This window comes from Kogia breviceps, chromosome 3 (assembly GCF_026419965.1).
Source record: "Kogia breviceps isolate mKogBre1 chromosome 3, mKogBre1 haplotype 1, whole genome shotgun sequence".
Taxonomy (NCBI): Eukaryota; Metazoa; Chordata; class Mammalia; order Artiodactyla; family Physeteridae; genus Kogia; species Kogia breviceps.
Window position 1 is genome coordinate 188,595,048 of NC_081312.1, and position 72,089 is coordinate 188,667,136.

The 72,089-nt window shown below is 38.0% G+C and overlaps 1 protein-coding gene across 1 annotated transcript; it reads right to left on the reverse strand.

Annotated features, from left to right (window-relative positions):
* Positions 1-26,312: 26,312 nt before the first annotated feature.
* On the reverse strand, positions 26,313-57,486 carry RAB18 (RAB18, member RAS oncogene family). The gene is made up of 7 exons (XM_059056818.2): positions 57,023-57,486; positions 52,697-52,752; positions 35,387-35,448; positions 31,421-31,493; positions 30,008-30,126; positions 29,868-29,934; positions 26,313-27,580 (listed from the first exon to the last, which is right to left on the reverse strand). The coding sequence occupies exons 1-7, from the start codon at positions 57,088-57,090 to the stop codon at positions 27,405-27,407; spliced, it is 621 nt and encodes a 206-aa protein (XP_058912801.1). The 5' UTR covers positions 57,091-57,486; the 3' UTR covers positions 26,313-27,404.
* Positions 57,487-72,089: the final 14,603 nt, after the last annotated feature.

A 72,089-nucleotide genomic window follows, 5' to 3' on the forward strand; every position in this document is an offset into this window, starting at 1 on the left:
AAAAAAAAAAAAAAAAAAAAAATTAATTAATTTTATTTTTGGCTGCATAGGGTCTTTGTTGCTGTGTGCAGGCTTTCTCTAGTTGCAGCGAGTGGGGTCTACTCTTCGTTGTGGTGCACGAGCTTCTCATTGCAGTGGCTTCTCTTATTGCAGAGCACAGGCTCTAGGCTTGTGGGCTTCAGTAGTTGTGGCACACGGACTTAGTTGCTCCGCGGCATGTGGGATCTCCCTGGACCAGGGCTCAAACCCATGTCCCCTGCGTTGGCAGGCGGATTCTTAACCACTGCGCCACCAGGGAAGTCCAGTAAATATGTTTTTGCAAAATAAGAAACTGACGTTTCTTGCCAGTTAAATCTTTGATATTAGTGATTTCCTATGTTTTATCCCTCTGATTTACAGCCAGCTGGTCAGACTCACAGGCGATAACCTTGGGCTTAAGACTGGCGTCTGAAGTGTGTGTGTGTGATGGGGGAGGGGCAGTCTTGTGGGACTGAGCCCTTAACCTGTGGGGTCTGATGCTGTCTCCAAGTAGATAGAGTCAGAATGGAATTATTTGTAGGACACCCAGCTGGTATTGCAGAGTTGCTCGGTGTGAGAAAACCACCCACACAGCTGGTGGTCACAGAAGTGTTCAGTGTGAGTAGAGCTAGGAGGAGACACAGAAGAGTTTTCTCTATACAAGGTGCTAGGAAAAGATTGATAGAGTACATCTAAAAAGAAAATTAGAAGGATAAAACCTTAGAAGAAATTAGTAAACTAGAAAGAAAACATACACATACAAACATACGCAAAAACTAGGGTCTTTTGGCAGCTTTTTTTTTTTTTTGAAATAACAAAACATTGGAAACAATTTCAATGCCTATAAATAAGAGAATAGGTAAATAAAATGAGACCCATTAGTAGAGCGGAATGGAATGATGTCATGTAATGAATGAATGGGAGCATGAATAGACCTGAAGAGCAAAGTTGAAGAACAAAAAGCAAGTTCCAAAATGACACATGCATAAAGTCCCGAGTGCATCAACCAAAAATGTCTATTTTGTGACTATACAGAAACTTCCTAAGAACCAAAAGTCTGGATAGAAAGATACTTACCAACTTGAAGAGAGTGGCTAGTTCTATGGAGGGAAGAAGGGAGAGAGGATGAGATCAGGAAAAGACAAAAAAGGGGCTTTAAACATACCTGTCTATTTTTTTAAAAAAATATCTGAAAACAACAAGGCAAACATTAACATTTGTTAAATCTGTATCTTAAATGCATAGATGTTTTGCCCTCTGTTTTCTGTCTGAAGTATTTTGTAATTAAGAAAAATATTTTATAAAAGAAGAACTTGTGTTTTGACCAGGAGCTTATGTGAAATTATGTTTATTTTATTAACTTGTTTATCATACACTGTCTTCTTAAATATTACAAAGTTAAAATTTAGCTGACTTCCATCCAAAACATGCGATAAATGAGTTTGCTGGGGTTTGACATTCTGTTCTTTATCTGTCTTTTGCTTGTCCACCCTTTCTTGGGAGCACAGTGTTGTGGAAAGAACATTGGCCAGATCAGCAATAACAAAGGAAAACACTGTTTCCTATGTAGAGGAAGGATGGCATCCTCAGATAATAAATGTTTAATTCTGTCAACAGCTCAGGTTAAATATATTAATTATGGGCTCTATCAACAAATTTCACTGTTTCAGAAAGATGCATCTTCTATACACAGAAAAGCAAGCCATCCTTCAAACATGAAAGCTACACAGGACGCACTGTGCTGGAGAGGGCTACCCTCTTCTGCAGCTAAGCGGCAGAACCCTGCCATGTGGTTCTCATCAAAGTCCTCAAAAGTGCGTTTCACATCATAATCTAAAGAGACGACCCTAGATTAACTGCAGGCCCAACACATATACATTTCAGGGTTTGGTTGAGGTATTTCGATTGTATAACATATGTAGTCATTTCTGGTACATAAATTGGATTGTTACAGGCCCTTACAGAATCCATAAAGAATCCTCCTATTTTTTATATTCTTTCTGACAATACTTTGTGTAAATCATTGACATTTATCCGTTGAATTTTGTTAATTGGCTGGTATGGCTTCTGTGTCCTTGTCGGATGACTTTGGGATATTAGTGTTGAGCAAGGAGAGAAGAAAGGAACACATGAGCCCCATAGGGATGGTGCGAGTGCTGGCAGGGTGGATGAGGGGAGTGAGGAAACCAAGAGGGAAAGGGCAGAGAATCTACCCCAAAGCTAGGATACCCCCTCCTTACCTGCTCCTGAGACTACCCCCTGCTATGTGTCACCAGCCAAAGCAACCCAAACCTCTCAGCCCCCAGAAGAAGATAGAATAATGGTCCCCCAAAGATGTCCGCATTCTAACTCCCAGAATGAGTGAGCATGTCCCTTACATGGAAAAAGGGACTTTGCAGAATTGACTTAGGTAAGGGTCTTGGGATAGGGAGATTATCCTATGATCTGAGTGGGCCCAATGTAATCACAAGGGTCCTTATAAGAGAGGGGTGGGAGGATCAGGCTCACTGAAGGAAATGTGGTGATGAAAATAGAGATCAGAGAAAGATTCAGAGAACAGAGACAGACAGACGGATGGAAGACACTGGCTCTGAAGAGGGAGGAGGGGCCCTGAGCCAAGGAATGCAGGTGCCTCAAGAATCCAGAAAAAAGCAAGGAAATGGATTCTCCCCTGGAGCCTCCAGAAGGGACACAGCCCCGCTGACACTGATTTTAGGCCTTCTGACCTCTTGTACTGTAAGACAATGAATTTGCTGTTTTAAGCCACTAAATTTGTGACAGTTGGTTATGGCAACAATAGGAAACTAATACCTCTCTCCACCCCAGTAAAAAGTGACCAACTTATAACTCCATTCCTTCAACTGTTGATGGCCTTTCCAGTTTTCAAAGTTTGTGTTTACTGACTAGGTGACTACAAGGAAACCTTGCTGTTGTGTTTTAATAGGCTGAGAGTACTTTCCTCTAAACAAATTATGAGTCTAATGTGAAAGACTTTCAGAGCTAAAAGCACTGGGGCACAGAAGTGGGGTAGCATTCCACTTAGGTTTCAGCAGACAAGAAAGATGGGAGCCCCACACCCACAAGACAAGGTAGCCACCTGCATGCACACCCTCCTTGTCTTTCTTACACAACCTTGGGAATATATTTTCAGTTCCAGGAAAACAAAATTTCTCAACTAGCTGAAGCACTGAAACAAAAATCTCTCCTAATAAATATAAGCATATTTCTAAGAACCACATATACCTGAGAAAATATGAAACAGAACTGACACTTGAGAAAACATAATTTGCAAAGGAGACCAGAGGAAAATAATCATAAGTATCCTCAGAGAGATGAGAGGTTATCACAATAAGAAAAAAAAAGATATTAAAAAAGTGATCAGAGTAGTTGGAAAATAGAAACAATTATCATTCCCCAACTTGACAAATCTCAGTACATGAGTTGAATTACATAATGGAAGTAAGTGAAGATGAAATTGGCAACCTGGAAATGCAAGCTGAGGTATTCTGGAATAGAGTACAAAATAAAGAGTAATTAATTGTGAGAAAAAGAGGCAAGGAAAACAGATATGACAGTCCATGGAAAGTCTAGCAGGACTTGTGAGGGAAAGTCATACCAGATACATCTGAGATTTTTGATAAGGATAGAGCTATTTAGGTGCCAAAGAAGAAATAAAGGAAGGAAGAAAGGGGGAGAGGGAGGGAGGTAAGGAGGAATGAAAGAAGGAAGAAATGGAGAGAAGGAAGGAAAGAAGGAAGGAAGGAAGGAAAGAAGGGAGGGAGGGAGAGAGAGGGAAGAAGAGCAAAGTGCAAAACAGGCTACCTTCAAATATTTTAAGCAGGGTAGCATATGACTCCACATCTGCAAGCTATCCATAGAGGAATATATTATATCCATAGCAAAATAATTTTAAACTTAGGATTCAAATACAGAACCAAACCATCATATAATTTTGAAGGCACAAAAATATTTTCAAATTACAAAGATTCTGTAGAAAGTTTACTTCTCATGGACCCCATTCCTAAGGAATTACTAGATGATTACTTCACTAAATAACAGCAACAGGGACTTCCTTGGTGGTCCAGTTTAAAATAATCCTCCTTAAAAAAAAAAAAATTAAAAAAAAATAAAATAAAATAAAATAATCCTCCTTACAATGGAAGGGACGTGGGTTCGATTCCTTGTCAGGGAACTAAGATCCCACATGCCGTGGGGCAAATTAGCCCACACACCACAACTACTGAGCTCACGCGTCTCTACTAGAGAGGCTGTGTGCTGCAAACTACAGAGCCCACGTGCCCTGGAGCCTACTTGCCACAACAAAGATCCTGCACGTCGCAACTAAGACCTGACACAGCCCAAAATAAATAAATAATAAATAATCTTTTAAAAAAATCTTTAAAAAAATAACAACAACAAAGTTGGAAAAAAGCTATCATGGAATTCAAGAAATAATGGAAAGTAATGAAACCAGTAAGATCATGACATTTTACTTCTATATGGCTTTGAAGCATAATACGACTTAAGAAACCATTACTCTAAAAGTAGAGGAATCATGGTTTTAAAATAATAAAAATCTGCAAACACCGATGCGACATGCTTTTCAGAAAGTCAATGCAATGGGTAGACAAAAAGAGGGATTGAAACTGCCAAACCACTGACTGTTCAGCTTCTGAGAGAGGCAGGTAAAAAAGATGAATTGTCAATGTTGATAGAAAAACACAAAGTTACCAATTTGGAGAATAATAATAAGATGTATAACTTTCAAACCACAAAAATACTGAAAAAGGAAGGATAGAAGAGATGAAGGGATGGGGGAGAAGGAGGAAAGGAAATAGGAAAAGAAACAAGAACACTTAATAGGTTAAAATAAAAGTAAAATAAATGGGAAACATACACCAAGGTAAGAACTATAATACTAAACATTTCAATTAATGCAGTAAAAATAAATGGGTTAAATCTAGTGTGTGTGTGTTTGTGTGTGGGGGGGGGCAGGAGACAGAGCTTCTTAGACTGACCTAAAAACAAAAACAGAAAAGAAATTTAGCTGTACACTGTTTACAGAATACACACATAAATCAAAATGACACAAAAATGGAAAATAATGGGGTAGAAACAGATAAACCAAGTAAATGCTAGCACTTTGGCACTATTAATGTCAGCCAAAACATAATCAAAGCAGAAAACATATTTTGTTTAAAAGATACAAATAAGAGAAGTGCCTTCTGTGGAATAGGGAGAGACAGAGAGAGGAATATAAGGGTGGTTTGACATACAAAATTTGATCAATATAATACACATTTACAGAATGAAGGACAAAATGAACATGATTATCTCAATTGATGCAGAAAAGGTATTTGACAAAATACCTTTGACAACACCCTTTCATGATTAAAACAAACACAACACTCAACAAAGTAGGAATAGAAGGAAATTATCTCAACATAACAAAAGCCATATGTGAAAAACTCAGAGTGAACATCACACTCAATGAAAGCTTTTCTTCTAAAATCAGGAATAAGGCAAGAATGCCCATTTTCACCATTTCTATTCTACATAGTTGTAAGCTCTAGCTAGAGAAATTAGGCAAAAATAAATAAATAAAAGATATCCACGGCTTCCCTGGTGGCGCAGTGGTTGAGAGTCCACCTGCCGATGCAGGGGACATGGGTTCGTGCCCCGGTCTGGGAAGATCCCACATGCTGCAGAGTGGCTAGGCCCGTGAGCTATGGCTGTTGAGCCTGTGCGTCCAGAGCCTGTGCTCCGCAAAGGGAGAGGCCACAGCAGTGAGAGGCCCACGTACCACACACACACACACACACACACACACACACACACACACACACAAAAGATATCCAAATTGGAAAAGGAAGTAAAATTATCTCTGTTCACTTATGATCTTCTATGTAGAAAACCCTGAAGATTACACACACACAAACACACACACACACACACACACACTGTTAGAACTAATCAATGAATTCAGCAAGCAACAGGATATAAAACCAATATACAAAAAAACAGTTGCATTTCTATACACTAGCAATGAACAATCTGAAAAAGAAATTATAAAAACAATTCCATTTACAACAGCATCAAAAAGATTAAAATACTTAGAAATTAAGTTAACCAAGAAGGTAAAAGACTTGTACAATGAAAACTACAAAACGTTGCTGGAAAATATTAAACAAGATATAAATAAATGGAAACACATTCCATATATATTGATTGGAAAACTTAATATTGTTAAGATGTCAATACTACTCAATGCAATCTACAGATTCGATGCAATCCTTATCAAAATCCCAACATCATTATTTGCAGAAATAGAAAAACTCATTCTAAAATGTCTATGGAATCTCAAGTGAACATAGCCAAAATAACTTTATAAGAAGGACAAAGCTTTGTAACTCACAATTCCTGATTTCAAAACTTAACTACAAAGTTACAGTAATCAAAACAGTATGGTACTGGCACAAAGATAGACATACAGACCAATGGAATAGAATAGCACAGAAATAAACCCTTGTATATATGATCAAATTATTTTTGACATGGCTGCCAAGACAATTCAATGGGGAAAGGATAGTGTTATCAATAAGTGGTGCTGGGAAAACTGGATATCCACGTACAAAAGAATGAAATGGATCCTTCCCTAACATCATACACAAAAATAAACTCAAAATGGAGCAAAGGCATACATGTAAGACAATACTATAAAACTCTTAGAAAAAAGCATAGGGCAAAATCTTCACAAATTGGATTTGGCAATGATTTCTTGGATATGACATCAAAGGCATGGAAAATAGAATAAAAATTTTTAATTGGATTTAATGAAAAATAAAAAATTTTGTACATCAAAAGACAATATCAACAGAGTAAAAAGGTACCCTATGGAAAGGGAGAAAGTATTTGCAAATCATATATCTGATAAGGTATTAATACCCCAAATGTAGAGTACAACAACATAAAATTTAACAACATGAAAACAAACAACCTCATTCAAAAATAGGCAAGGGGAAACTGGAACACTTGTGCTTTGCTAGTGGGAATGTACAGCGGTATGGCTACTGTGGAAAACAACATGGTACTTCCTAAAAAAAATTAAAAATAATATTGCCACATGTTCAGCAATTTCAGTTCTTGGCATATACCCAAAATAGTTGAAAGCATGGTCTTGAAGAGATATTTGTACACCCATGTCAATAGCAGCATTATTCACAACAACTAAAACTTGGAAGCAACACAAGCGTACATCAATGAATGAATAAGTATAATGTGGTATAACCATACAATGGAATATTATTCAGCCTTATAAAGGAAGGAAATTCTGCAATATTCTTCAGTATGGATGAACTTCAAGGACATTATGCTAAGTTAAATATCTAGTCATAAAAAGACAAATATGGTATGATTCCACTTACATGAAATACTTAAGATAGTCAAAATCATAGAGACAGAAGTTAAAATGATGGTTGCCAGGAACTGGGGGGAAATAAATGGGGAGTTACTGTTTACTGGGTGTAGGATATTTCAGTTTTACAAGATGAAAAGAGTTATGGAGATGGACAGTGGTGATAGTTGCACATTATGAATATATATATATAATATCACTGAGCTGTACACTTTACAATGATTAAGATGGTATATTTTATGTTATGTGTATTTTGCCACAATGAAAAAAATTAGAAAAAAGATGCTCAACTTCCTTTATAATTAATCAAATAAAAATTAGGGCTTCCCTGGTGGCGCAGTGGTTGAGAATCCGCCTGCCGATGCAGGGGTCACGGGTTCGTGCCCTGGTCCGGGAAGATCCCACATGCCGCGGAGCAACTAAGCCCGTGAGCCATGGCCGCTAGGCCTGCGCGTCGGGAGCCTGTGCTCCGCAACGGGAGAGGCCACAGCAGTGAGAGGCCCGCATACCACAAAAAAAAAAAAAAAAAAAAAAAAAAAAAAAATTAAAACAACAAAAAAGGTAGATATCAAAAACACTGTAACAGAAGTGAATAATGTCTCTGATGTGTTAATTAGTAGACTGGATATATGTCTGAGAGAATTACTGAGCTTGAGGATATGTCAATAGAAACTTCCAAAAGCAAAGAGAAAAAAGAATGAAAAAAAAATGGAACAGAACATCCAAACACTGTGGAACAAATACAAAAGGTATAACATACACATAACAGAAATATTAGAAGAAGAGAGATAGAAAAAGTACACAAAAAATATTTGAAACAATAGTGACTGAGAATTTTTCCCAAATTAATGTCAGACACCGAACACCAGACCAGGAAGCTGGGAACACCAAGCAGAATAAATGCAAAAACAAAAACAAAACAAACAAAAACCCAAAACACTTAGGCATATTATTTTCAAAGGGCAGAAAATCAAAGATAAAGAAAAAATAGTGAAAGGAGCCTTCAGGAAAAAATCTTACCTATAAAGGAACAAAGATATGAATTATATCAAATTTTTCCTCAGAAACCATGCAAGCAAGAAGAGAGTGGAGTGAAATACTTAGAATGCTGAGAGAAAGAAGAAGCCAACAACCCAGAATTCTGTATCCTGCAAAATTACCCTTCAAAAGTGAGGGAGAGGGCTTCCCTGGTGGCGCAGTGGTTGAGAATTCGCCTGCCGATGCAGGAGACACGGGTTCGTGCCCTGGTCCGGGAAGATCCCACATGCCGCGGAGCAACTAAGCCCGTGAGCCATGGCCGCTAGGCCTGTGCGTCCGGAGCCTGTGCCCCGCAACGGGAGAGGCCACAACAGTGAGAGGCCCGCATACCGCAAAAAAAAAAAAAAGTGAGGGAGAAAGACTTTCTCACACAAACAAAAATTGAGGGGATTTATTGCCAGTAGACCTGCAAGAAATGTTAAAAGAAGTTCTTTAGAGAGAAGGAAAATGATATAGGTCAAAAACTCAGATTTTCGTAAAGGAAGAGTATTGGAGAATATGAGTAAGTGAAGGTTAAATAAAATCTTTTATTTTTCTTACTCATTCTAACAGATAACAGTTCGTTCAAAATAATAATGGAAACAATGTATTTTTGTGTATGTTTATGTATGCTTATGTATAAGTGAAGTGAATCACAGCAGTGATAAAAGGGATGAGAGGAAAGAATTAGGAATATTTTGGTTTTATAAGGCACTTGTATTACCCATGAAGCAGTAGAAGGGTATTCAAAAGTGGACTTGGATTAGTTGTAAATGCATGTTGCAACCACTAGAAAAGTTTAAAAAGAAGTATAATTGCTGTGCTAAGAAAGGAGAGAAAATGGAATCATATAAAATGCTTGATTAAACCCACAAAAGGCAGTAAAAGAGTGGGAGACAAAAATAAGAACAAAGAACGAGGGCAACAAACAGAAAACAGTAACAAATATAGTAGATATGAATCAAACTATATCAATAATCACTTTGAATGTCAATGGTCTAAATGTACCAATTGACATTTAGATTACACAGATTACCAGTGGATCAAAAACAAGACCAAACTATATGTTGACAACAAATAACCCTTTTTAAATACAGAGACACATATAGATTAAAAGTAAAGGGATGGAGAGAGATATACCACGCTAACACTAATCAAAAGAAAGCAGGAGTAGCTATATTAATTTCAGACAGAGCAAACTGCACAGCAAGGAGTTTCTCAAGGATAAATAGGGTCATTAGATAAAGGGGTCAATTCTCTAAGATGATATAATAATCCTTAATGTGTTCACATCTAACAACACAGCATCAAAATGCATAAGGCAAAAACTGATCTGCAAGGAGAAATAGATGAATCCACTATTATAGTGAGAGATTTCAACATTCCTGTATCATAAATAGATCCAGTAGGCAGAAAATCAATAAGGCATAGTTGAACTCAACAGCACCATCCATCAACTGGATGTAACTGGCATCTGTAGACAAATTTATCCAACAACAGCGGAACACACGTTCTTCTCAAGCTCACATGGAACTTCCACTAAGATGGAACACTTTCTAGGCTATAAAACACACCATAACATATTTAAAAGAATAAAAATCATACATGCTTTCAGATGACATTGGAATTAAACTACAAATTAATAACAAAAAATAGCTGGAAAAATAGCTAGTGTGGGATGCTGGTAGCTGGGGGGAGCCATGCATATGTAGGGCAGGGGATATATGGGAACTCTGCTTTTTCCTCAGTTTTGCTGTGAATCTAAAAGTGCTATAAAAAATAAAGTCGATTTCTTTAAGTAGAGGGAAGAATTAATACAGAAGCAAAAATTAAATAGAAACATTACCAATAAAAATGTAGACATATTATCAATAAAACCAACATCTTAAAAGTAGCAAGTGTGATCAATAACATTAGCTGAAGACTTCTGAACCTTCTAAAAACGACTAACATTATAAACATATATTTATATCAAGCATGTCTGCTATTACTCAGTCCAGAAACAGTGCCATGTAAGCAGAGAAAGAGAGGTAGTGCCAGACTCTGATGAAGAATACAATGACAGAATTGTCTTATAATTTGAAACATTTGGAGAAAAATAGCCTCTGAGAATTAAATATATTCAGTATACTGGAGTCAAAATCATCGAACAATTTAGTTTTAAAAGTTTGGTGGAAAATGAAGTGCAATTTAAAATCCTTTATTTAAACTGAGTGTTTCCAGAAAACAGTTCTCTCTCCTCACAAAAAGAAGCCTAATATAATCTCATCTGTAAGCTCTAAACTGATTTTAAATCAAAAACATAAAAGTAAATAATTTTAAAGCCTTAAATTAACTGAGCTTCACAAACTATTTGTGGCATCCTCATTTTATCTGTAATGCCTCTATTCAATCCTCCAAACTTCTCTTTAAAATGATGAAGGCATACCACAGAAGGAAGCAGTCCTCTTCCAAACTGCGAGACTAACTAAGCTTCCACTTTCTCCGCCTCCGGCGAAATCAACCCTTGTGGGTGCTGAACTGTAATTTGGTCCTGAGCACTGTTGTGAAGTCTGTCTGTTGACTTCAGTATAAATAGGCCGTTTCAGAACAGAAAGGCTCAGATCTAATAAAAACGTGATCTGTGGCTGAACTTTGCCGAAAAAGAAAAGAAACAAAAGAAGAGACAGTGACAGAGAGAGAAAGGAGGAAGATGGCAAAAAAAAAAAAAAAAAAAAAAAAAAAAAAAAAAAAAAAAAAAAAAAACCCAAAAACAACAGCAACCAAAAAACCAACAGGCTGTAAAAATTCTCAAAAAATTGGACAGTGTTAAGGCTTTGACGGTGACCTTCACTGCAGAAATTCTCAGATAACTGAAGAGCTGCTGCCCCCTCATGGAGAACTGAAAGATCTCATTTAGAAGCATTGAATCTGCAATCACACATTTACATCCTGCCTTCTTCTCTTTTATTGGACTATTTTTTTAAAAAGGCACAAACATTTTCTATAGAAAATGCCCACTCTTCTTGATACATAATTTTCCTTTAAAAATAATTAATTTAATTTTTGATGACCCTGGTATTATATAGCACAGGCATATGAAAGCAATAAAATATAGAATTTCACTTTAAGTTTTTACTTGGATTTAGATGTCAAACTCTTTGCTCCACTCATGACTGTGGAGAGAAACAGTCTGATGTGACAGGTTACAATTCTTCCCTGAACACACACTTTACAAATCTAACAGTGAAATTTCAGAGATTAGAGAGCAGCACAGTTGAAGGTTGTCTTCTCGCCCCATGTCCACCTTCCCTGCAACATCCTGATCGAAAAGTCAAAAATCTTTCCTTCTTATCTTTTGTATTGTTGCCTTCCCAATTTCAGGTCTTATCTCAAGCCATGAGATCCTAGCAATAGAAATGGTCAAGCTCAAGACCTAAAGTACAATAATAAATTCACTTCCAAGGAACTTTCTTATCTTAGTAGCAGAGCAAAGCAACATGCCTTTTTCTGCAGGGGAGGATAATATGCTATAGTGTGCATTTTGATCAAGGGAAAAAATGACCTCAAAATCTAATTTTTAAATTGTCTGTCTTGTTCTACTATAATAGAATATAAATTCCAGGAAAGTAGGGAACTTGTCTGTCTTGTTCTAGGTTGTAGGCAATTTGAAATACTTCTATGTGAATTAGAAAATTAACACTAGTTTACACAATGACAACCATCATTTTTTCCACTAGCACTTGTACCTTGGTTGCATTTCTAAGTTTTTCAAAACATTTGATGCCAAGTGGATAGAAATCTCTCCATCCATCCACAAAATAAGATTGGTTTTCTTTTAAATTTAAATTCAAAGAGGATAAAGTTTTAGAAACTACTGAATTTTACTTCAGTCTCTATTTTCAAATACTAACCTAATACTTATCCTTTATAAGACTCATTCTTGAAAAAAAGAAAAGCTCTTTTTATCCAGTTTTACTGGAAATATATTACATATTGTAAGACATTTAAAATGTATGTCATGATGATTTGATATAAATATGCATTGTGAAAGTATTCCTCCCATCTAGTTAATTGACATATCTAACATATAATTTATACAAATGATATTTATCACTGGAGCTTGAAATGGGATTTCCAATAGCTGCATCTTAATCACTTAGAAACTAAGTGAATTTTGGTATTATCATACCCTCTTTGAATGCTTCAATAAGGAACTCTTCTCCATCAAATCTGTGTAAAATGTTTGACCCCACTCCAGTGCTGTACTCTTTTGAGCTTGCACTTAGACATTAACATGGTTTTAAAACAAATCTGAATTCCTGTATTGTGCACATTCTTCAAATTTTTCCAAAGTTGGAAGAGAAAATCTAGAGGAAAAAGTCTATTTTTGATTTTATCTCCAAGTATAGAAATTCAAGAAATCTCCAAAAATAAATTGTATACACACACACACAGTAGGACTTCAATGGGTGTTCGTCATATTATTCTTTATAACATATACACATTACCCATATCCTCTTATAAACATGAAAAAATTAATGAAATAAAAACAAAAGAGTACATGGTTGCAATATTATCAGATTAAGCAAAATTCAAGGTCCAAATGAATTAAACAAGACAAAGGGGGCGTTTATGTAATGATAAAAGATACATAAAGAATATGTACAGTCCATTTCCTTATGAACTAAATAACATAAAGCTAAAACATGTAGCTCTACAGGAACTTGATCTATCATGATAATATCCTTTAACTCTCAGAATTTGACAGCTCAGATACACGAAAAACAATGTATAGAAGATGTGAAAGATACATATTTTACTTAGTAGATATATCTGTATAAAACTTTGTTTTCTATGAATGATGTGTATTAAATTTCTAATATCCATGAAGCATTTTAAAAAATGAATCAAAATTCCAGCTCTATTATTTATTAGCTGTGAGACCTTGGAAAAGTTACTTAATTTTTCTGACTTTCTATTTCCTTCTCTGTAAAATAAAAACTGTCACACCTGCTCACTGGATTGTTGTGACAATTTAATAATTTTTTTCTACCACTCTTAGAGACATCTTTAACACATGTGTCTTTACATAGTGTATTCCATGCGGTAGAGTGTGGTGAATGCATTTGAAGTTTAATGATTAATGAGTGAAAGCCAAGCACAGGAACTGGCACCTAGGGGATGGTAAATAATAGCGTTTTTTTTTTCTTTCTGTAATTATCTCTCTTCTTGGTGCCATCTTCCCCAACTTGCATACTAGTCCTTTTCATTCACATCACAGCTCTCCTCTACTTGGAAAATTTAAATGCTCTGAACTCAACAACCCCACACACTGCAACAGTACGCCAGGTGAACTGCTTTTGCGCTTGGTTGCCCTGGGCTATACAACTGCAAATCTAAAATAAGTAATGATAAAATATGAACAAACCAAACAGTAATCAAAATAAAACTCTTGGCCACCAAGAAAACCTTAAAGAATCTCCAAAAGTACAGAGATTTTATGTTCCACATTCTCTAACCATAACTGAATTGTAAACTAGAAGTTTACAAGAAGAAAAACTAACCTAAAGAGAAAAAAACAGTCCTTACAATATGAAATTAAGACACTCTGAATAGTTTCCTACTCAAACTTATAATTAAAATACATTACAAATAAAAGAATACTTGATATCAAAATATCTGGAACATAGCTACACTATATAGAGTAGAGAATATTTAAATGTTTCTATTACTAAAAAAGACTGACAGTAAATAAGTATGCAACTGAAGAACAATTTATAAAATTATAATAAATCAAAAGAAAGCCAGAGAATTAAGAATCAAGGATGATGACCCAGCCCCCACAATCCTTGGGGGTCTGGGTCGTCATCCTTGATGATGCCCAGCCCTTCTGGGCATCACACATATTTTTCATAGCAGCCTTATTTGTAATAGCCCCGAATTGGACAATTAAAATGCCCTGTTAATAGGTGAATGAGTAAATGAACTGTGTACAGCCATATTATTAATTACTACTTAGCAATAAAAATAAAAGAACTGTTGATACATGCAACAAGTTGGATGCATCAGAAGGGCATTGTGCTGAGTGAGAAAAAGCTAATCTTAAAAGGTCACATACTGTATGATTCTAGTTATATATTGGGTTGGCCAAAAAGTTCCTTCAGTTTTAAAGTAAAAATAAAAGACACATTTTTCATTTTCACCAAGAACTTTATTGAGCAACGTATTCACCCTTTTGTTCCACTACCTTCGGCCATTTCTCAGGCAACTTCATAATTCCATCTTCCCAAAACTTTTTATCTTTTTGAGCAAAGAACTCTTCCAGGTGCCTTTTACAGTCTTCCAGGGAATTGAAAGTTTTTCCATTAAGAGAACTTTGTAAAGAATTTTGTAAAGAATAAATGGAAATCCAAAGGTGCAATGTCTGGTGAATACGGCAGATGAATCAGAACTTCCCAGCTAAGCTGTAGCAGGTTTTGCCTGGTCGTCAAAGAAACATGTGGACTTATGTTATCCTGATGGAAGATTGTGCATTTTCTCTTGACTAATTCTGGACATTTTCCATTAAGTGCCACTTTCAGTTGGTCTAATTGGGAGCAGTACTTGTTGGAATGAATTGTTTGGTTTTCCGGAAGGAGCTCATAATAGAGGACTCCCCTCCAATCCCACCATATACACAGCATCACCTTCTTTGGATGAAGACCGGCCTTTGGTGTGATTCATTTCACTTGCCCCACGATCTCTTCTGTTCCACATTATTGTACAGTAACCACTTTGCATCACCTGTCATAATTTGCTTTAAAAATGGAACATTTTCGTACGTTTAAGTAGAGAATTCCGTGCGGAAATATGATCAAGAAGGTTTTTTTCGCGTAATTTATGTGGAACCCAAACATCAAAGTGATTAACATAACCAAGCTGGTGCAAATGATTTTCAAAGCTTGATTTGGATATTTTGAGTATGTTGGCTATCTCCTGTGTGGTATAACATTGATTGTTCTCAATTAACATCTCGATTTGATCGCTGCCAACTTCAACTGGTCTACCCGACCGTGGAACATCCTCCAGTGAGAAATCTCCAGTGCGAAATTTCACAAACCACTTTTGACACGTTTGATCAGTCACAGCACCTTCTTCATACATTGCACAAATCTTTTTTTGTGTGTTTCAGTTGGATTTTTACCTTTCTTGAAATAATAAAGCGTAATATGCCAAAAATGTTTTCTTGCATCTTCAATATTAAAATTGCTACACAAAAATTCACCAATTTTGATGTTTTTTTAAATGCATGCTGATGTGACAGCTGTCACAATACAATCTAACAAAATTGTTTTGAATGAAGTTAAAGAAAACCAAGTACTACTAGAGCGATCGTACGGAAAAGCAAACGAACTTCTTGGTGAACCCAGTAGCATTCTCGAAATGACAAAATTATATAGTGGAGAACACACTGGTTGCTGGGGTTTAGGGATGATGGGGGAAAGGGGAGGCATGACTATGAGAGGATAGAACAGGAGAGAGCTTTGTGTGATGGCACTGTTGTGTATGATAAATGTGGTGGAGGTTACACTAATCTACATATGTGATAAAATGTAGAAACACACACCTATTGGACCAACGTCAATCACCTGGTTTTGATAGTATAGTCATGTAGGATGTAACCACTAGGGGAAACTGGGTGAAGGGTGCACGGGACCTCTTTGTACTATCTTTGCAACTTCTTGCAATGTATAATTATGGCAAAATAAAAAGGTTTTCTTTTAAATAAAGGATAAAATGTTTAAGTAGAATTTAAAATATTGATAAAATCTTGTTCTTTGAAAATACAAATAAAACACATTAAACCCCAACAAGTCTGACCATACAAGAGAGAAAATGAAAATACATAGTTAGGGGGTAAGAAACAAGGTAAAACCCCAATTACAGAAGAAATTAGGAGACTTTATATATTCGTCTATTTATATATGGCAATAAATTTGAAAATTTATGGTAAACTCATCTACTATAGGCCACTTTTCTAGCTAGGGCCTCCCTGGATGGCCACACAGCTTGTGCTCACTGAATTCACTCCTATAAGAGACACCAGAAGTCTACAGGGTGGAGGGGGGAAACACAATTGTATGCATGAGCTGCCCTTTTCTTGGTGCTAAGGACAGAGCAATTTACAAGATTCCCTTGATGTCTTCAGATAGCTTATAGATGCAAGAGTTACAAACATGTAAGTTGAATCCAGTAGAATATTTTTTAAAAATACAATTCAGACAAGTAAGGTATATTCCTAGTATGTAAGGATGGTTTTGCAACAAGAAATCTTCAACATGATTCCTACATTAAACAAAACAATGAAACCATTTGCTTGTATCAATAGGTGGCAAAAAAAAAAATTGAAAAAATTCAGCTGCCATTCCTAATAAGAAAGAATTCAAATATTAAAAGTATGAATGTAAACCAGTATTCTAATTAGGCTATTTATTGAAATAAAGAAAAAATCAAATAGTGCATTAAAAGGCAAAATACTGAAACTATTGCCATAAAATCAGGGTCAGATAAAATCATCTTTACTCACACATATTATTATGAACCTAGATAATAAGAAACACTAAATAAATAGTATTAATAAATTCATTAAGTATTAATAGTATTAATAAATTAGTATTAATAAATTCATTAAGATGATGTTTATAAGAAACATATAAACTAATTTTTCTTTATTACAGAGAAATAAGAAAAAAAAACCATGATACACTACAGTAACAAAATGCCTAGGAATATATTAACAAATATAGCTAGAGGGTGTATATGAAGGAGATTCTAAAATTTTATTGAAAGACATAAAGCAAGAACTCAGTAAATGGAAAGATATGCCATGTTTCTGGATGAGAAGACTTTTTAAAATGTCAGCTTGTAAGTTAATATATAAATATAATGAGGCTCCTGTCAGAATTCCAAAGAACTTTATTTTGTAACTGTATAAAATGATTGCCGAGATAAGATGTTTAAAAAAATTGCAAGGGGGAAAACTTGACTTATAAATATATTGCAAATCAAATCATTATGATCTGGCAGAGGACTACATTTGTGGAACAGAACAGAATCTAGAACTAATTCAACTGTGTATCTATTGATTGAAGAAATATCCATGACCCGTCTAGTACTTTGGCCTCTTCACCCCACATCAGGCATTCATACATGTTTGTAACTGTGATCTGCTCCCAGAATCTCATTATTAAGCATCTCTCCACTATTGCCTGTCTTTCTAGCTCACTTGCCTTGATATATCCGTTCCAAAATATTTGACCCTATTGGGAACACCCATCCTTCGGTTCTATATTTTCCTCCATCAACAATTTCTTATTGACCTCACTAGTTAACAGTGGCTGTTCATTTATATGTGGAATCTAAATAATACAACTAGTGAATATAACAAAAAAGCAGCAGACTCACAGATATACAGAAAAACTAGTGGTTACCAGTGGGGAGAGAAAAGTGGGGGGGGGGGGCAGAAGGGTAGGGGATTACAAGGTACATACTATTAGGTATAAAATAAGCTATGAGGATATACTATACAATATGGGGAATATAGCCAATATTTTACAATAATTGTATATGGAGTATAACCTTTAAAAATTGTGAATTACTATATTGTACAACTGTAACTTATATAATAATGTACAGTAACTATACTTCAATTAAAAAGAAGATGGCTGCAGCTTAGGAGGCTACACCCAAGCACATGAGTTTGTTTGTATTTCCTCCCCAAAACACGTTAAAAATATATTAAAGAAATTGAAGAACAAATCTTAGTGAAGGCAGTGAAGAACATTATAATATGATTCTAGATTTATGCAAAATGGAGAAAAGATGGCTGGTTCTATGGGATAAAAGAGGAGAAACTGCAGGTCTAGAATTCGCAGGTGGAGAATACAATAGAGGCCAAAGCCATTCTGCCTGGGGTCACAGGCAGTGTCAGGCATAGTGGAGATGGGAGGAAGAAGGGGACCAAACATTGTACACAAGGGAAATTTAGATGTCCTGGTAATAGGAATGTTCCAGATCTTGTGATAGTGGTCTCATAAGTATATGTATTTATTAAAACCCATCAAATTACTGTCCTAAAATGGGTGAATTTATTTAATGTAAAATATACTTCAATAAAGATTTTTTAAATTGCCTTAGGAACTTATCCTCCACAGATACGAAACAACACATACGGTTATTCACTGCTCATTCACAAGCAACTGGGTGAATAAACTGTGCAACCCAGGACAATGGAGGACTTGCAACCATAAAAAAAAGAAAGAGGAAGAACGCTACAAACTGAGGGTACATGGAGTGATTTTTCAGGTTACTCTGTTAAGTAAAAAAGCAAGATTCAAGAGTGTCTACAGGCCTTCCCTGGTGGCGCGGTGGTTGAGAGTCCGCCTGCCAATGCAGGGGACACAGGTTCATGCCCCGGTCCGGGAGGATCCCACGTGCCTCGGAGTGGCTGGGCCCGTGAGCCGGAGCCTGTGCTCCACAACGGGAGAGGCCACAGCAGTGTGAGGCCCACGTACCGCAAAAACAAACAAGAGTGTCTACAGCATGCAACCTTTTGTATAAGAAATGGAAAAAAAGAATATTGCATAATTTTTGCAAAAACAAACATAGGAGGAATAAACCAGAACCTATAATAACAACTACATTCGGGGAGGGCAAGACCACAATGGGGTCAATAGGTCTGGGAACGTGACTTGTCTGAGTTAGCTTTTTATATGGTATTGACTTCGGAGCCATGTGAAATGGTTTCATTATTCAAGACTAAATAAATTAAAAGGGATGAAACAAGTAACCCTAAAATTGAATATACACAGGAACAAATGAACTTATATCAAATAGATAATAAGACCACATAGAAAAATATGTATTCAAGCAATTTGAACACTTGACTGTACATCCATAGTGAGATAAACACCTTAAGGTGAAAAAGAATGCAAGTGAATTTTGACATTTTGACAGGTTCATGCTTGGTAGTTCTACTGGTATTATAACTCTGAAGTCATTTTGTAAAGAGTGATTTATTCGTATTTCTGTTAATGAAAAGTGCACTGTGCAAGAGGTACGTGTAAACAGACATGTTTATTAATGTACATGGTTATGCTCTCTGTCCAGCACTGCAAGATTTATTAGTGTTGTTTTAGGGAAAACTTAGATGTTGCTTGTGTTCTTAACCTAAAAAAGGTGGTGTGAGTGGGACACAGGAATATTTAAGTAGCTTAAAATTCCTAGTGAAGGAAATATGGCTAAAGGTACGTGAGTCTCAAAAGGACAACTGCCCAGTGGCCAGGAGCCTGACCTATTTCCTGACATGGCAGCAGGTGCAGACTTCAGAGGCTGGGACATGCAGGATGCCTTAGAGCCTGACGTGGGGTTGGCTGTCAACATCTAGGTCTTCACAATGCAGGGAACCTGGCAGCATCCTCAGCAGGTGCCTCATTTGCACTTATTGGCTCTCCTTAGAAATCACTGTGTCATTTATTTCCAGTTCACTCTTCTATGCTAGTTTTTCCCTTTTGAAATGACCAAAGAGACAAACTGCTTGCAGAAGAAAGAAGGAAAATTCACATATACAAGTATGGAATGAGAAACTATAACCTTAGAAAAATAATTTTCAAATGAGTATACCCAATTTTGTTCCAGAAAAAATTTAAATCTCAAAAGTAAAAGAACCCTACTGTTTTCTCTATGTGAATTATAAAAGCTGACTTAAGAATAGAAAAACTAAGAAGACCAATAATCACGATATGCTAATAATAGCTAAGCTTACTGACGTGTACTGTCAAGCTTTATACTCCCGAATTCATTTAACGCCCAGAACAACCCTACAAAGTGTTGAGACTCTTATTATCCCGTTTTCAATTTGAAGAAACTGAGAACCAAGTCTAGGAAACTTACAACAAACAGGCAATACCCATTTTTCAAATTAAGTATTCCAGCATGTAGAAAAAGATAGAATCCTCAATTTTATGAATCTTGCAAAACATGAAGTTAGCACCAATAGAAACAATAGCCAAGTCTCACTATGACTACGTAAGATAAAAGCAGAAAGCGGTGGATCCTAGGGAGAGCTCAGCCTGTGGAATTCTAAGAAGACCCCTGGCCTTGGAGAGGCTGGGAGGACTGGTCGAGGAGCTAGCTCCATGTTAGTTGCCTCTCTGGAAGGCCGCAGACCCTAACAGCAGTTGTGAAATGGGAGACTCCCTCCAAACACTTTGTCAAAAAAAGATTCAAAATGGTATTAGAAACAAAACAGATGGCTGTAATTTCCTCTAAATTAATATATATGTATTAAAATTACAAATTATATTTTTTCTATTTTACCTAGAAAACAAAGAAACCTTATTTTATTTTTTTAATTAATTAATTTTTGGTTATGTTAGGTCTTCGTTGCTGCGCGCGGGCTTTCTCTAGTTGCGGTGAGCGGGTGCTACTCTTCCTTGCGGTGCGCGGGCTTCTCTCATTGCAGTGACTCTTCTTGTTGTGGATCATGGGCTCTAGGTACACGTGCTTCAGTAGTTGTGGCTCATGGGCTCCAGAGAGCAGGCTCAGTACTTGTGGCGCACGGGCTTAGTTGCTCCATGGCATGTGGGATCCTCCCAGACCAGGGCTCGAACCCATGTCCCCTGCACTGGCAGGCAGATTCTTAACCACTGCACCACCAGGGATGTCCCAAGAAACCTTATTTTAAACCAAAGTACTAAATTGATTAGTCAGCTGGATAGACAGAAAAGTCAACAGCTTTTCCTTATTAGCAACAAGTTCATAGATTCTGAAACAAGAAGACCAACTCTATTCACACACACACACACACACACACACACACACACACACACACACACGAGTTCTTAGGAATAGTTTTGAAAAAGAAGGTTCAGGACCTATGTAAAGAAAACTATAAATATAAAAACAGTATAAAATCTGACAGAAAGACATCTCATTTCCTAATGGCAAGTCTTACCATTAAATTATGTTTTCTCATAATTAACGTAGAAATATTTATCAGGTGATTCCAATTAGAATTCTAGTTTTTACAAACTGACTAAAATGATTAAATTCTTAGTTTAAAATTTTTAATTATGCACTATTTCAAACAAATTCAAAAGACAAACCACTAATTGTCACAAGACTTCAGCTATATTAGTGACAAGACTAGTATCCATATCACATTTTATAAAGACCTCTATATTAAAAAGGAACCATAAAAAGGAAAAATGGGCAAAGAATAAAGTGAAAGAATCCTATGTAAAATAAAAAAAAACAAATTGAAAAGAGAAAGGACTTCCTTATCAGCCATGAACATATTATAGAGCCACTAACATCAAAACCTTGTTTTGCCAGGCCTCTGCTACAGTCTGATGGAACCCACAGAGCCCTTCTAAGAATGTTTTTAAAGCATAAATGAAACACGGGATTAAAGAAAACCAATTACACTGAAATCCATAACCTTCCAAGGTGAAGAGAGCCCAAAATAGAAGGCCAAAGTAGATTCCAGTACTTATGGGAATTTTATTTAGGGCAAAATTGGTATTTCAGCTCAGTGGGGAAAAGAAAGTCTATTTAATGTGTAGTACTGACACAACTGGCTACCCATATGAAAAATAAGATGGCTCCCTACTTTGTGTCATAAGCAAAAGTGAATTCTAAGTTATTAAGGATTTAAAAATAAAAAAGTAAAACAAAAGTCTCAGAAGAGTTTAAGGAGATTGCATGTACAGTCTAAGAGCCGAGGAACCCAAAAGGTATAAAATATTAAAAAATAAATTGTAAGAAAAAACATAGCATAAACAAACTGACAAATAAACATTGGGTTAGAAAAAAATGCTTAAAACTTACATATATATGGGTTAGTATCTGTACTATACAAAGAGCTCATATAACATAATAAGACCAGAAAAAAAACTGAACAGAAAAACTGACAAATGATATGAATAATCATTTCAAAAAAGAGTAACTCCAAATAGCCTACAAACATGAAAAAATGCTCTGCAGAAAATGCAAACTAATGTACATCAAAGTGGCAAAAATTAAATTTTGTGAACACCTCTTACTGCTGATGGGGAATGCAGGGGGAAAAACAATACCCTTACATATTGCTAGTAGAAATGTAAATTGTGACAGATTTTTGGAAAGCAATTTATAAGATCTATGAAAATTAGAAAATATATACATCTTCTTTGGCCCATAGATCCAACTCTTAAATATCTATCCCATAGGAACTAAATGATATGTGTACAGGGATACTTATTGCAGCACCATCTGCAAAGGCCAAAATGGAAACAATATAAGTGCCCATTACTAGAGGAATGGTTAAACTGTGATAATCCACACCACGGAATATTAATATTGTACAATCATTGAAATAAATAGATGCATCCAAGTTGGCTTAGAGTTATTTTCACAGTCTATTGTTAGGTAAGAACAGCAACATGCAGAGCTGAATATACAGACAATCTCATTCTTGTAAAATAACAAGAGTAAAATAATGTATACATACATACTTGCACACGATTAAAAAGGCATGGAGAAATGCAGGAAGGGTACACATGCCAGGTTGCAACAATGATTATCTCAGGTGGGAAAGGGCAAGAGTGAGTGTTGGGGTGACAGAGGAAATTAAACCAAAACACATGAGACCCTATAAAATAAGGAGTCCTTAAAATTATGTATATGTGTATATCCACAAAGAAATATATGAAAGTAACCTCACTAAAATATTAAGTTACTTAAGAATAATGGTTTTTCAAGCAATAGTCATCAACATACTAACTCAATGTACAAAGAGCCCCTACAAAGACCATATACACTCACAGAGTGTACATTTGGTTACAAGAAAAAAAATCCAACTCAAACTGGCTTAAACCAAAGGGGAATTTATTGGCTCACATAAGTGAGAAGTCTGGAAGTGTAACTAACTTCAGGTCCAGTTTGATCCAGAGGCTCCAGATTGCATCAAGGGTCAAACTTGGACACACTTTCATTTTCTTAGTACTGCCCTCGGGCTGGCCCCTTTAAATTAGAAAAGCTGGCTGCAGCAAGTTCAGAATTATCACACCACATTATCTCCAAGAAAGTGTCTTCTTCTGCAGTTCCTGAGGAAGCCTCAGCAAACATCTTATGACTATGTAGCCTCATCTGAACCATTTACTGTGGGGGAGTGGGCGGAAGCGGCACTGGTTAAAGATAACCACGTCAGCTCCAGAGCTGAAGGTGTGACAGTCCCATCCAAGCTGCATGTGTGATGATGGAAGGCAGTTAGTTATCCAAAAAAAAAGTGGGTGGTGGAGGCCGGATGGGCAAGCACAACCTAACATGAACAAGGAATCAAAGAAAATAATATAAACATCCAATAAAATATTAAAAGTGCCCAACCACACTAGTAATCAATGAAATACAAATAAAATTACACAATTTATTGTTTATCAGGTTAAAAGAAAAAGAAACATTGCTTGTGTGTGAGAGAGAGATGGTGAGGGGGCAGCTCCTGTGAGAATAGAAGCTCACAGTAATATTGGAAACATTTGTGACAAAACAGTTGTAACTAAGAGCCACTGAAGCAAACTTTGGTTTGCTTATACCACTATCAGAAATGTAAAAAAAAAAAAAAGAAAGAAAAAGAAATGTTACTGATTCCTAAATAGGAAACAAAAAGCTAGCAACAAACAGTACAATTTAAAGCCCATAATGTAACAGAAGTTGAGCATGTTTCTTTTCCTCCAACCTGATAGATGTTCCCATTAAAAATGATAATAAAAAATAAAAACGGAGATTCCTGGGTAAATCTATAGTCCTTAGCTCCAAGTGTTGACTCAGCTTATTTCTTTCTATTCTCTTCCTTCAACATTTCCAGACAAAACCCAAGATGAAATCTATAGTTGATTACCCTCAGCACAGCTGGGGTCAGAACTAGTATAATACTTTCTAAAACTGATTAAATGTTTTTATTCCTATCTCTAACAAGGGAAAATAAATGAAGGATGCAAAAACTTCATAAGTATGACTGATGAAATAGACCCCAAAATATAGAAGCATAATGCTTGAATACTGAAAAGACCTACAAGCTATTGGATCTAGAGGATTATCCCAGTTCACTTGAAAATCAGTTAGAAAAAATATATATTAAACTGTATTTAAAGATATTATAGATATGAGGTAGGTCTGTGCTATCCCACACTTAAAACAGAATCATGTATATTTCAAGTATGCAAATTACAATGAATCAAAATCAAGTCCAATTCCACTGTATTCAGTTAGAAAGCCAAGTGTGAATTTGTAGATGGCAACTGAGTACTTGAAATGAAAACATCCCCTAGATTTCAATTTTGAGCCGAAAGGCTGTTCCCAGATTTAATAACGTTTTCCATATCCAATTACAAATAGGAAATTAAGGTGCCCTAAGTCCCCTGATTTTGTACCTTTACTAAGTCAAAGATTTTCATTCCACTATAAGGAGGTAAAAGAACTAAGAGACCACCTACTCTTCTACGTTAACTTCTAGGTCAAATGATTTACACAGTTGGTTTACATCAATGGGATTTACTCTATAACCAAAAAACCTGAAAAGCTTCTATTACACATAACAAAAGAATGATAAACCTGCTATGTTAAAACAAAAACTAGCTATAGCAAAGGGAGCGGTGGTTAAGAGTATGGACTCAGGAGTGAAAATGCCTTGACTGGAATCCAGCTCCATCACTGACTAGCTTTGTGATCTTTGGGAAGTTACTTAACATATCTATGTTTCATTATTCTCGTCTTTAAAATGGGCATAATGGCAGTACCAACCAATCTCTTAAGGTTGCTGTGACGTTTAATGAGATAATCCAGCACTTAGAACTCGACCTGACACCCAGTAAGCTTTCAATAAATGTTAACTATTACTGTTAATATAAATTGAAGTTATTCTTTTGTTTAGGTCTATCTCAGTACTCCCAGACTCAGAACACTATATTATAATTGTTCTGATTTTCTCCATCTGCAAAAGGCACTTTAAAACTACTACAAATGACTGAGAAACGAAGAACTGACAAAATCCTGTTAAGTGACTAATTTTAGATATTACTACTACATCACTTAGAAAACCTACACTATGAAACAAGAGGCTTGCAACAAAATAGTGACAATGTGAATAACACTGTATTCAGGACTTCCTCAGCTGATGAGAGTAATAGGGAAATGTATAATACTTCCTGCACAAATGCATCTAGGGAAAGCAGGCTGTATTTATTTAAAAACTATAAAAGGTTACAATATAAATCAAACAAAATTAGTTGTTAAAAGTTAAGTGACTCATATGTATCCAAATTCTGACCAAATCAAGACAATCCAATGCACAGAAAGAGTATTATATAGTTCAAGGAGCAAAAAGCAATAAACAGAAATGTCAATACAGAAACTATATAAATATACAAATCTACAGTTTTAATGTAACAACAAATCGCTAAGTACATGTGTTAGCTATCTTTCTCCAACATTAAAGTAGTATATGTTTCATATTTAGTAAAAACATACATAATGCAGAAAACATTTAATCAAATGTAATGTAGTCTAACGAAGTGTGAACCACGTAGAATGTAAGGTTTTCTTATGTGAAGATGTACATTTCAGCCCATTATCACACATATTGCAAAGGTAACCCACAGAAATGTTTATCATCTGCAACTGTATACAGAGAACAAACTGCCCAGAAATTAATATTTCTTATTAATATTACTGAGGGGTATTAGAGTAACCTGCCTGAAAGGAGAAATTACTTATCTGGAGGCTTAAAATAGCAGAGATCAATGTAAATTAAATATATGAGTGAAAAAATATACAGTGTACAATAGCAAGAGGTTACAAAACTGAATACTGTGGAAAAGATTTATTAGTCTGTACAAGTTGGTTTTGATAAACTATTGGCTACTTGTTACAGTAAATTACCAAGATTTTCATTGCAAGAGTATTTTCCCACACACATCAAAATCTGGAAGCAATATGCCTTTCTCAAATTATAATTTAGTGTGTTTCCCCCCAACCCTCAAAACACAGAAGTAGGTTTTTGAGTATCAACTAGCCATTTACGGAAGTCATAAGATACAGATATTCATTAACATTACACAAGCTACAATTGAAGTACTTGGACAAACACGACCAACATTTATGGAAAAAGGTGTTGTTTTTAAAAGTGGTATGAGTTGCATAAACACACTATTCCTGTCCTTCTGAAAACAAAATGCGGGGAAACCTTATTGCCATCCTGTCAAGTACCACATAACCAAAAATGCTGCACAAAGGGTCATGAATCCCATGAATTAAAACTCCAGTTAAGCAGCTGAGCTACTCTTGAACTAAATTAAAAGTAAGACCAAACTTCTTTAACATATCGATGCTATTTTAGAAGCATCATCAGAACAGAGATTTAATTATAAATTGGCCTGGACTACATCCTGTAAAGAGAATTTTGCTTAGTACTAAAAGAGAATCCGTCAGCAAACGTCCTAGAAAAGTTATGGAATCATGCTCTTTGTTACTTCTGAAGGGAAATTTGCCAGGTTTGATGACACCTGTATATCTTCCAGTGGTCCTAGGAGTTCTACATACCAATTAATTCAGTAACTGATGAGTATTTAAATGAAAAAAAAGACTTTGTATCAACATATACTAGATAAGTGGATTTTTAAAAAATCACATGATGAATGTAAATCATAAAATCAAATGTACTTATAAAGGTACACCTATTTTATGTTACATTAAAAACTGCAGATTGCAAACTGTGCATGCTTACCATAATGTTTTACCTAGAAAAGTCGGTAAGTGGGATTTCTCGCAAATATTTACTGCCATGATACAAAACAAATATGTGCAAACTGCAAGGACCCTAAAATAGCAGTTAAAGAGTTTATATACAGAAAGATGACGTTATCTGATCAAATATGCAAGAGATGGAGTTTCCCAGAGTTTATAACACAGAACAATAACCACCACAGGCTCCTCCTCCTTGGCCTTCTTCCCTGTGTGTCAGTTTGACTCCTTTATTCTGGTTCTCACTTTCCCACAGTCCAGGCGTCTGAATGATCTTTTCAACAAGTTCCTCAAAAGCACACTGTACGCCATCACAAGTTTTTGCACTTGCCTCTGAAATTCAAGGAAAAATGTCAGAGTATATTCTCTTCTGATCATATTTCTACATTTTTCTGGAAAACTTTTACAGCAGAGATATCAGCTGATGATGTATAAAAAGCCAAATCTCTCCCCACAGGTTTAAGGTTAGCGAATTTCCTGCAACTCTCAAAGTTGAGCTATTTAAATTCTATCCATAAGACTAGCAGTATGTAAGCCCAAGATTTTGTGACAGAGTTGTAAATTTTAAAGCCCTACTCAAACACTATGCCAAAGTTCTTTCCTTAATTTTTTTAGTTCTTAAAATTAGCCCCGGAAGCAGGTATCATTCCCCTTTTAGAATAAGGAAATCTAGGCTCTAAGTTAAACAATCTGGTTGCTCTGTGCCTGTGACCCAGCAGCTATAGGTGGTTGGATAAATGACATACAACCATGAACACTAACACCCTTTTAAATTTATGCTCATGAGACGCACGTGGACACTTAGCACTGCTCCGCAATCCTGTATTCCCCAGTGACTGCCTCTTTCCCAGGCTGAGATGACTGTTTATTCCGTCATCTTAAAGCTCCTCGACCTCAGCTGATGATCTAGCTCTATATTGAGAAAAACAGAAACGACCCGGCAAGAACTACCGATCATCCCGCTAACAGGGTTACCAGCCCAGCTGCATCTGTACCCTTAGGCTTTGCCTTCACTCCTGTTACAACGGGTGGACCATCCCGGCTGCTGGCCGAGGCCCCCTTGGTCTAGTTCCCAGGATCCCATCTCTTCTCATTCAGAGAAAAATCATGTGCCCCCTCCACTGGGCTACACCAGTCAGCTGAAAAGCCCACCAAAATGATTGTCTGTCTTATTAAACACCCACCCGCCCAACCAAGCAACCTGCCCTCCAGCCCACGCCTCCTCCAGTAGCCACCTACTTTCTCTACTCTCTCCAAACAAAACTGTCACAAAGAGTTGTCCATGTAAGTTCTTTCCACTTTATCTCAAAGGTTTCTTCAAACTACTCTAGTTAGACTTTTGTTCCCACCACTCCATGGAAACTATTCTTTTAAAGACTACCAACAGCCTTGTCAAATCCAACGTCCTTTTCTCACTTGACACCTTGCAGCTTTTGATGCGGCTGACCGCTCTCTTCCTTTAAATACTTTGTTCACGTGACTTCCAGGACACCGAACACTCCTGGTACTCCTCTCTCACTGGCAGATCATTCACAGCCTTACTTGCTGGCACCTCCTCTTTCTGCTGACTTCTAATGGTTGGAGTACCCCGAGGCTCAATCTTCAGTCCTTTTCTAGCCAGTTTTTCCTGTAGTGATTGCTCCAATCCCATGACTTTAAATGCCACCTCAATGCCAATGACCACGATGTCCACTGGTTGTCTGAGAGACAGGTCTTGTGTCTAAGCAGGAATCTTGATTCCCTATTCCTCTGCCTAAACCTGTTCTTATCTCAGAGTTCTGCATCTCAGTTACGGCACCACCATCCGCCTAGCTGCTCATGCCAGAGACTTGAACGTATCCTGACTGCTCTCTTTCCTTATCCTCCACACCCAACCTATGTGCTGTCAGCTCTACCCTCAAAGCGCCTCCTGCGTCGGCCAACTTCCCACCACCCACGAATGCCACGGCAGTCAGCGCCACCAGCGCCCCTCATCTAGGCCACTGTAAGAGAATAACCAGCCTCTTGCTTCGGCTTCTTACGGGCCATTATAGGGGTGTTTTATTTTAGGTAAGCGATTTTTAGGTTGTACTTTAAAAAATGTTTTCTATGTATCTTCTTTAAGGAAAATGCATAAGTCCAAACCATGAGCAGGCATGGTGTGTTCCCATACAAACAGTGGGGCCACATCTGGCCCGTGCTGTATTTGCCAACACTTGCTCTACCGTGCTTCTCACATACTAACGTGCATACAGATCACATGAACATCTTTCTCAAATGCAGATTCTAATTCAGAAAAACTGGGCGAGCGTCTGAAATGAAGCATTTCTAACAAGCTCTCAGGTGGTGCCATGCGGCCAGCACAGGAACCAGCAGGTACGAGTGCAGGGCTGGGTTCCTGGCTTTACTGAAGGACAGGAATGGTGTGACCGTGTTCTGTAAGGCTTCACAGGATGTGATCCTGTTCTTTTTCACAGAAAGAAAAATAAGGAACCTGGTTCTACAGTTGGTTAGTGTTATAGCACAAGACAACCATGAGCTATATACACACATTTTATGGTTCATAAAGAGAACGATGTAACAGAAACTCCATTTCAAAACTCTTCATTAATAATGAAAAGAAAAAGATTCACACACCTACCTATAAATAACATGGAATGCTTCCGTGCAAACTTCAGGCCTTCATTTCTATCAACTTCACGATTTTCCTAAAAGACAAATCAAAGATTAAGAAAAGCTACCAAAATATAGAGCCAAACTGCCAAGTGTCTGACTTCTCACCTTATCAATTTTATTTCCAACTAGCATGTTTACTATGTCATTTCTCGTGCAGTATGTTTCCAACTCATTTAACCAATTATCCAGTTTAACAAAGGTGTCTCTTCTTGTGACATCATAAACTGAAATAAAAAGAATAATTTATTAAATAAATATCAAAAGTAAGAAACAATGACATTGTATTTCTGATATGTACTAGGAACTGACATTACTATACAGACAAGTCTGTTTTTTAAGACTTCAATGCTTAAAAATCAGTGCCTACTGATCCAGATGGAAGAAACGAGTGTATTTTTTTAAAAAAATATGCATTTACATACATACTTCAACTTTATTTACATATGTTGTGAGAGAAATGAAATTATATCCTATGTGATAACTGAGAATTAAGCAAAACAACAGCTCTCTCCATTTATAACAACAAAAAAAGTTTGTCTGAAAACCAAAAGGTGTGTAGATTCAAATCTGTGGCAAAATACCAAAAAATTTTACATAAATTTCAACATCTATGATACCCTGTTATTTTATTTCTCATAAGGACCAGAATTTGAAAATTTGAAAAAATATGTTCCTCTGTTTTCACTTTCATCTCACATCACTCTGCATTATACTAAATAAAGAGCTTATTAATTTAAAGTGTTTTCTAAACTTAGGAGATGCTGAACCAGAACTATGACAGTCACTGTCAAATTAACAGAAATGAAACCAAAACCTCACAAGTCATGATATAAAAAGAGATTTCTCCCTACAATTGATCAATATTCATTTTAAACAGTTTCTCAGGAATATTAAGAACAAGCACTTTTCAATAAATTATATTGAAAATCCACACTTGGTTTTTAAGTTCTGTGTGATTATAAATCAACAGTACTAAGTGCTTTGTGCTATTTTTCAAGACTAATAAAACAGATTCCGCTAAGCAACTAACACTCTGCCCTTCTTTTATAATCTGGCAGTAAATATTTGTAAGCTGCTGACTGAAGATGGGTTTCTGGTAATACTCAAAGACAGACCAATGACAGGAGGACTGGTCCTCAATTATGTCCTCAGCAACACGTGCTTTTAAACCAGATAAATTATAGGGGTGTTTTATTTTAGGTAAGCGATTTTTAGGTTGTACTTTAAAAAATGTTTTCTGTGTATCTTCTTTCAGGAAAATGCATAAATCCAAACCACTCCTTAGTACATGTTTCTGATCTTTATTTTTTAAATTGCTAGACAAAGGGCTGAAACAAAATTTTAAAAGTTTAAATATTCATTAATATTACATGAAGTTAATATAACTTCAAGTCACGTAAAAGTAGCCCTAAAGCAAAATGAAACAAAAATTTATTGACCTTCACAAACAAGGAAAATTAGAAATTCCCCAGGAATAAAACAATATTTTTTAAACGGTATATTAAAGTAAAACCATACCTAATATAACACCCTGTGCACCTCTGTAATAGCTGGGAGTTAATGTTCTGAACCTTTCTTGACCAGCAGTATCCTAAAAGTGACAATCAATTATTATTAAACAAAACAAAGTATAAATAAAAATCTTCAACATACTAATTTAAGAGCAGAAAGTTGAACAGCATTATTAAAATATCAAGCTCATTTAAAACTTAAAATTTAAATAAGACATGTTTTTTTTTAACTGACAAATGTAACATAAAAACTAACAAATACCGCCTCATCTCTAGAAAAAAATGTAACAAAGTATAGGTTTTCTGCCATTTTGGATTTAAGATTTTTATCACACATGAAACCCATTTCATTGAAAGCCATTGTTCTCAACTCTGGTGGCACAATAAAATTTCCTGGGAAATGAAAAATACAGACGCCTAGCTTCAACCCATGAAGATTCCGACTTAACCAGGGTATGACAGAAGTTTTAATACTCTTCCCACCAGGTGATTCTGACATAGAGTCAAGGTTGAGAGCCACTAATTTAAAGAGAATTACAGGGGTGTTTTATTTTAAGTAGGCAATTTTTAGGTTGTACTTTAAAAAATGTTTTCTATGTATCTTCTTTCAGGAAAATGCATTAAAACCAAACCACTCCTTATTACATATCTGACTCATATTAGGGGTAATGAATATAAGATGTACACAAGCTAGGAAATGTAAATTTCACAAGGAAGGGACCACATCTGCTCAATCACCAGTTTAACCCCAGAGCCCAGAGAAACTCCTGCCATAGAATAGTTGCTCAACTTTTGTTGAAAAAAAAAAAGGTTCCTTCTGTCTTCTTTCTACCGTCCTCGGACTGTGGCTCAAGTCTACCTAAGATTAAGCAAAGCAGCAGTTGGTAAACTGCTGCCTCAGCCCACCACCTGTTTCATTGTATGATTTTATTAAATAGACTTTTCCTGGAACACAGCCAGGCCCATTCACTTATGTACTACTGTACGGCCCACCTTGGGGTTGAACTAAATATTTATTTTCCAGTCTTTTAAGAAAAAGTTTGCAGGCTGCTCATGTAAAATAAGCTGAAGAAAAGTAAAGACGTGTATCAAACGTCAACAACTGCCAGTCCCACGGTTGTAAACGTGAGTCTGGCTGTGGGGCAAGCAGAAGCTCTGATGGATCCGAATTTATAATAACTATATAATTTATATGTTTAAATAGTCAGAAGTTAGATCTCTGCTTGTCTTCAAAACAGGAATTTGCAGTAAGTAATAACATCTTCGTAAGATAAAGGAAGCAGAGCTTATTATATGTGGTTTTTTTTTCTGATGGGAGAAGAGAGGATTATTAAAGACAGAAACAGACAAAGCTGGAAAGGATCTAGAAAGGCTAAATGACAGAATGTAGCAGAAGTGAGGGAAGGATGTAGAGAAGAACCACCTCAGAGGTGGGTGCCAAGTAGGTCATGATGTGTGTGCAGCACTTCTGGGGGCACAGGAGGTAGGGCTGTGCCTGACTATTCTATTGGAATAATCCTAGAAGAAGCATCCAAGTGGGAGAGGAACCGATTTTATTTACATGAAGTAGATTCATATATTTCTAATACTGAGTGAGAAGGCCTTCCTAAATATGACATGACACCCATATGCATGAAGAAAATAACTGATTTAATCATGTAAATACTAAACCCTTGGTCTGGCAAGAACACCCCTCCCCAACACCATGCTCTTTCCCTGCCCCCCCAACACTCATCCTCAACAATATTTGAAAGTAAATGACAAACTAGGGGAAAAACTCTGCAGCATATGACAGAGTTAGTATTACACACACACATAAGAACACTAATGTATACTCCTAGTAAATAAGATTCTAAAGAAAAATGACAGTGGAAAAAATGTGGCATATGACAAAAAGCTAGTATTTTTATTATATAAAGACTTTAATCATGAAAAAGATGAACACTAATATAAAAAGGGCAAAGCATGTAAGAGAAAATTCATTAAAATATAATCAATAAATATGTAAGAAAAAAATCTCACTAATCAAAAGAAATGCAAATATAAGAGAAAAATTATTACTCAGAAAGGCAAAAATGAGAAAGATCAACAATATATAGTACAGAAGACCCTTTTCCTATACCCCAATGTTAAGTCTTCATATTCTTTGAGACAATAATTCAGCTCCTAAGAAGACACTGTAAAGTAACTGGACAAGTACACACAGAGGTACAAATTAGCAGGCTCGTCACAGCACTTCTGATCTTTGTGAAAAACTATTAATGGTGTAAATACCTTAAGATCGTCATTTAAACTGATGTACTTCTGTATTTATTGACACTGAACAATGTACACAGTATGTTGGGGGGAGGGTGACAAGCAGGTAAAAATTTAATCCCTTCTTTCAGAAAGTTGCATATACAACACGTGTAACAATGTGCATGTGTCTGACATTTTACAGGATGTTCACTAAAATGCACACATTGGTTAAAGATGAACTTTCTTCTCTATTAATTTCACACTATTTTGATCATCCTTTTTAGAAGGATGATCCTATATTATCCTTGCAGTCAGGAGAAGCTTCCCTTATTTAAAAAATATTTATAAGCCTATGATAAAGATGTCACTTCAGTAATACCTGCCAACCTTTTTATTGAGCAGGAACTAGAAAGTAAATTAAAAACAAACAAACAGAAAACTTCTTGTATGAAAGTAAGATCTCACAGCGACCATCAAGCCTCAGACCCTATTCTAAAGTGTATGTGTCACAGCAGGGGCAAGGGCAGAAGAGGTAACACATCCAACGGGAAAACATGGAAAATCAGGCTCCACTTCAGAACGGAAAGAAGGGAGCGTTCTTAAACTTCCATACATATTTTACTATGCTCTAGTCCAACATCTTCCCAACTGTTTCTTGATAGACATTACTGTACTGATTGATATTAAACATATTCTGGGGAGGGACAAACAGGCTACCAATCATGCAAAGCACTGTATCTTAGAAAAAATTAACCAAAAACCCATAAGACACACAGTCATTTGGAATAAAATGTGTGTTAGAAATAGTGTGCCGTTCAGAGAATGCCATTAACATTAATGAGATCATACAATGCATGAACACTTGCTGCTTCAATCTGTAATTGACACCCACCCAGCCAGCATTTACTACTTAGCCACCAAAGTGTGACTCAATTTGATGACTGCAGACCAGTTCTAATATTATTATCATGTTATAAAAATATACTTAGATATTTAACTATAGCGTATGTGGGAATTAGATTATGAGCATATTTTTATAAATGTTATATGTAATATATTTAATATATAAGCAATCATACTCAGATGGAGAGACAGAGATAGGAAGGAAGGAGAGGGGGAAGAGGAGAGCAGACAGACACAGAGTGAGTAACCTGGATGCCCTGGCAGCTGCTGCCACCTTATTCAGCACTACCAGGAAGAGGTCTAGTTAGCAGAGAGTGCGGATCAGAACAGCTGGGTTAACAGGCAAATGAAAAGACGTTAGTACGTAAACACTCAGCATCAGTATTAAAAAAAAATCCAAAGTTGGCAAGCTCAAAGTTTATAGATATTTACACTAACAAACATGAAAAATCATTTTTTCTATCGCTTCATTCCCTTCTCCCCAACAACTGCCTTTAGCATTAGTTCAGAGTAGGCAGTCTTTTTAAAACTTTAAAGAAACACATTCAATAACAATGATTCTCTCTGGCAGATGATGATTTTAATGCTCTGTTTTCAAATATTCTGAAGGGATTATATATTTTAAAAATCTGAGTAAGTAAAACAAGTCTCTGCCTGATTTCAGAATTATAAGATATAACTATTTATGTCTACCCTTTAATCAACATCAAATCTCCCAAGTTATTAAACACACATTGCTCATTCACCTCTAGAACACTACACACATCAAGTTCTGCTTCTTCAGAAAGTACAAGTTTAATATTTACACAAAATACATTTAAAAAATTCTTACCCATATTGCAAGTTTGGCCTTATTTCCATCCACTGAAATTGTTTTCACCTTAAAGTCAACACCTTGGAAAAATGAAAATTTTGATAAGAATTCCAGTAAAACATACATTTTAAATCAATTACCAAGAAAATGAAGAAACAGAAAAACCACTTTATTAAATGCCCAAATTCATATCCGAATTCTTAGAGTTATGGATGTGAAGATAAAAGTGTCACTAAAGTTTAGCAGCTTAGAATTTAATCAAGAAAAATGAAAACCAAATGCTTGTAAAATTCATTCACCTACCTGTACTTCTTGAAAAAGCAAACGTTTTATTGAAAAAAATGAAAGTGTAAGGTGTAAGGTGTACGGTGTAAGGTGGTGATCGACCCTGCACGTTAAAAGCCAAGAGCTAGAGTTCACCATGCTGATGCAGAGAGGATCTCCGGCTGACTGTGGGTTGGGGCACTTTCCCAGGGCCCCCTAAGCTATTATTAGGAGCGTCGTCCACAGCTGGCCAACACCCTAAGTCGGATTCTGGCTGTGGGCAGCTTGGAAGACTGGTAAAATTATAAAAGGGCCCCTCTTTCCTTGCCTTATGAATTCTTTGTTTTTCTTTGTTTTTATCCTAAAAAACAGTATTCATTTTATATAACTTTATCAATAATCACTTGCTACTGCACAACTGCAAAAAGAGAATTTACACACAAAAACGTTTATGCCCAATCCTTTAAGAATCTTCGTAAGTTAAAGAGGAGTGCTCGAAGAGCAGTGAAATCTGTATGTACTGATTTATATGAAGAGAAGACAAGTTCCGTAAGAAGTCACATTGGGCTCTACTACAGCAGTCCCCAAAACCTCTCTCTGCCCTGGAAAAGGAGTTGACACGTGCCATCTGGCTTAAATGAACAGTAACTGCCCACATGTCTTAAAACAGTATCAAAAATAATGTGCAGTCTATCCCACTGGCCAGAGGGAAAATATTAACTCAAGACACTTGGAAAGAAACTTTCAAAAGATTTTAGCTTATCACAATTAATTCAGAACAGCCACAACTAAGATGATATATATAAATGCTCAAATACTAAATGCTTCCTAGAACACCTGTCACCATTTTGGAAATATATTAGTAATTCTTGGATGATTTCTGATAATCCATCACACCCACAAATTAGGTAATAAAAGTGCATTTCAAAACATGCATTACACCAGGTCTTTCTACATGCCAAAGATTTTTAAAAAACAGTTTGGTGTCTTGGGCTAAGGTGATAAAGAAGTTGATAAAGTCATTCCTAGAATGTCAGGCAACCACGAGCGAAAGGACAGTGCCGATTGCACAGTCCAAGGAAAACCTAAGTGTAGTTTCTTTGAGGCAAAACAAACAAAAAATTCTATATATTAAGTAATCTTGTATTCACCAGGTCTAGATAAAGAAATCTGCCACACCATTTTTATAAAAAATATGAAATTATTTACATTTTACTCATATAGCTCAAAAAAAAGACACCCAAACTTGAGAAAATGTGGATGAAGAAATGGTTCTGACTTGGTAGAGGTACTAAATGAAGGCCACTGGGAGACGTCACAAAGAGACGGCCCGCCACATGTGCTCCACAGTTAAACTCTCAAGGTTCTTCAGAGAAGAGAGAACGAACTTTTCTATTCACAAACACCTAAGGCAAACCTGCTCAACGGCCGACTGCTACCAGCTTAGTCTACCCAGGACAGGAAACTCAACGCTCCCGGAAGGTGTGTGTTCGCCTTCCCTCCCCCAATATCCTCTTTCTCTTTTATGATTTCCTGCATCTATTTCTTGGCAGTCTCATGACTTTCTCTGTCATACGTATAATCTGCATGTCAATAACTGTCTCCAAGTTACTCTTCTGACATGTTAGATTTGAAAGCTACAGATAACACCCTCAGGAAACACTGCCCCTGGAGTCCTACCATCAAAGTCAAGAGACAGGCAAATGGACACAGGACCTTCAGTTCTCATTCATCTTCCCTTGGTTCCTCTGGTGAATCTCGTGTGCAGACAATGATCTCTTTAGCTCTTAGATGCTCAAACTGCTTCTTCACCAAGTCTGGGTCTTCTGTTTTGCAAGTGGCTGTTAATTTGCCTTATTGGTGGCAGCAGTGGGAATGTTTTTGATAAATTTTATATTTTGCCAACTTCTCACTACCTTTGATTAAACTATCTTTTCAACCTCCTCATGTGGATGACAAACAAGGAGCTCATAACAGAAGCAGAATGTTTAGGAAAAAACACTCCTGTGTTTCTCCTCTACAACACTGAACACTTCTGTGACCCAATACGTAGGGTTTTCCCCACAACTACCAATTCTTTGACTTTCCAGGGACACCAGGTGGGTGTCCCACAATTCAATTCAGTTCTGACACTATCTACTTGAAGTTAAGAGATAGATCCCACAGGGTAAGGGCGAAGTCCCACAAGACTGCCACACCCCCATTTCAGAGTCCAATCTCAAGTCCACGTTGTTACCTGTGCTTCTGACCAACTGGCTATAAATCAGAGGTTCCTATAATCCCTCCTCAATTAGATTAATTTGATATAGTAGCTCAAAGAACTCAGGAAAACAGTTTACTTACTTACTTACTAGATTATCATTTTATTATAAAAGGATACAACCCAGGAACAGCCAGAGGGAAGAGATCTGGGCACAGGGCAAGGTATGGGGAAGGGACACAGAGCTTTCATGCCCTCTCCAAGCATGCCATCCTTCCAGTACCTCCACATGTTCACAGACACAGAGCTCTCTGAACCCGTGGGGTTTTTTTTATGGAGGCTTGACTGATTAAATCATTTGCCTTTGGTGATTAAACAAAACCTCCAGCCCCTCTCTGCACCCTGGAAGTGAGGGAGGTAAGACAGGGCTGAAAAGTTCCAACCCTCTAATTATTGGGTTGGCCAAAAAGTTTGTTTGGGTTTTCCATAGCATCTTACAGAAAAACCCGAATGAACTTTTTGGCCAGCCCAATACATGGTTGGTTCTCCTGGCAACCAGCTTCTATGCTTCGGGGCTTTCTAGAAGTCACATCATTAACATAAACTCAGGTGTGGTTGAAAAAGGCTCGTTATGAAAATACAAAAGACATCCTGGGAATTCCCTGGCCATCCAGTGATTAGGACTTGGCGCTTTCACTGCGGGGGCCCAAGTTCATTCAGTCCCTGGTCGGGGAACTAAGATCCCATAAGCCACGTGGTGCAGCCAAAAAAGAAAAGAAAAACAGAAGACATCTTTAATTATTCTTATCACTTAAGAAAATCCAAGGGTTTTCGGAGTTCAGTGCTAGGAACCAAACATATATTTCTTATTATAAATTATAAAATCACAGAACTGTCACTTCAGCTTTTCTCTAGTAGTTCATTTGGGCTTGCATTTTTAATACAACATTCAATTCTGTTCCTCTGCAGGAATCTTTTTATAGGCACACGCCTATTTTATGAAGGTTAAGTTAGTTAAAACTAGACAATATAACCAATAAAGCCTTTGAAACAAGCAATAAGTGAGACATGAAAATTTCCAAAGATAATACCAACTACACTGTAAAGAAATACCAATGAATGGGAAACCAGAACATATCAATGGAATCATCTGCCTTATCAAAAGAAAAACAAGCAATCAAGAGAAACTGACTCAGAACTAGCAAAGATGTTAAAACTAGCAAAGAAGGATATTAAAAACACATAACTGTATAGCACATGTTCAGAAAGTTAACCTGACGTGCGAGAGATTTTAAAAACCCATACCAACATCTAGAGGTAAAAATGACAATGTCTGAGATTTAAAAAAAATAAATACGCAGGATGGGATTAACAGCAGATTAGACAATGCAGAAGAAAACACAAGTGAATACATAGAAAAACCTGTAACTAACATCATACTCATTGGTGAAGAACTGAAAGCTTTTCCCCACAGATCAGAACAAGATAAGGATGCATACACTCACCACATCTATTCTCAGAGTACTTCAAGTCCTAGCCAGAGCAATTAGGCAAGAAAAGGAAATAAAAGGCATCCATATTGGGAAGGAAGAAGTAAAATTATCTCTGTTCACAGACAACATTCCTTATATGTAGAAAATCCTAATGATTATATTCCATACACATACAAAAATATTGTTAGAACTATAAGTGAATTCAGCAGCTGCAGGATATAAAATCAACATGCAAAACTCAGTTGCATTTCTATACCCTAGTAATGAACAATCCAAAAAGAAAAATTTTAAATATCATTTACAATAGCATCAAAAAGAATAAAATACTTTAAAAATAGATGATGATGATGATGATAATAATAATAATAATAGTACTCAGGAATGAATTTAACCAAGGAGCTTTAATATTTATACACTGAAAACTACAAAACAGTGCTGAAAGAAATTAAAGAAGACACAAATAAGTGGAAAGACATGCTGTGTTCATGAGTTGGAAGACTTAATATTGTGAAGATGACAATACTACCCAAAGCTATCTACAGATCCAACACAATCCAATAAAAATTCTAATAGCTTTTTTTGCAGAATGGAAAAGCTGACATTCAAATTTGTATAGAATTACAAGAGGCACTAAATAACAATATTGAGAAAAAAAGAATAGTTGGAGGACTCAAACTTTAAAACTTACTACAAAACTACAATAATTAAAACAATGGTACTAGCATTAAGTACAGACATTTAAACCAATGAAATAAATAGAGAACCCAGAAATAAACCCTCACATATATAGCCAACTGATTTTCAACAAGGAAGCCAAGACCATTCAATAGGTAAAGGCCAGTCCTTTCAACAAATGATGCTCAGAAAACTAGATATCCAGATGCAAAAGAATGAAGTTGGACCCTAACCTTACACCATATACAAAAGTTAGCCCAAAATGGATCAAAGACGTAAATGTAAAAACTAAATCTTAAAAACTCTTAGAAGAAAGGATAGGAAAAATTTTTCATGACATGGGATTTGGAAAAGATTTTTTGGATATAACACTAAGAGCACAGGCAACAGAAGAAAAATAAACTGGACTTCATCAAAATTAAAAACATATGCATCAAAGGGCAACGTCAAGGGAGTGGAAAAAACCTCACAAAATGGGAAAAAATATTTGCAGGCCAGTTATCTGATAAGAGATTAGTATTTGGAATATATGAAGAATGCCTATAACTTAACAACAGAAAGCCTTATTCAAAAATGGGGAAAAGGATTTGAATAGACACTTCTCCAAATAATATACACAAATGGCCAGCAAGCACAGGAAAAGATGCTCAACATCATTATCCATTAGGGAAATGCAAATCAAAACCACAATGAGACACTACTTCATATCCATTAAAACAGCTACAATTAAAGAAAAACATGAAAACTAACAAGTGTTAACAAGGACATTAAGAAATTAGAATTAAAAAAAAAAAGAAATTAGAATGCTTGTGCATTGCTGGTAGGAATGTAAAATGGTACAGTCACTGTGAAAAAGTTTGGCAGTTCCTCAAAAAGCTAAAAACAGAATTACCATGTAATGTAGCAATTCCACTCAGGTACATACCCAAAAGAACTGACAACAGGAACTCAAGTAATTGTACAACAATGTTCACAGCATTGAACACAGCATTATTCACAAAAGGCAAAAGGTGGAAGCAAATCAAGTGTCCATGGACAGATGAATGGATAAACAAAATGTGGTATGTACATATAATGGAACATTATTAGCCATAAAATGGAATGAAATTCCAATTCCTACAGCTATAAAATGGAATGAAATTCTGATATATGCTACAACATGGATGAACCTTAAACACATTATGCTAAGTGAAATAAGCAAATTACAAAAGGACAAATATTGTATGAGTCTACTAATACAAGGTATCTAGAACAGGCAAATTCATAGAGACGGAAGGTAGAACAAGTTACTAGGGACTGAGAGGAAATGTGGAGTGGGAGTTATTGCTTAACTGGTAGAGTTCCTGTTTGAGGTTATGAAAAAGTTCTGGAAATGGATAGTATTGATGGTTGCAAAACAATGTGAACATAGTTAGTGCCACTGAATCATAAACTTAAAAATGGTTAAAATGGTAAATTTTATCTTATGTATATTTTCACAATAAAAAGTAGATAACTGGAGAATCCTATATCTATGAAAGAATTTAAATCTGTGGATAAAACCTTGCCATGAAAAACCTCCAGGCCCCAAATGAATTCTACTGAACATTTAAATAATAATCCATTACAAACAAACTCTTGCAGGAAACTGAAGAGGAATGAATACTTCCTTAGTCAGTCTATGAGTTCTACAGTACCATGACACCGAAACCAGACAAAGACACTATGATTAAAGAAAACTACAGATTAATATCCCTCATGAACATAGATGAAAATCCTAAACAAAATTTTACCATAAGTCATCCAAATAGGTGTAAAAGAACAGTATAGCACAACCAAGTGATGTTATTTCAGAAATGAAAAGTTGATATAACACGGGAAAAAAAAAAATCAATGTGGATTTTACTATTTTAAACCAAAAAAGAAACGTCATATGAACATCTCAACAAATGTGGAAAAGGAATTTAACAAAATCCAACATGCATTCCTAATGAAACCTCTCAGCAAACCAGAAATAGAAGGAAACTTCCTCAACCTGATAAACAGCATCTATGAAAAGATACAACTAACAGCACACTCAGTGGTAGAGACTGAATGTTTTCCCCTTAATATCAGGAACAAAAGAAGGTATCAGCTCTCATCACAACACTGCACTGGAGATCTTCAGCCAAGGCAATAAAACAAGAAATAAAAGGCATCCAGATTGGAAAGGAAGAATGTAGAAACCCAATGGAATCTATGGGATTAAAAAAGCACCTACAACAAATAAGCAAGTTTAGCAAGGTTGGAGGACACTAAATAAACATTTAAAAATCAACAGTATTTCTATATAATAGTAATGAAAAGAAACAATATTTTTTAAAAATTTACTACCATCGTACATAAAAACCTATACTATACTTAGGGCTAAATCTCACAAAAGATGTGAAAGGTATGTATGTAACCACTCTGAGGCATTTTACCTGCACCTAAAGGTCTCAGGTGTTTCTGCTGCAATGCCTACAGCGCTGTGACCTGCATGGGCAGTGGGAGTGGAAGGGAGGACATGGGAGACCCCAGAAGCCAGGAAATGGGGTCAGGCCTGGGCCTCTGGGGAGGCAGCGCTGAGTCCAGGATGCTGGACCACCAGAGAATTCCTGTGCCCAGGGAATATTAATCGGTGTGTGCTCTCCCGGAGATGTCCAGCTCTACCCCAAGACCCAGCTCCACCCAACTGCCTGCAGGCTCCAGTGCTGGAACACCTCAGACCAAACAACTGGAAAGACAGGAACACAGCCCCACCCCATCAGCAGACGGCTGTCTAAAGTCATACTGAGCCCACAGCCACCTCTAAACACACCCTCTTGACACGGCCCTGCCCACCAGAGGGACAAGACCCAGCTCCACCCACCAATGGATGGGCACCAGTCCCTTCCACCAGGAAGCCTGCACAAGCCCCATGACCAGCCTCACCCATCAGGGGCAGACACCAAAAGCAAGCAGAGCTATGATCCTGAAGCTTGCAGAAAGGAGACCACAAACACAGAAAGTCAGACAAAATGAGGAGGCAGAGAAATATGTTTCAAAGGAACAATATAAAAACCCAAAGGACTATTAAATGAAGTGGAGATAGGCAATCTACCTGAAGAAGAATTTAGAGTAACAATAATAAAGTTGATCCAAGATCACAGAAAAAGAATGGAGGCACAGACCAAGAAGATATAAGAAATGTTTAACAAAGAGCTAGAAGATTTAAAGAACAAACAGAGATGAACCATACAATAACTGAAATGAAAAATACATTAGAAGGAATCCACAGCAGAAGAAAATGAGGCAGAAAAACAACAAGTGAACTGGAAGACAAAGTAGTGGAAATCACTGCTGTGAAATATAAAAAAGAAAAAAGTATGAAAAGAAATGAGGACAGTCTTAGAGACCTCTGAGACAACATTAAACCCACCAACATTTGCATTACAGGGGTCCCAGAAGGAGAAGAGAGAGAAAGGGCCTGAGAAAATATTTGAAGAGATTATAGCTGAAAATATCCCTAACATGAGAAAGGAAACATTCAAGTCCAGGAAGCACAGAGAGTCCCATACAAGATAAACCCAAGGAGGAACTTGCTGAGACACAGATTAATCAAACTAACAAAAATTAAACAGAAAGAAAAAATATTAAAGGCAACAAGGGAAAAGCAAGAATTAATATCTAAAAGAATCCCCATAAGGTTATCAGCTGATTTTTCAGCAGAAACTCTGCAGGCCAGAAGGGAGTAGCACTTAAAGTGATGAAAGGGAAAAAACCTACAACCAAGAATACTCTACTGAGCAAGGCTCTTGTTCAGATTTGATGGAGAAATCAAAAGCTTTACAGACAAGCAAAGGGTCAGCGAATTCAGCACCACCAAACCAGCTTTACAAAAAACCTAAAGGAACTTCTCTAGGCAGAAAAGAAAAGGCCACAGCTAGAAACAAGAAAATTATGAATGGGGGAAAGCTCACCAGTATGGAGGTTCCTTAAAAAACTAAAAATAGAACTACCACATGATCCAGCAATCCCACTCCTGGGCATATATCTGGAGAAAACCATAATTTGAAAAGATACATGAACCCCAATGTTCATTTCGGCACTATTTACAGTAGCCAAGACATGGAAGCAACCTAAATGTCCATCAACAGAGGAACCGATAAAGAAGGTGTGGTAGATATATACAATGTAATGTTACTTGGCCATAAAAGAGAATGAAATAATGCCATCGGCAGCAACATGCATGGACCTAGAGATTATCATACTAAGTGAAGTAAGTCAGACAGAGAAAGATGAATATCATATCACTCATATGTGAAATCTAATTTTTAAAAAATGATACAAATGAATTTACTTACAAAACAGAAACAGACTTACAGATTTCGAAAACAAACTTACGGTTACCAACGGGGAAACATGGAGTGGGGAAGGATGAATTAGGAGCTTGGAGTTAACATATACACACTATTATATATAAAATAGATAACCAACAAGGACCTACTGTATAGCACAGGACACTCTACTCAATATTCTGTAATAACCTACATGGGAAAAGAATCTGAAAAAGAATGAATATATGTATAACTGAATCACTATGCTATATACCTGAAACTAACACAGCATTGTAAATCAAATATACTCCAATAAAATTTTTTTTAAAAGAACATTATAAGTGAAAATTTTTAAAAAATGAGTCATACACCTAGTGTAAGATACAAAACTATAAAACTTCTAGAGGAAAATGTGGGAGAAAATCATTGCAATCATCTGTTGAGCATAAGATATAACACTGAAATCATCATCCAAAAAAAAAAAATTGGTAAGTTGGATTTCATCACAATAAACAAGTTCTGCTTTTAGAAATAAACTGTTAAGAGAATTACAAGAGGAGCCACAGACTAAGAAAAACACATTTACAAAGCATATTTCATCTAATAATGGACTTATATGCAGAATATGTGTAAAGAACTCAAAGCTCAACAATAAGAAAAAACCCAATTAAAAACTGAACAAGACTTGGACACTTCACACACACACAATATATATACATGTGGATAGCAAATAAGAACTTTAAAAGATGCTCAACATCATAAGTCATTAGAGAATGCAAAGTAAATCACAATGAGATTACCAATACACACCTATTAAAATGATTACGATTTAAAAGTCTAACCATACTAAGTACAATGGATTGGGGCTACAGAAGAACAGGAAGTTTCATATACTGCTAGTGGGAATGTAAAATGACAACCACCACTTTATAAAAAAATGGACAGACTGTTTTCCAAAGTTAAACATGCATTTACCATATGATCCAGCAATTCCATTATTGGGTATTCACTCTAGAGAAATAAAAATTAATTTTCATGTAAAATCCTGTACTTGAATGTTTATAACAGGTCTATTTATTATCACCAAAAACTGGAAACAACCCAAATGGCCTACAAGGGGTAGATGACTTAACCAACCCCAAAATGGAATACAACCCACCAATAAAAAGGAACAAACTATTGACACGCAGAAACTCAGAGGCAGCTCAAACGCATCATGCTAAGTGAAAAAACTCAGGCTGGAAAGGTCACACACTCTAGTCCATCTACATGACATTCTCAAAAACACAAAACTATAGTGATAAAGACCTAGCAGTGGCTGCCAGGGAACAGAGACGGGGAAAAAGGGGAAAAAGTGTGCCTGAAAAAAGATGGCACTAGGGGAACTCTTTGGATGATGGAACTGTTTGGTATCCTGATTGTGGTAGCGATTACATAACCATATACATCTGTTATAACACATATTAAATTCAAAGAACTCTATACCCCCAAAGAAGTCAATTTTACTATATCATAATTTTAAAAAATATTGCTATCTCCTTGGAACATAATATAGATCAAAAATACTTTCTGAAAGAATAAATTATCAGAGAACATGTATTGTAAAATTTCTGCTTCTTTCCAATTTATTTTGCTGCCGAAGACTGATTTTGTAAAACTGTTCCATGGGCTCTTAAAATAATTAGTTCTTCATTCAAAATATTTCTTGACTGTGTTATTCTATTTCCCATGACCTTATGTGTGTCTTTTGGATCTATCTAATTATGAAAGAGATATAACAAATCTCCTAATCTAAACGTATTTTCATCAAATTCTTCTCTTGTGTTGTAAACAGATTTTGCTTTTATATATCATTTCTGTGTTTGGTGCCTACTTGTCTATGACTATTATAGCTGTTTTGTTAATTAATTTGGCTTTTCATCATTACATTATATCCTATTTTATTTTGTCCAGTGCATTAGCCCTGAATTCTACCTTAAAGCATGTTATACTACTACCTCTGCTTCTATACTGGTGCATCCCTTTATTTCAACCTTTCCATATTTCTTTTAAGTACTCTTCAACTCCAATCTGGAAATCTGAATTATTAGGAGAATTGGACCCATTTACATTTAATTAACTGATAAATCTAATTTTGCTGCTTCCCTCTTATGCTTAGCATTTCTGACATTCTGTTCAAATCTGTGTTTGATCTTTTTCATCGCTGAGCTGTATTTCTGTGTTGTAATTAAAAGAATACCAAGTCAGGAAGCTGGATTTAGTCTCAGCCCTCTTACTAAGGTCTCTATAGCCAAGAGCTTAATTAATCTCTTTAAGTCAATTTCCCCCTTCTCATGAAAGAATATAAAAATTCCTGGCTTATCTGCTATTTAGTTATTTTGGGGGAGGGGGTAGAGGATAACAGGAGAGGGGGCATCAAGACAGACACCATAAAAGCTTTAAGGATCCAAGGAGAACAAGGTTAGGAGGACCTAGATCCCCAAGTCTCAGTTTACAAACAACCTAAAAAGTATGAACAATGAAATGTGCTAAGTGCTCTGCTCCCCAAGAAGACAGAGCTGAGAAGGAGTGAGCACTGGAGGCAAGAAAAGAAGGTGAACAACGTTATGAAGATCCGAGTCTGGGTAATGAAGAGACACCAGGGATTTCCGTGGAGACTACTTAGAGGGAACAACGGTTATTATGCCTGATGGCCTTATGGCAGCTAGCAGTAGCAAGAGAAGAACATCTGGAGAGGAAAGAGGTGTGTGGAAGAAGGTCTTGTCAGAAGTAGGCTAAATTCTGAGGCTACCCTGACTCTTGCTGATGGCCATGAGGCTGGCAGAGGGGTGGGTGGCTTTACTCCAAATGGAAGTAATTAGCCAATACATAAGAAATAAAATGACCCAAAAAAGCCTGGAAATTAGGAAACACATTCCTAAATCAAAGATTTCAAATATTCAAAGAGGAAAGCAAAACTGAAAATTTAAACTATGCAGAGAGCAATGAAAAACCAACAGCCTATCACAACCTATGGGACACAGTAAAACTTGTTCTTAGAGGACATCTTTGTTGAAGAATAAAGACTAAAAAGAAAGGAACTTAATACTCATCTTAAGAAACTAACAAAATAAACCAAAATAAAAGTAGGAAGGAGAAAGGGGAAAAAATAAAGCAATTCCTCAAACAATAAAATAGATACATTCCTTAAGGAAAAGACAGACCAAAAAAATGTACACGTTTAGAAATGAGGGAACATAAACACAGATAATGAAGCGTTTAAACGAATACTACAGGGACTTCCCTGGTGGTCCAGAGCTCCCACCGCAGGAGGAATGGGTTCCACCCCTGGTCGGGAACCAAGAACTAAGATCCTGTGCGCTGGCCAAAAAAAAAAAAAAGATACTACATGCAACTAACTTAACAAGTGAGCTGGGATTTTCCTTCCTAGCTGCACTCCTAAGACTGTGCTAAGAAACAGAGAACCTGAAGAGGTTGTAACAGTGAGGGAGAAGCAGGATCAGACTGACTCAGATGAAATACAACCTTCACAGAACAGATAATTCCAGTAGTACTTAAGCAAGTAAGGACAATTTTAAAAGACGGAAAGCTCCTTCATTGTATAAACAGAAAAAACTTTAATACCAAATTCTGATTTTTTAAAAATACAAAAAAGGAAAGACCATCTTACATATAAAAATTATAAATTAGTCAACAGAATCCAGAAATACATCAAACAAAATGAGTGAAGGCTTATCTAGGAAAGCAAGGACATTTCAGTATAAAAAGGTCTATCAACCATTAGTCAGTGCTGAAAAGGCATATGAAAAAAATCACAACCTTTACTAATAAAGCCTCTAAGTAGAATGGAAGAAAGAAACAATCTATATATGATCAAGACCATTTGTCATTATTCTAAATAAAGAAATGTCAGAGCCATTTTTATTACTTTAACATGTTTAATTGAATGAAATTATATGAAATAGAATAGTTCTATTTTACTTTCTGAATTATCTCATATTCCCAAGTATTGTAACAAGTTTATGTTGTGGCATTAAACAAGATGTATAAACTACTTTGCATTTTAATTAAATTATCTTTCTGTTAAGTAAGCCCAAACTATAAGGTAACTTGTGGATGAAACAGATCTGACACCTGCCCTTAGAAGCCAAACAGTCATGGGTATTTCTAAAAACTTAACAAGGGAGTGATAAGAATCACTGATCTAGGGCTTCCCTGGTGGCGCAGTGGTTGAGAATCCGCCTGCCAATGCAGGGGATACGGGTTCGTGCCCCGGTCCGGGAAGATCCCACATGCCGCGGAGCGGCTGGGCCCGTGAGCCATGGCCGCTGAGCCTGTGCGTCCGGAGCCTGTGCTCCGCAACGGGAGAGGCCACAACAGTGAGAGGCCCGCGTACCACAAAAAAAAAAAAAAAAAAAAGAATCACTGATCTAAAGTCAACCAACAACAAGCAAAATTTGTCTAACTTTCGTTGAAATGTATCAACCCTCAAAAAACACTTTCACATATTGTAACAATTGTAAGTCTTAGAGATTAAGAAATAGTTTGTGAGCCTGTCTTAAGTAGAGAGCCAGTTTTAAATTTTCTAATTTTATATTTGAAAATTTTTACTTAAAGTGCTCTTTTTGTGTTCAAAGGTTACCTAAAATAGGGTAAATTAAAAAAACAAAAAGCATGATGCGGATTTTGCCTATTTAATCATACTATATAAAGTTAATGTAACTACTTTCTATATCCATGCTTAAATTTCAACCAATTTTATCTATGCAGTTGATTAAGTACCTTAGGTAAAGACCTCATTAAGCACCATCTTATGGCCTGACCATAGCAAAAGGACAAATCTAGTGCTTATTATTTTCCCCCCAAACATTCCCATGTAACAAACAAAAACCTGGTCAAAATATTCTTACAATTTTGTCTGTGTGTGTTTATTTTTATGTCAGAAATGTTACCTTGGATTATATATCATTAAATATTGGTTGTGTTTCATGATGTTTCTTCTTTTAAGACTCAAACATACTATGTAAAATCTCCTTTTCTGATTTCCATATCTGTCATTTTCTCACTCTAATTTGTTTTAATATTCTTATTCATTTTGGTAAATTCTACCCACTTTTCCGTTCCTAGCTTCTATGTTCTTTATTGTGTTTCCCAGGTTCTACTGTCCCTCGTGATCCTTCCAATCTCACCTTCATTTCAGTGATGGTTTTATTTTATCTTTTCTTCCTTTCCACTCAATCAGCTCACACTGCATTTTCTCATGTAGTCGCACTATCTCTTCCCCGACCTCTTATATCACTGTTTTGTGCTCTCACTGATAAATATTTCCATTAAGTCTTTTAAATTCATGGCAAAATGTTTGGTCATTATTTTCATCTTCTTTACAGCAATATTATTTTCTGGTGAGGATTCTTCAACTGTCCTTTGTTTTTCCATTCCTTTCTTCCTCTTCGATTCTTGAATGGTGGTAGTGGCCTTGAGCTGGATTCTTTTTTACTAAGTCTTAGTTGAAAGTGGTGAGGTTTTCCTGGACAAGCTATTTGCAGGAGGTTCACAAAGAAAGCCATAGTGGATCAGTTCCGCACTGGCACAAGTTTGTCTTGATTCAGGGTTTTACATGAGAATCAGTTAGGCTTTTACTTCTCGACATGCAGAGGAGATAGGCAACCTTGAGGTTTTTCAAGGGCATCTCCTCCCCTCCTGCCACAGAGACAGACAAAATGCAAAAATGGCTGGTTTGTATGACTCCTTGTTTGGCTTCACCTTCCCAACTTCTTAAAACCAAACCAGATGCAGGGTAACTCCTGCCATTAGTTTAAGAAGCCACTTTGCTTTCACAAACAAGGGATATAGGTTTTGCACCTCACAGTGGGCCTCTCAACCTCATAAAGCAGCTCTTGCTGGCTCCGAGCTCTGCAGCCCTGGCATCACCTACTTTCTCCTACAGGCGGCCTGTCTGGTCCCCACCGCTCTTGGCAGCCATTCCACCTACTCTGTGGTTTGGCATTTTAGCTGCCCTCTAGTACAGTGGACTATGGGTTGGGGTTTTAGTTTCTCCCTCTCTTTGTTATTAGTCAATTGCCAGAAAGCAAAAGAGGAAAACGCCAACTCTACAGTACCATCTTCAAACCCCAAATCCAACAATTACCTTAATAGAGTATTTTATACAAGACAGAAACTTGAGTGTCTCACTGTATTACTGAAAGATAAGGGTGTGCTTTCCTTACTATTATACTGTGACGTAAATACTAATTTTCATATGGCCATTAACAACTGGGCTAATTATTTTTATTTCAAAAACTCATGTATATTGGTTATAACCTAGGGCAGAAAATTATCTGATGCCGAAATGTAAAAGATACTTTTCAAGACCCAAGGCCCACTGGTGGAACAAATTATGTATATTCTCGTCAGTATGCTACAATCTTAGTATTTGCTTTTAAAGCAAAGCCTTTTTAGTAATAAAGACGACAAATGATCTGTCAATCTGCAAGTCCCCAGTTACATTTGGGTTTGAGATGAAGACAGATAGTTTATAGTACATATAAGATCACTCCCGTAGGAAAATTTTAACTCTAGGCAAGTTCATTTTCCCGCCAGTTATTATTCTTCTAATCCTCGCTTATCCAATACCAGGTATGTTCTGAGCAAAGTCAAGTTTTATTAATAACTGATTTTTTAAAGGAGCAAATAATATACCAAAACCAAATTAAATAGATTTTGAATTACTAGTGTTTTAAATGATTCCCTTTTACACACATAACAGTAAATCTGTCAACATTAACATGTCATCCAAAAGCTAAGTAATGCCTGATATAATTTATTAAACATTTAGATGGAGAGACTTGGTGTACATCGTCTTAAGGAACCAAGTCCCACCACCAGTAATGGCACAAATATACACCACACTCTGACAGGCACTTCTGAGGAACTCCTGACCAAAATGCATAACCTGAATCTAACCATGAGGACACACGGACAAATGCAATTGAAGGATATTCTACAATAACGGGCCTGTATGTGCTCTTCAAAAATGTTGAGGCCATGAAAGACAAAGAAAGAGTGAAGAACTGTTCAGATTAAAAGAGACTAAGGAAAAATGACAACAAAATTCAGTATGTGATGCTGGACTGGATTCTGGACCAGAAACAATTCTTCTTCTTTGGTATATAAGACATTAGTGGGGCATTTGATGAAATCTGTCTGTATACAGGAGAACTGTATCCATGTTCATCTAGAAAATACACATTAAAGTACTTAGAGGTTAAAGACGTTGAAGACACTGTGTGCAATTTTCTCTCAAACAATTAGAAAAAAGCAAGAATACTGTGTATGTGTATGTAGACAGAATGATAAAGCATATGTGATAAATGTTAACATTTGGGGAATTTGATTAAGATATACAGGAAATCTTTGAATTATTTTTACAACTCTTCTCTAAGTATGAAATTATTTAACAATAAAAAGGAAAAAAAATCAACCCAGTTAATAGAAACTTTTTATTTTACCTAATAATAATACAAGGATCATCTTTACTACATTCTACTCATCAGATCATGAAATTTTAGAGCTGGAAGAAAAGTGTATTCGCTCCCCCAAATTCCTCAACTTACAGAAGACAAGGAAGTGAATGACTTGCTCAAGATGACAACGTTCAAGGCAGAGCCAAGGCTATTATCCTGCTCTGACTCAGCTCTTCCTGCTGCTGCAAGCTGTCTCTTGTTCCTTTACATTGTCACCGACTCCCTAAACATGTGACACCAGAATATTTAGCTCTATCTTCTCATATATCCTAATAAGCTGGTGTGGCAAACCACTTTCAGGCAATCTAAATTTCATTTTTAAAAGGCATTTATGTATTATGTATTACTGCTTCTAACAATCTTTAATAACTAATATCAATAAATATGCTGCCAGAATACATGCCAGATACTGTACTGAATGCTAAAAATACAAAATTAACACACTCTACTGCTGGGTGATACTGCTAGGTCCATTATGACAGAGACCAAGTCTGCATTATTGAACATCATAACCCACCTCTTAGGACAGTGCCAGGCATGCAATAAACATTCAAATGACTGTATGCTGCTAAATAACAGACAACCCCTAGCACAGGAATGTGTATACAGATAATCGTAATATCTGCAGTGTTAACAAAGTACCATGAGACAACAGAAAAGGACTTTTTTTGCTTGGTGAGATCTACAAAGGCTTCAGAAATTTAATGACTACCACAGTTAAGACTTGAAAGACAAATAAGATTTTGACAGACATGGAAGCAATGGGGTGGTGAGAGGACGGGTAGGGGAGTTAGATGAAACAGCCCGAAGCAAGAAAATATTTGGCATTTCTACTAAATTTTTAAACATAGGCTTACCTATTGTTGCTGCAAGTTCTGGATCAAAAGTATCATCTGTGAACCTCAAGAGCAGGCTAAAAGAGATGTTAAAAAGACAGATTAGTAATTTGGCTTTTCTTTCTAATCACTTGATAAATCTTCCTGATTGTTTTGTTTTGTCACCAGTTAGATGCAGATAAGAATAGCTGATGTAGTCTGCTCCCAGAAATACAGCCTCAGTGCCGGTCTATACAGGGGAATTAAATTACTGGAACGGCAATTAAAGAATCCCCAAAGCGAGGTAGTTTCCCCACACTCCCCAAGTGTGACAGTGACTGTGGTTTTTGTTGTTTTATAACTGTGTTGGTATGTCCTTCTGAGAAAATATTAGCAAACCTGTGACACTTTAACTGACATGGACACAAAGGGGAAAAGTGAGTCTTTTGGAATGCAACAAATTAATTTTAAAAAAAATCTCATGCATAATTCACTCTGAATTCAGATAAAAACAGAAAGGTGTGAAGTCTAGCATTTTGAAACAAGTAGGAAGACTGTTACCTAAGTGGAAAGAGATATAATAAAAAGTGGAGGCAGAAAGGTCACGTGATGGCCAGAGCAGGTAGCCTCTGGCAAATGCTGGGTAGGTAGGGTGTATGAAATCAAGGAGGCAACATGGAACTACCAAAAGCTTTCACCAAAAGGAATGGCAGGAACTGCTCTTTATCTTGAAAACTTAATGCCAGCAAAAAATTGCAAGAAAAACAACAGAAGACAACTGCCATGATTATAGTAAGAGATCATGAAGGACTAAACCTAGGAAATGGTAAAGAAACTAGAGACGAAGGCATGAAATGAAAAGATACCGTAAGAGTACTCCCAAGATTCTGTCTCCCAGAATTATTTTGTTTAACATAAGGCAGAAGTCGCAGTTATTAGAAGCTCTTCAAAAATAAAATTTAAGCTTTTGTTAAAGCCCTAGATTATAAAATTAATCAATTGCCCCTCACATTATCTCCTAAGTAGGACGAGACCATTCTATTGACCTATTTGCATTAATAAAATCAAGACAATAGCTATCTCATGAATTGCAGGAAAAAAACGTATGAAGATTTCTACAGATTATAATTATTGCTGCTAAAGATTTTTTTTTTTTGTCCACAGGGTTGCAAAACATAATGGCCTCTTGGTAGCTCCCAAACCCAGTGTCATTAATTCTATTTGAAGGATTAACTCTCCCTTTCCTGGTTTTGCTTTTTCTTGATCATAAAACCAGCATCACAAAAGCAAAGTAAAAAGAATCATATTGCAGATTTTTCTACTTAACATTGAACACTCTTGACTATAACTAATTTTACTTACCTCCAACATGAATTAGGTGACAGCACTAATAAGAATCTTAAAACACTACTCATAAGAATTGTCTTCTCTCCCCAACATTGAACTTCAAATCAATAAAAGTGAAGATTTCACTAAAAATTTCAGTTACTCACAATTTAAGAATAGAAAGGTTGTGTATCTATACTCAGTCACCAAAGAAAATATTATTACAAAAACGTAGAACCTTGTTGAGTAGTAATAATAATACCATAATAACATAAATAATAACAATGGTATTAGCTATTATTTATTAAGCATCGACAACGTGGCAGACACTGAGCCAGGGGTTTTTCTTGGCTTGTCATTAATGGTATTTTGTCAGGAAAGACAAGGGTGTAAAGCAACAAATTTAAATACAGGCTTCGAGTATAAGGCAGCAGATCTTAGCCAGGGGTAAACTATTAGCTCAAAATGTATTCTAAATTTTATGTGTACATTTTTCTAGGCAGGGAGTCTATTTCTCTATTAGATTCTGACAGGAACCCACAACCCGAAAATGATTAAGAGCCACTGCTCTAAAGGATGTATGTTTAAGCCTTGATATTTTCAAAGCTAAAGGAGCAAAATACTCTCCATGCAGAGCTATAGATGGAAGGAGACCAGCAATCCACTTGGAGAGGACCAAACCTGTAATTAATCTGTGCGATTATAACTAACATGCATTTCTCAATTTACAAATGAAATTGGTCAAAAAGGATGGGATATAAGGGGCACAGGAGGGACAGCAACTTGAATAACAGAAGGTCTCTATAATCCCTCCCAGTTTCTGAAACACCTTGCTACTTCTTCACTTCACTATGGCTAGCCACAGAATCAAAGACTATTACACATTTAACACCTGATAGGGCCTGAGAGATTTCTACCCAACCTCACTTTTCGAACAAAGAAATGAAGGCCTGGAGTGTCTGAGTAACAAAGGTCACACAAGTGGCTGCACCAGTTTCATCATTCTCATCTCCTGGCTCCTCTCACACACGCCCATTACACTCCAAGTACGAAATAAACTGGAAAAATAACCCACTAGTTTGAATTAGTTAAGATATCCCTTGTTGTGCAATGACTTCTCAACAACACAAGTGATATATCACTTCCATTAACTCTAGATTTATAAAGAAATAGAAACCATTGGTTAGAACAACCCTGTAAGATTATATCCAGGACAAGTGTTAATTATCTTAAAAAGCATAGGCTTCTAAAGAGTCATTTATTCTCATCTTATTCAGAAAGTGTTCAAAGTTTTTTCCATAGCATATGACATACCAAAAATGTTTATCTAGCCAGAAAAATAAGCCAACTTTCTCCTTAAATGCAATCCTTTCTTGAAAGAGGTAAAGGTGTTAAAATTTTGCAGTGAGTAGTTGATAAGTCACCACTAACTATTGAGAAAAAGTCTGGAGCATATTAGATCCAAATAAATTTGTGTGAGGGGAGGGAACCAAGGGAACCAGTAAATCCACTTAACAGATTTTACTCTAGAGGAAGAACGTCAATTATGTGAACACTGCACTGCAGTCAGCCATCAAGTAATCAGCCATCTAACACGGTTAGAAAAGGTGCCAATCAACCATGTTTGGGGCTGAACCACATGAAACGACATCCAACCATTACTAACTTCAAAATCAGCAACTTCATAGGTCTTAACCTAAATGACGGTCACATCTCAAGAAGAAAATGGTCACAAGGCCAAGGAATTCCTATTAAGACAATGTTTATATAATACCTAGCTTTTTAACCTTCAAATACAATAGATGGTGATCATGAAAATGATTTTATTCAGCCCTTTAAGTAACACACACACACACACACACACACACACATCATACTATCTTTTTAGCCCATAATGTTTCGTTAATTTATTCCTTCTTAGGTACAAATCCCTCACTCTAACATATAGAGTACATTAAATGAGAGAAACTATGAAAATGTACTGTCATGCTTTAAAAACACATAAAGTTTCAGAATATATTTACAGAGTAAGGTTTCAAATACTCAAGTATTTAAAGAAAAAGACTTCACGAAGTAATGTGAAAAGTTTATCAGGAGGTATAGCTAAAATATGAAATTGCTTGCAGCTCCTGGAATTTGGATATTATTTGAAGATCAAAGCAGCGCAGAATACAAGGAGCTCGTAAACATATGGCGAGGATACCTTCCCTTGGAGAGAGTTCTGTTCCAGGATGTGGATGAAATCACAGCCCTCTTGCAATACGCCCCAGGCTCCACGTCTTCCCTTATACTCGACTCTAACTACTGTCAACGTTCTTTTCCCCCAAGAAAGCGTCAAGAAAGAAGAGACACATGCTAATGTGTTCTCTTACCTCTATATGATGCGGCACAATGACAAGTAACAATCACACGTGATTTTCAAAAGCGGCCCACAGCTTAAGCTCTACCGTCTTAGACTAAAGTGAATTATTTAAGCAATCAGAAGACTGAAGAGTTCCTTCACAGCTGACTCATTTAAAAAAAAAGAAAAAAGAGAAAAAAAGCGGCTGCGGGGTGCACCATAATAGGCCAGGAATGCGACCTACGGCGTCGCGAAACTTCCCGTGCAGAACTTGACGTATTATGAGGCAGGCCGGCCGAAACCCCAGCGGTAGAGCTACACCTCTCAACTCGCGGGGTGCACGCAGCCTGGCCCCGGGGCCCAGAGGCCTCGACCTCGGCCGGACTCGGGCCCAAGCCCGCCCGCCGCGCCCTAGGCTCCTCTACAGGAAACCGCCGGCCGGGAGGCGGCCCCGGAACTGTTTTCCTCTGGGTGCGACAGGAGGCGAAGCGATCCAGGGAGCCAGGCCTGGCAGAGGCCGTGGATCGGGCGGCGGGGTGGCGGGGCCGCAGGGCCGCGCAGCGGGAAGGCCCGGAGGCCGCCCCAGGCCGGGCCGCGCCCGGCCGCCGCCGTTTACCGTTCCCGCCGCGGCCCAGGGGACAGCGGCCACCTAGGCGGAAAGGGCCCCGCCACCCTCGTCACGGCCCGCAGAGCCGCCTCACCTGGACTTGCCCACGCCACTCTCGCCGATGATGAGGATCTTCAGGGTGGTCAGCACGTCCTCGTCCATCCTGATCCTGCTCCGCTCCGCTCACAGCTGGCCTCCCCGCTCCGCCTCTCAGCCCAGGGGGAGCTGCCGCGCATGCGCCCCGCCCCTCCGGGGCCACCTTCCTTTTACACCGGGTGTTTAGGTTGCAGGAGCCCCGCACGCCCGGGTTCCGCCTGGAAGTAGCTCTGCGTCGGCTTAAACCCAAGTCCCAGGTGTCCTTCCGGAGAGGGCACCTCCTCCCTTGCGCAAGCGCAGAGGGAGAGTGCCGGGTGTGATTTCACCCAGTTCGGAGGCTCTTCCCCTTCTCCAACCCTCACTTTATCGTCCTTTGGTGCACGTACTCGGAGGAGGATTGAATCAGGCGAGTATGGTGCTCTTTGATTTCAATAACTGCTCAAAACAGCTGCATTGCAGTGGCAAGAGTCTTCTGCGCGAAGGCAGATTATCTTAATTTTAGGTCCCGGCCAGCGTATAACCGCTTTGCATGACCTAGACTTCTGAGCCTGTTCCCCTCAGTCGGCACAATTATACTTCTTCGAACAAGACCGGCGTCTTAGAATTGTTATGAAGATTAAGTGAGTTAATTTCTGATGGCACTTTGTAAACTCAAGTGCTCTATAAAAGTTGTGATCTGGTATTATTAACTTCCTGGCTGTTTGACAAATACCCTTCACACCTCACCTCATATTCAAAGAGAGATGTAAACCTCAGGTAGATCAGGTGCATACAAACCTCTGGTGGTGCAACTCAAACCAACTGTTACTCATAAGAGCTGCTACACCACAACTGCAGGAATTGTATGTACATGCTTCGTCTTCTTGGCAAGCTCTAAATCTTAGTGAGGGTGCCAAACCTTATGTATAGTAACTAACAAAGTGCCTGGTACATGGCAGACACTAAATAAACATTAGCCTCCCTTATCTTCTTCTACCTGCAGCTAATGCCAGATACAATAGATATTTAATTAAAGAATACATGTTAATAAAATTTAAAATAAATTAAGAAAATAATCTTTTTTTTTTTTTTTTTGCGGTACGCGGGCCTCTCACTGCTGTGGCCTCTCCCGCTGCCGAGCACAGGCTCCGGACGTGCAGGCTCAGCGGCCACGGCTCACGGGCCCAGCCGCTCCACGGCACGTGGGATCTTCCCGGACCGGGGCACGAACCCGTGTCCCCTACATCGATAGGCAGACTCTCAACCACTGCGCCACCAGGGAAGCCCAGCTATTTTCTATTAAGCCAGACATTAAATAGATTTGCAAAAACGTAAAATAGTGCCACTTCTTTACTAATTTTTTGTTTTAAAATAATTATTTTCATAAACATTTATATAAATAGTAATAGGTTTATTATGTTTTAAGATGGTTTAATACATATGTTTAAAATTTTCTCAGTTCTAATTTGAAGAGTAAATAGTCATCAGCTCTCTCAAGTCCTCAATAATTTGTACAACCAAAAAGTTTGAGAACTGTTGCATGGCACAGCTGCCAAGACGTCTCCACGTGGGTCTGTCCAGGGGCAGAAAACCAAGCTAAACATGAATCATACTGATGTCATCGTCTTCTCCTCTATACTAGCTTTTCCTCCTGATTTCCTTTGTAAGGAACGACATTGACAGCCGCTCACCTTCCTCAGCCTCAATACCCACATCCCTTAAGCATCCTGAAATGTATCCGCTTTCTTCACTTCTATCATCCCTGTTAATGTCAGGTCACCACCTCAGTTTCTTGCTGGATCACCTGCCCTGCTAACTGCCCAGCTGGCCTTCCTGCCTTCATTCTTCTCTCCCCTCGGGCTCTTCTCTGCCCTGCAGCCAAAGCGGTGCTGCTAGAGTGCAAACCTAGTCCAGTCATCCACCTTCTTTATGTTGCTCGCTGCCCTTCCAAGTAGTTATTATGGTATCGTAAGCCCCGCTTATCCCTCCAGCCTCATCTCTTGCTGTCTCATGCTTGCACTCTGTGTTCTGGCCAGATTAAACTCCTTTCGTGTTTTCAGTGAGCCGTGTGGACCTCGTCGTTCCTCTGCCTGGAGTCCTCTTCTTTCCTCTGTCTCCACCCCCATCCCCGCACACACACACTTTTGCTTGGGCAGCTCCTCCTCCTCCTCTATGTTCCAGCTTTTGGATCTATTTCTCTGGAATGATTTCTCAGGCCTCCCAGGTCAGCCTTACATTGTGTTTTGATAGTGTCCTATGCGTCTATTGTGGTATATACTCTACAGTATTTTCATTGCTTGTTCTCCTACCAGAATGTGTGCTTCCTGAAAGCAGAATTGATTAGTGTCCTGTTCACTGTTCTGTCTCCAGCATGCAGTACAATGCCAAGCATAGAGTAGCTGCTCAAAAAATATTTGTAAATATAAAAACCTCAAATCAACTTCAGAAATTTGGAACAGGGAGGTCTTCTTATTTATTTGTTGTTTCTATGGGTTGGAGTGTCTCTTGAATCTCTGTCTTGAACATTAGGGGAAGAAAAACCTCAGTAACTCTTAATGCACAACCATTACCAGGTATTGCTAGAAAGGAAGCAAGCATTCATGCACGGGTAAGGCAAGGTAGTATGTTTTGTGCTAAATAGGTGACACAGAAAATAAATGCTCCAGAAATTCAGACAAGAGTAATTGATCACTGAAGCTTAGGGACACCAGAAAAGGCTTCAGGAAGGAAGCAGGACTTGAAAAGGTGTACAGTTTAGACAAGTGCAAGGAAGGGGGTACCGCTTCAGGCAGAATGAATATAGCATAAACAAAGGCATCAGGACTCTATGTAAAATATAACCTTTTAGACGGATAAATCTGGCTATGTACAGGAAGAATTAGGGAACAGACAGGAGTAAAGACATTGTGGACAAAGAATGTCACCTGCCATATCAGTAAACAAAGGATGTTGCCAGCACCAAGCTGTCAGCTACTGCAGCCGCCCCCAGAGGTGTACCCTGAGGGGGCTCAGGATGGAAAGAAGAGGATACTGGCCCTGGATAGTTAAGATGCATATCAAAGGAACGATTTCAATAAGCCCAGACTCCTGCATCTTCCCATGCATAGAAAAAATGCTAAATCCATTAAATTGAGATGTCCATTTCTTTAATTAGCAGTAATCTTTTGATGTTTGACCACCTGTTTTATGTTTTTTTCCAAAAACTCATATATATGCTGGCTCTTTGCTTACTTCTTTGGCACAGTCCCTCGGAGCTATCTGAGAGACTGTATCCCTGGCTTAAGTCCTCTGTTAAGTCAACCAAATAAAGTATCATTCTCAACTTTTAGGTTGTGCATTTTGTTTTTAGTGCACAGCATGGAGACCTCACAGGAAATTAGGGGAAGACATGAATGCGGTGGTGTTGGGGGTTGGGGACCGGAAGTGGAGGGATATATACAAACAGCGCAAGTACTAATTGCCCCACGCCCAGTGAAGGACGAGGAGAAGAAAAGGGTGAGAAAAATATCAAGAAGTTCTCTACTATTGTAAGTCTCAGTGCTACCAACAAGCAGGCAAACTTAGGACAGAAATGGTGAGGAAAATGAGTTACATTTCAGCCATGTTGAATTTTATGTGAAGGTACACCTTGGAGGCAAAATTTTTCAGAACCTTTTCAGAGCTGTGCTTCTCAAATTCAGACCATATAGCAAGACACCAAAACAGAAGAATCAGGAAGGTGACATTCCTGGCCAACAGTCTGGCCTGGGGAATCTGTTTCCCATATGCACTGTTTTGTTTTGTTTTTAACATCTTTATTGGAGTATAATTGCTTTGCAATGTCGTGTTAGTTTCTGCTGTATAACAAAGTGAATTAGCAATACTTATCGACATGTATACATATATCCCCATATCCCCTCCCTCCTGAGTCTCCCTCCCACCCTCCCTATCCCACCCCTCTAGGTGGTCACAAAGCACCGAGCTGATCACCCTCTGCTGTGTGGCTGCTTCCCACTAGCTATCTATTTTACGTTTGGTAGTGTATATATGTCCACGCCACTCTCTCACTTCATCACAGCTTACCCTTCCCCCTCCCCGTGTCCTCAAGTCCGTTCTGCATGTCTGCGTCTTTATTTGTATCCTGCCCGTAGGTTCTTCAGAACCTTTTTTTTCTTTTAGATTCCATATATATGTGTTAGAATATGGTATTTGTTTTTCTCTTTCTGACTTACTTCACTCTGTATGACAGACTCTAGGTCCATCCACCTCACACAAATAACTCAATTTTGTTTCTTTTTATGGCTGAGTAATATTCCATTGTATATATGTGCCACATCTTCTTTATCCATTCATCTGTCGATGGACACTTACGTTGCTTCCATGTGCTGGCTATCGTAAATAGTGCTGCAATGAACATTGCGGTACATGTCTCTTTTTGAATTATGGTTTTCTTAGGGTATATGCCCAGTAGTGGGATTGCTGAGTCATATGGTAATTCTATTTTTAGTTTGTTAAGGAACCTCCATACTGTTCTCCATAGTGGCTGTATCAATTTACATTCCCACCAACAGTGCAAGAGGGTTCCCTTTTCTCTACACCCTCTCCAGCATTTATCGTTCGTAGATTATTTGATGATGGCCATTCTGGTGTGAGGTGATATCTCATTGTAGTTTTCATTTGCATTTCTCTAATGATTAGTGATGTTGAACATCCTTTCATGTGTTTGTTGGCAATCAGTGTGTCTTCTTTGGAGAAATGTCTATTTAGGTCTTCTGCCCATTTTTGGATTGGGTTGTTTGTTGTTTTGATATTGAGCTGCATGATCTGCTTGTATATTTTGGAGATTAATCCTTTGTCAGTAGTTTCGTTGGCAAATATTTTCTCCCATTCTGAAGATAGTCTTTTCGTCTTGTTTATGGTTTCCTTTGCTGTGCAAAAGCTTTTAAGTTTCATTAGGTCCCATTTGTTTATTTTTGTTTTTATTTCCATTTCTCTAGGAGGTGTGTCAAAAAGGATATAGCTGTGATTATCTTGAAGAGTGTTCTTCCTATGCTTTCCTCTAAGAGTTTTATAGTGTCTGGCCTTTCATTTAGGTCTCTAATCCATTTTGAGTTTATTTTTGTGTATGGTGTTAGGAAGTGTTCTAATTTCATCCTTTTACATGTAGCTGTCCAGTTTTCCCAACACCACTTATTGAAGAAGCTGTCTTTTCTCCATTGTATATTCTTGCCTCCTTTATCAAAGATAAGGTGACCATATGTGTTTGGGTTTATCTCTGGGCTTTCTATCCTGTTCCACTGATCTGTATTTCTGTTTTTGTGCCAGTACCATACTGTCTTGATTACTGTACCTTTGTAGTATAGTCTGAAGTCAGGGAGTCTGATTCCTCCAGCTCCATTTTTCTTTCTCAAGGTTGCTTTGGCTATTCGGGGTCTTTTGTGTTTCCATACAAAATGTATGAAACACATGTATGAACAAAACTTTTTCTTCTAGTCTGTGAAAAATGCCCTTGGTAACTTGATAGGGGTTGCATTGAATCTGTAGATTGCTTTGGGTAATAGAGTCATTTTCACAATATTGATTCTTCCAATCCAAGAACATGGTATATTTCTCCACCTATTTGTATCATCTTTAATTTCTTTCATCAGTGTCTTATAGTTTTCTGCATACAAGTCTTTTGTCTCCTTAGGTAGGTTTATTCCTAGATATTTTATTCGTTTTGTTGCGATGGTAAATGGGAGTGTTTTCTTAATTTCCCTCTCAGATTTTTCATCATTAGTGTATAAGAATGCCAGAGATTTCTGTGCATTAATTTTGTATCCTGCTACTTTACCAAATTCATTGATGAGTTCTAGTAGTTTTCTGGTAGCATCCTTAGTATTCTCTATGTATAGTATAATGTCATCTGCAAACAGTGACAGCTTTACTTCTTCTTTTCCTATTTGGATTCCTTTTATTTCTTTATTTTCTCTGATTGCTGTGGCTAGAGCTTCCAAAACTAGGTTGAATAAGAGTGGTGAGAGTGGGCAACCTTGTCTTGTTCCTGATCTTAGTGGAAATGGTTTCAGTTTTTCACCATTGAGAACAATGCTGGCTGTGGGTTTGTCATATATGGCCTTTATTATATTGAGGAAAGTTCCCTCTATGCCTACTTTCTGCAGGGTTTTTATCATAAATGGGTGTTGAATTTTGTCAAAAGCTTTCTCTGCATCTATTGAGATGATCATATGGTTTTTCTCCTTCAGTTTGTTGATATGGTGTATCACGTTGATTGATTTGCGTATATTGAAGAATCCTTGCATTCCTGGAATAAACCCCACTTGATCATGGTGTATGATCCTTTTAATGTGCTGTTGGATTCCGTTTGCTAGTATTTTGTTGAGGATTTTTGCATCTATGTTCATCAGTGATATTGGCCTATAGTTTTCTTTCTTTGTGACGTCTTTGTCTGGTTTTGGTATCAGGGTGATGGTGGCCTCATAGAATGAGTTTGGGAGTATTCCTCCCTCTGCTATCTTTTGGAAGAGTTTGAGAAGGATAGGTGTTAGCTCTTCTCTAAATGTTTGATAGAATTCACCTGTGAAGACATCTGGTCCTGGACTTTTGTTTGTTGGAAGATTTTGAATCACAGTTTCAATTTCAGTGCTTGTGATTGGTCTGTTCATATTTTCTATTTCTTCCTGGTTCAGTCTTGGCAGGTTGTGCATTTCTAAGAATTTGTCCATTTCTTCCAGGTTGTCCATTTTATTGGCATAGAGTTGCTTGTAGTAATCTTTAATAATCTTTTGTATTTCTGCAGAGTCAGTTGTTACATCTCCTTTTTCATTTCTAATTCTATTGATTTGTCTTCTCCCTTTTTTTCTTGATGAGTCTGGCTAATGGTTTACCAATTTTATTTATCTTCTCAAAGAACCAGCTTTTACTTTTATTGATCTTTGCTATTGTTTCCATCATTTCTTTTTCATTTATTTCTGATCTGACTTTTATGATTTCTTTCCTTCTGCTAAATTTGGGATTTTTTTGTTCTTCCTTCTCTAATTGCTTTAGGTGCAAAGTTAGGTTGTTTATTCGAGATGCTTCCTGTTTCTTAAGGTATGATTGTATTGCTATAAACTTCCCTCTTAGTACTGCTTTTTCTGTATCCCATAGGTTTTGGGTCGTCGTGTCTCCATTGTCATTTGTTTCTAAGTACTTTTTGATTTCCTCTTTGATTTCTTCAGTGATCACTTCGTTATTAAGTAGTGTATTGTTTAGCCTCCTTGTGTTTGTATTTTTTACAGATCTTTTCCTGTAATTGATATCTATCTCATAGCGTTGTGGTCAGAAAAGATACTTGATACGATTTCAATTTTCTTAAATTTGCCAAGGCTAGATTTGTAACCCAAGATATGATCTACCCTGGAGAATGTTCCATGGGCACTTGAGAAAAATGTGTATTCTGTTGTTTTTGGATGTAATGTCCTATAAATATCAAGTAAATCCATCTTGTATAATGTATCATTTAAAGCTTGTGTTTCCTTATTTATTTTCATTTTGGATGATCTGTCCATTGGTGACAGTGGGGTGTTAAAGTCCCCTACTATGATTGTGTTACTGTCGATTTCCCCTTTTATGGCTGTTAGTATTTGCCTTAGGTATTGAGGTGCTCCTATGTTGGGTGCATAAATATTTACAATTGTTATATCTTCTTCATGGCTCGATCCCTTGATCATTATGTAGTGTCCTTCTTTGTCTCTTGTAATAGTCTTTATTTTAAAGTCTAGTTTGTCTGATATTAGAATTGCTACTCCATCTTTCTTTTGGTTTCCATTTGCATGCAATATCGTTTTCCATCCCCTCACTTTCAGTCTGTATGTGTTCCTAGGTCTGAAGTGGGTCTCTTGTACACAGCATATGTACAGGTCTTGTTTTTGTATCCATTCAGCCAGTCTATGTCTTTTGGTTGGAGCATTTAATCCACTTACATTTAAGGTAATTATTGATATGTATGTTCCTATTAACATTTTCTTAATTGTTTGGGGTTTGTTTTTGTAGGTCTTTTCCTTCTCTTGTGTTTCCTGCCTAGAGAAGTTCCTTTAGCATTTGTTATAAAGCTGGTTTGGTGGTGCTGAATTCTCTTAACTTTTGCTTGTCTGTAAAGCTTTTGATTTCTCCATCGAATCTGAATGAGATCCTTGCTGGGTAGAGTCATCTTGGTTGTAGGTTTTTCCCTTTCATCACCTTAAATATGTCCTGCCACTCCGTTCTGGCTTGCAGAGTTTCTGCTGAAAGATCAGCTGTTAGCCTTATGGGTGTTCCCTTGTATGTTATTTGTTGCTTTTCCCTTGCTGCTTTTAATATCTTTTCTTTGTATTTAATTTTTGATACTTTGATTAATATGTGTCTTGGTGTGTTTCTGCTTGGATTTATCCTGTATGGGACTCTCTGCACTTCCTGGGCTTGACTGACTATTTCCTTTCCCATGTTAGGGAAGTTTTCAACTATAATCTCTTCAAATATTTTCTCTTCTGGGACCCCTATAATTCGAATGTTGGTGTGTGTAATGTTGTCGCAGAGGTCTCTGACACTGTCCTCAATTCTTTTCATTCTTTTTTCTTTATTCTGCTCTGCAGTAGTTATTTCCACTATTTTATCTTCCAGGTAACTTATCCATACTTCTGCCTCCGTTATTCTGCTATTGATTCCTTCTAGAGAATTTTTAATTTCATTTTTTGTGTTGTTCATCAATGTTTGTTTCTTCTAGTTTCTTGTTAAATGTTTCTTGTATTTTCCTTATTCTATTTCCAAGTTTTTGGATCATGTTTACTATCATTACTCTGAATTCTTTTTCAGGTAGACTACCTATTTCCTCTTCATTTGTTTGGTCTGGTGGGTTCTTACCTTGCTCCTTCATCTGCTGTGTGTTTCTCTGTCTTTTCATTTTGCTTAATGAAAAGCTGTGTGTTTGCAGTCTCCATTTCACAGGCTGCAGGTTCATACTTACTGTTGTTTTTGGCATCTGCCCCCAGTGGGTAAGGTTGGTTCAGTGGCTTGTGTAGGCTTCCTGGTGGAGGCGACTGGTGCCTGTGTTCTGGTGGTTGAGGCTGGATCTTGTCTTTCTGGTGGGCAGGACCATGTCCGGTGGTGTGTTTTGGGGTGTCTGTGACCTTATGATTTTAGGCAGCCTCTCTGCTAATGGGTGGGGTTGTGTTCCTGTCTTGCTAGTTGTTTGGCATAGGGTGTCCAGCACTGGAGCTCGCTGGCCGTTGAGTGGAGCTGGGTCTTAGCATTGAGACGGAGAGCTCTCACCAACTGATATTACATGGGGCTGGGAGGTCTCTTGTGGTCCAATGTCCTGAAGTTGGCTCTACCACCTCAGAGGTTCAGGCCTGACACCCGGCTGGAGCAGTAAGACCCTGACAGCCACATGGCTCAGAATTCTTGCTGAGTTCTCTCCACCTGGCACAACTCCCTCCCCAATGTCCTGGTATGAAGGGCTGAGGTAGGGAGGAGGGGGCCTCATATGCACTATTATCCTTAAATCCCTAGAAAAAAAATAGCCATTTTTTCTCAGGCTTCAGACATTGTCCTTTTCTTTATGGATCCATCTTATAGTATTAAGTCTTTCTGCCATATTCAGAAGATATGATCAGCTCATAAAGGTACATCTAAGGGAATTAGATGTACCTTAAAAATTAGAAATTAGATGTACCTTAAAAGTTAGAATTTTTTAGACCTGAAGCTTGGGATGACCTATGAGCAAGCCCAGTATGGAGGCAGGGATTGTAATTAAGAAATGACCTTGAAGTGTGATGGGAGGGCTTCCAGAGTCTGTGCTGTCTGCAACACGCCCACAGCAGCAGCCCCAGAAAGGGACAGGACAGCAAGGGAGAAAAAAGATCAAATTTGGACCTCTGATTTTTCTGAACCTTTTTGCTGTTTCTCTCAGCATCAGTGCAGAGAAGACTAGAGATGCTGCTGGCAGAATTCACGTGCTCTGAACAGGCACCAACATGAGCGTTGTGACTCATGGCTTGTATGGGGCTAATTGTGTCCAAGCGTAAGAGGCCTTTGTGGCTACAGCTCGGGTGCTCCTGGTGAGAAGAGCCCTACAGCATCCCTCTCCTCCCCTCACCCGAGCCCATTTTCCCCGGCCGAGCAGAGGCCCCAACAACCCCCACCTTCCAGACATCTCCAGCGTCTGCCGATATGCACAGGAGCCTGGGTTTGCAGTCTAGGAGTAGTTGTTCCCTTGTGTGGCTGTTTTACTAAGGCCTCAGGGACTTGGGAGAGATGAGTGAGAGGGAAGGTCTCTGGAGGAGGTAGCTGGCCTGCCCTCTTGGCTCCGTGGGTGGGATTTCAACCCTAGGATAAGAGAGGTCAGGGTCAAGAGCTGGAGTAGCCAGAAGAGGCTTTGTTGCTTGACACAAACAGTGCTGTCTCAAGGCCCACGGGACGGGACAGCTCAGACTGGGAAGAGGGCCTTGTGCTGTAATTCATTTGACCCTACAACCCACACAATATCACTTCCTACCTGTAATTCACATCCTTGATACACATGGAAGATGTTGTCAGGACTTGTGCCATGAGAGTATAACTTCTCAACCCAGTTATATTGTCAAAGGAGTGTCCATTTAGGAATAGGCTGCCAGCCCAGCACCGCATCAAAACCTCTTGCCCTTTGCTCTCACCCAAGTGTGCTTGTGTTAAGTATGTCTGTGGTTCCAGTGTACCAAGAGGCACTGGCAAATACAGAGCATGGCAGGGCTGGGCCCCTACCTGACTCTTCTCTACCTGGAGCTCTTGAGAGCACAGGTCTTCCCTACTCAGTGCTAGGGTGTCAGTGTCTTCTGGGCATCTAGCCAGCTGGCTGGAAACTGCTTCCCACTTCCTCCCTGCCAGCCCTGTTTCCTGGGGGCTGGGTCTTCTTCTTTTTCCCTAGTTCTGAGCTAATTCTGAGAACAACCTGGCTCTGTATCTATATTCCACTGTCCTCATTCCAGAGCAAGTCTTTGTCCTTGTCCTTTAGATCAGGTTCTCCTCGTTGAAAAACTGGACTGAATCTGTCCACTTTTGTTAGTTTTGGTCTTTTATTGCTAGAAAAATTCTCCCATCTTCTATTTATGATATTTTTATATCTGCTTTGTGCCTTATTGCACTGACTAGCATTTCAGAAAAAGATATTAAATAATAATAATGTGCATCACTTTTTTCTAGTTCCTAATTTTAATAGGACTACGTATAGAGTTTCACCTATTGTTTGTTATTCCTCATAACTTTTTTTTTTTTTTTTTTTTTTTTTGCGGTATGCGGGCCTCTCACTGTTGTGGCCTCTCCCGTTGCGGAGCACAGGCTCCGGACGCACAGGCTCAGCGGCCACGGCTCACGGGCCCAGCCGCTCCGCGGCACGTGGGATCTTCCCGGACCAGGGCACGAACCCGCGTCTCCTGCATCGGCAGGCGGACTCTCAACCACTGCGCCACCAGGGAAGCCCCCTCATAACTTATTAATGTAATATAATAATGGATTTTGTTATATTATTCTATGCTGAGATAAATCTTGACTGATTTTGGTAAATTATTCCTCTATATACTGCTCAATGATTTTTCTGGCATTTCATTTATGAGTTTGCATATATAAATATATTCCTAAGTGAGATTGATTTACTTTCACCTAGAGATGAAAGAGCACCACAGCATTGTTCTAAGATAATCGTAGGTAGAGTATACATACAGGCAATTCTTTGTGGAAGGGCTTATTGAGGTAGACATCTGCTATTTCTTCTACTTCCCCTTCTTGCTAGCACTCTGCTAATTTCGTCGGGAAATGCCTCCCTCAGTGTCATTTGGGAAACGATCTCCATATCACTAGTTTTAGGAAGAGGCACACGGCCAAGGCCTGGCTCGTCAGCTCAGTCCCCTAGTCAAAGTGATTTAATTCATGGATGGATACATGACTCAATGGGATGAAATTCTAACACTCTTATTGAAATTGTCAGAAGAGGAAATTGCATTTTACAAGAGCTGCTGAGAGGTTAGAACATGGGAGTGGAGCTACTGGAAGCCCTGGAGCTATCGTGGATAAGGAACCGGAATGGAATAGAACCCGGAACACAGAGGAAGAAAGTAGAGCCAAGATGTGGAGCCAGAGAGCTCCTGATCAACCTGATTGAGCCAATTATGCACAGATCTTTCTGTACGTAAGCCAGAAGTTTCCCCTTTTAAAGAAAATTATGCAGTATTTTAAACATATAGATCAGAGTAGTGAATAAAACGATGAAACCCAGTTTTATCAAATCTTTTAAGCATCCATACTTCAGACGTTTTTAAAATAAAGCATTAAACGTTAAAGACAGATTTGAGATACGCTGTGTGCTTCTCCCTGATCCCTCCTGTCCATCCAGACACAATTAGTGGCATAAATTCAGGCTTTATCATGTCCATACATGACATTATATTTTTACTACCTATCTATCTATCCTTAAACTTTTTTACATATTTTCAAACTTTATAATTTTACCAAATTATGCAGATACTTCTTCAACTTGACACGTTCATTCCATGTTATGTATTGGAGATTTAACTGTGTTATGAGATGTAGCTCTAGTTCACTTAAAGTGCTGTATTCTAAATTCCATAAAGCTATGTATTCATCATTCTCTCTTTGATGTTTCTGGTATTTTGCTAGTATATCTGCTTTTCCCTCTAGTCAGGTTGAGTATGGGTTTCCCTTACCTGTCAACCAAAGAGGCCTGATTGACCCTTTCAGGAAACATCTTCAAGTGCCCCACGTATCTCTCTCTTTGAGGCGCCTAGAATCCCACCCATCAGCAGCAATCTTGGTTAAGGCATTGCTTTCGGAAGTCTCTCATAAAGTAAAGGTATTATCCAGGAAGAGCCAAAGGCGAACTTACCACATTTTGCATGGAGTGTAGAACTGTCGCTGCTTTAGCTCGCTACCTCCTAAAAGAAGACAGGGCCTTGGGTGGAGAGCAGTACGCAACTCTCTTCTTGCGAGAGTCTGAAGGAGAAAGGCTTGCTCTGGGTTGTAACTGGGGGAGACTGGGGACCCAGGGTTGGCCTAAGGAGCGCCAGCCACCTAGAAGGGTTAGCAGCTTTGCCTTGGAGGGGGAGCCATGGCAGGTCAATGCTGTCTGTGAAAGGCAGCGAGGTCTAATGAGACAGACCTGGTCTGAAACCTTCATTCAGGCTCTTACTGTCTGTGTGGCCAGAGGCTAGCCACTCAAGTGTTTGAGCCCTGATTTCTTCATCTGTAAAATGAGATGCTAACCCACCTTCAAGGGTTGGTTATATTATAGAATATGATGAATATACAGTATCTGGTGACTAGCAGATTATCAATAATGATATCATTATTATTTATTATTATTATTTCGGCAAGTTCCATCAGCCAGGACTGCCACCAATGTTGGAGGTTCCATAGGGGTTTCACTGTGGAAAGATGACTTGAGAACTGTTTGCCTTGGGCCCAGTTTCAAAGCTGGGCTTAAAGGTAAATTTGTCAGAGGGTATACTTTTACTTCCAGCAAAGACATCTCTTGAAAGTCTGGAGATTTCGAGCAGATCACTCAGTGTGACATCCATTCTCCTAGCCTTCAACACAGGAAAATGTTAGAGCAACTGAAACGAGGGGGGAAACAGAAGCAGCATGCAGAGAAGAGGACAGAAAGAAAAGGTGGGATTTCCAATTACTTTCTTTGAAACTTGTGAAGCAAGGTGCAATGGGGGGAGAGATATTTGGGGCCAGTTTCATATCCATGTACGAGCCCCAGGCCAGGTGACACGTCACCTCTGGGATGCTTTCTTGCCTGCCCACCCTCCAGTGACCGCATCATTCAGGAGGTGGAGGCAGGATGCACTTCCAAGGGCATCTTCCGGACCCGACACGTCCTGTGGCAGAGAAAGTTCCAGAGAAAGTGGGTGTGTGAAGACATGAAACTGTTTTCCGTAAGAAAAGTCCTCTACGGCCCCGTCAGCACCCACACCTCTCTCTGGACTCCTTCTGAGCTGACCTGGGTGGCTCCCCTCCCTGCCGGCCTCCTTGAGCAAACTCAGCCTCCTCACTTCTCTCCCCTCTCACACCACCACTGCTACTCACAGCTGCGGGAACGAAGCTGGTGAGTGACTGATCAGTGGTGACGGTAAAACTGCCTGCAGAGACAAGGGAGGGCCACTTGTTTACGTGGCTCTGTTTAGGCAGAATGGAACCAGGCAGAGGTGCACTTCAGTTTCCGGAGAAAACTCAGCAGCCCCAAGCAGGGGGCCCTAGCGAGCAGGCCTTCACCACGGGGCCCCAGGGGGCCCGGCCATCCTACCCGAGGCTCAGTGGAAGGAAATTGGGAGATAATAGATGTGTTTTGTTCATTTCTGAAAACTTAAGTATTAAAGCTTTGCTTTTTAAAAAAAAAATGCCCTAAGCTATGTTTGAAAGCTGGTTAGGGAATCAAGTTTGGGCTGTATTTTTGGTCACATTCAGAACATTATTGGGGTTGCAGAGGTGCCTAAAACTGAAATGGAAGGGAGCTCCAAGGAGAGGTTGGGAAGTTGCAATGCTTTTCAACCCTCTAGAAACACATGGAACTTTTAAACTATCAATGCTGCACCTTACCCCTCAAGAGATTCTAATGTCATTGGTTTAGGGTGGGCATATGTTTTGTTTGTTTTGGTGGTTGGGGTAGGGTTGTAATTCTTCAGATAATTCTCACGTGCTACCAGGGATGAGATCCACTGGGGTAGAGAATTCTCTGAGTTCAAGGTCTCATGTGCATTGAGAGAGTGTAAAGTGGTGGTGTTGGTGATTCTGGGAGCAATAGCTTCACATGGAACTAGTGTGAGCTCTGCTGGGAGAGCTGTAATCACTTACCGGAATAGAGAATACCCATGGAACGCAAAGAAATTTGGGAGTTCTTGGGTGACTAGAAGAGAACCTCACCTAGGGAGGGCTCATGGGCTCTAGGAAATCCCAGGAAGAGGACCTGGGAGGTTTCTCTCTCCTCTTGAACCCTTAAACCACAATATTAACACAGTCACTACATGTTCAATGACTTGCGTACAAATAATGTGAACAATTCTGCTTCACGTGGTGAACTTCTGATCGAATGCAACACA

What these genes read in the sequence shown, in the direction of transcription:
- RAB18 (XM_059056818.2), bottom strand. Translation starts at nt 57,090, where the DNA reads ATGGACGAGGACGTGCTGACCACCCTGAAGATCCTCATCATCGGCGAG. An exon ending in TGCACAGGGTGTTATATTAG is followed by an intron (nt 30,127 to 31,420) that starts GTATGGTTTTAC and finishes TTTTTATTTCAG; the next exon opens with TTTATGATGTCACAAGAAGA. An exon ending in TTGGAAATAAAATTGATAAG is followed by an intron (nt 29,935 to 30,007) that starts GTGAGAAGTCAG and finishes TTTGTCTTTTAG; the next exon opens with GAAAATCGTGAAGTTGATAG.